Source organism: Anthonomus grandis, chromosome 11 (assembly GCF_022605725.1).
Source record: "Anthonomus grandis grandis chromosome 11, icAntGran1.3, whole genome shotgun sequence".
NCBI lineage: Eukaryota > Metazoa > Arthropoda > Insecta > Coleoptera > Curculionidae > Anthonomus > Anthonomus grandis.
The window spans coordinates 3,305,666-3,366,613 of NC_065556.1; the positions used below are offsets into that span (position 1 = coordinate 3,305,666).

Sequence of the window (60,948 nt, forward strand, 5' to 3'; positions counted from 1 at the left end):
TCTTATATATATGTTTTTGTTTTATGCTGTATTTAGAGCTATATAGTGCTCAAATATTTAGAGAATTTTAAAAAAAAATTATGAAAATTACGAAAAAGTTGACATGTTAAAGTGTTTTATTTAGTTATTTTCTGTCTAATGAAAATTCCGAGGCAGCCAGTGAATTATATTTAAATACCTTTCCTGAACGTCGTCAACCAGATAAAAGAATATTTCCAGTGTTAAAATTAAATCTTGTGAAGCAAGGAAGTTTTAAAAAGCCAAGGCCCAAAACTTATGCTGTTGATGTTGAAGCTAAAATATAGGAAATTAATATAATAAGTGAGGTTTTAGATCATCCTAGCAAGTCTCATCGAGCAGTAGCAGAGGAAATAGGTGTTGAGAAAACCAGAGTTTTAAAAACGCTTAAAAAGCACAAATGTAAACCCTACAGGGTTAGGAAAGTTCATCACCTTTAGGATGGCGACTTTCAGAGAAGAATTGCATTTTGTGATTGGTATATCAATAAGTGCAGATTGGACGAAAACTTCCATAATAACATTATTTGGACAGACGAAAGCCGAATAGACACTTCAGGAATATATAATAGGTATAATTCCTATTACTGGACTACAGAAAACCTACATGTTGTAGTACGCGCGAACAGACAGGGACGGCTGGACTTCAATATTTGGGTTGGAATTTTTCGGAGTAGATTTTTGGGTCCTCATTTTTTTAATAAAATTTTGACTGCCCAAGATTATGTAAATATTTTACAAACATATGATGCACCATTTTTGGAAAATTTACCATTAGCGAGAGTTCGAAACACGTATTATCAGCAAGACCGTTGTCCTTCGCACAACGCACGAATTACGACAGATTTTTTAAATCAGGAATTTCGGGATCATTGGATTGGTACTAGGAGACCTTGTGGCTGTCTTGCAACCTAACGCCGTTAGATTTTTTTTATGGGGGAGATTGAAGGATTTAGTTTTTAAAGGAAGAACTATCGAAACACCTCTTGAGCTTATAAACGCTTGTAAATCAGTTAGAAAAAAGGTGTTTATTATGTATTTGAGAAGGAGGTGTTCAGTTTGAACACCTACTTTGAAAAAAATAGTTCTAGTTTGTAATATTAGTTTATAATTATTATTAAACTCTGTAAATATGCCTAGAAATTATTGTTAATTTGTTAATTTTATAATACGTCAAAAAATGAATGGCTCCGCCGAACAACGTTGTAAGCGACATTAATTGCGATATTGAGATTTTCAGAAAATAACGTTGTAAACGACATTTTCTACCGCATGGCAGTTTTTGGTATCAGTTTTATATGAATGTGGTTTAGATGGCAGCACGTTAAATGACTTCGAAAACAGGTTGACGCGCTCGGAACAATGTTACAACCGACAAAATGTCCGGCGCGGAGAGTGTTGTTTTTTCGCCTGGTGATCAAAAGCGTTTAAATAATGGTAAAAAGAGGAAAATTAAAGTTAGTGAGTGGAAAGATAAGTGTTGTAAGCGTTTAAGGGATTCTGGAAATCCATACATATCCAAAAGAAAGCGGCCAGTGCCTGGAAAATTACCACCTGAAAAGGTAAGTCAAAACATTTTCGATGTGCGTTACAGTTTTACAAGTTAGTTATTTTGCTGTTTTAGGGTAGAATATGCAAGTGTCAATACAAGTGTGGATTGGTTGCCCATGAAGAAATGCTAAAATTATTAAGGGACTTCTACAGTATGGACTATAATCAACAAACAAGGTTTCTTGCTTCTTGCATCAAGGTAGGGGATATAAATCGCCGTCGAGTGAATAAAAAACATCTCTACTAGACATTGTTCAGTTCAATATTATGTCCCAAAGAAAGATGCTACCCTTTGCGTATTATATATATATATACCCAAAAGACACTTTGCCACATAATGAAGGTTACACCTCGACGCCTACAGATTCTCGTTGACAAAATAAAGTTCACCACGCCCTTGACCGATGGCAGAGGCGCGCATGGAAATCATACTAGGATCCCTGATGAAACAAAAGAACAGATCAAACAGCATATTTCTTCTTTTCCTCGTCAAGAAAACCATTACTCCAGAAATATGAGCAAAAAGGAATGTTTGAATCCTGACCTGAGTATCAAGAAAATGTGGCAGCTTTTCTGCATTAAATACACCGACAGTACTGCAAAACTTCACATGTACCGTGATGTTTTTCAAAGTGAGTTCAACCTAAGATTTGGTCTGCCTAGGTCCGATACCTGTACTTATTGTGATCAGCTGCACATTCAGCTCATTGCAGCTGCCACTGAAGAGAGAAAAAAAAATATTGAAAATCAAAGCAAACTTCATCATATGAGGACTGACTCTGCTTACAAGGCGCTTCCTGAAGATAAAGAGAGTGCCATATTAAGCTCTGAAAACGTTGTGCTTTGTGTAGACCTACAACAAGTTTTATTTTGCCCAAACCTCACGCATAGTAACGTATTTTACCAGAGGCAACTATCGTGCTACAATTTGGCTATACATGACCAGGGGAGAAACATGGCTTATATGTGTTTCTGGGATGAGACCACTGCCATCGAGGTGCTGCGGAAATAGCATCATGCATTTTAAAATATGTTGAGCTTAACTTTACAAAGTTGAAGCCAGGCCAAGTGAGATTCTTAAGCTTTGGTCTGACAGATGCGTAGGTCAGAACAACAACTGGCGGATTATAGCTGTTTTGCAGCACCTGCTCTTGAATGAATATTTCACTACCGTTGAGCAAAAGTTTATGACGACGGGTCATAGATTTTCTACCCTGTGACAGGGACTTTGCCCTAATTGAACGAGCAAAAAAGGGTAAAAAAGTGTATGTTCCTCACCAATGGGTGGAAGTCATAGCTAATGCCAACGGACCACCCAATCGTTTTACTGTCTGTGTTATGAATACAGCAGACTTCAAAAACACCGACATTTTGTTAGATTCACTGGAAAAAAATAAATTTAGTGTAACTAGCCATGTATGGTACCAAATTACAAAGGATGATCCTATAACATTGCGTGGAAGGAAATCACACAACGTCCTTCAAACATGGACTTCAAACATGGACGCACTCATTAGCAAAAAAAGTAAAGGGGCCAGGGAAGAGAAGTATGCCCCCAGTAAAAGTTTCTCGGTTCCCACCTTTATACAAGGATAGACTCCCGATCAAAGCGGCAAATAAAATGGACTTGTTGGATATGTGCAAATAAATCCCGCCAGAATATGTATACCTTTTTATGAAAATATTAAGGTTGAACAATAAGAAAACTTAAGTTTTTTGTATTCATTATTATTAAAGATCATATTTGAAAACTACTTACTTACATTATTGAATCAGCCCCATTTAATTCAGTATTATACGTCTTGTTCAACAACGTTGCAAGCGCCGTCGCTTACAACGTTGTACCCGAAAAAATACTTTTAAAATGACAATATCTCAGTAAGATATGATAGTATAATAATATTTTCTCTTATAGGTGATTTCACTCAATAACAAAGCCTCGTTTATAATAAGAAATTGTAAATTAGAAATTAATTTCATTGAACAATCGTTTTTTTTGAATTTCTAAAAAAATAAGTTTTTCTCACTTGCAACGTTGTTCGGCGGAGCCATTCAAATATTAAGTTTATAATCTAAATGAAGTAAATTTTTCCATGGCCTACTTCTATAAAAATTAAAAGACTTGGAAAATGGAAAAATGACAACGTAATATCGGAAATAGCGGAAACAGCTAAAATGAGATATATGGTGTTATACAGGGTGTCCAAGATAAGGATCCTAAGCATGGGGATCTCGGTACCTGTTGGAGCTACAGCTTCGGTTAAATTAGGAAAAAGTTGTGCACTTTGAAGCGTATTTACATGCCGTTGAGAAACTTCAAAAATTTCCATGGCCTGCTGAGATATTTGGAAAAAACGGAAATTTGCCAATATCGATTTTATTTTTTCCTCGCTTTATTTTAAAAGATATCAAAAAACTATTGACACTTTCTTATTGACACTATTGATGTAGTACGTGATGGCGCTTTTAAATTTTATATCCGACGTTTCGTTTTCGAGAAACCATCATCAACTTTATTTTTTTATATGGCGCGAAAAGAAAGTACACCCTGTATCTGATTCCATTTTTTATTACAAATTCAATGATGTATCACGTGTCACATTTTTTTTGTTAGTTGAAAGGAAAAATGCAAATTTTCTATTTTTTTAGCATATTTTTTAAGTAAGCTTTGGAAACAAATGCTTTGACGTATGTAAATACCTGTTACCGAGTCTGTCACATTTTTCTTAATATCTATTTAGAGAGTGATGAAGCTAAATGAAGCATTGATTTGCATTGTACATTGTACTACTTATAAATAAAAAAATGTAACCAGTAATAGACAAATGTTTTATGATTTTTCTAACGATATGCAACAAATAATGAATACATTTTAAAAATAACGAAAAAAGCAAATAAATTAACATTAATAATTTTTTATTTTATAATTTTTAATAATTTATAATTAACATTATAAATTTAATTTAAAACAGGTGTTCAAACAGGTTTCCGTTATTTTCTAGACATAAGTATGATCTTCTTACAGTAGCAGTTAAAACATCACGCAATATCTCTAGGCGGCTATTCTGTAATTTTGGAGGAAGTGACACTTCCTCCTGAGAGAAGGGATCTCACATCACGTTCCTCTCCCTAGGTATAAAAATTAGTATTCTGTAATAGCAGTGACCGTGTGGTGAACGATCATCACGATCATGTAATTCTTACAGCGTTGCCAGATTCTCGACCAATAGAATACGCGCGCTCATACGTTCGACGTGCCGCTGACCTGACTAGGATTTTGACAGTTGACGTACCGGATGCCGGGTATTTATTATTTATTTTTTTGTACAACGGATTTAAAGACATTAATAATTGTCTGTGTTAGTGTTACCACTTTAATAAATTAGAAATTAGATAGAAGTAGTCTGTGGTATTAAAGTGGCAGAGTGTAATCGATCGACCCCCATGACCAATGGACAAAAAAAAAATTAAATGAGTGGATGAAAAAACACTCCCAGCAACAAAGTGGACTCTTTTTAAATAGTTTTACAAAGAAAGACACCCAAAACTTGTGGGAAAACATCACTGTAACGCTAAATGCATTCCCTGGGGCATACTGTAAAACTTGAAAACAATGGCGAAAAGTAGGTGAAACATTAGGGTAAAAAGCTTGCATATATGGAGTTACCACTTCAATTATATCATAGGCAAGTTCTTTGTTTACCCTGAATCTTTTTATAAAAGCTTGGTCAGTTAATGATGCAAAGGGATCAATCCTTTGGAAAACTTGCCTTTCTCCTTCCAAATCTTCTTCAGCATCACGGAGGTTCGCCAATACCTTAAATTTAGTTACAGAAAAGTTGCATAAGAATAGTCAGAATAGTGATTTTCTGCAAATTAATAAACAATAATGTTACCTATTATTAATACCTACCGCATTAGCGATTAACACCTCAGCAAAATCCATATTATGGTTATTATTATACACACGGAGGGATTTTTTTATAATCAGAACCAACAAACCAAACAAAACAACGCTATTTTTTTTGGATTTTCATCGCCCACGCGTCTTTCTGTCACCTGTCTCGGAAGTTAGGTTAGGATACCCTTCTCCTTCACAATAATTTAGCAGTAGAAGTGTGATCACGCATTTTTCGCACGATGTGAGCGCTCCCCTGTTTATAGAATAAACTTTTAGTAATTTTCGAGTGAGCTCCGCCCACTTCTCGTGTGAATGTTGTTTCACGCGTTTACAGAATAGCCGTCCTGGCGTAATACTTTGAAAAGGGGCCGACACACATTCTCGTAACTCCTGCTCAGTTCCAAAAGAATGTTGATAGACTCGGTTTTTAATAAATCCCCAAAGGAAGAAGTCCAAAGGGGTTAAGTTTGGGGATCGCGCTGGCAAGACACTTCACTGGAGGTTCCAATCCACTTTTCAGGAAAACGCTCCGAAAGGCACTGTCGAACTTGCCCAGAATTATGTGCAGGAGCCCCGTCTTGTTGAAACCAACAGCTATTGACTTGTGCCAGAGGTAAATCATCTAAGCAGTCTTCTAAATCATTTTGCAATAAATTAAGATATCGTTCTGCTGTTAATGAATAATGGTAAATAAATGGACCTAGTATTTTGGTTCCTAAAATTCCACACCACATATTAAACCCAAAACGTTGTTGATGTCTAGATATTTTCTTAACACGCGGATTTTGTTGGACCCAGTAATGACTATTGCGACGGTTAAAGATACCATTATTAGTGACCATACTTTCGTCGGACCATATTATTTTTGATGGAAAATTAAAATCCTCTTCACAGGCACGTGTATACCACTCACAAAAATGCCGACGTCGTTCGAAATCCCCAGATTTAAGTCCTTGGCAAATTCTAAATTTGTAGGGGTGATATCTGTTTTTGCGTAAAATAAACTGAGCTGTATTTTTTTTTGGCCACTCTTACATTTTTTTCAATTTGCCTGGTTGATATCTCGGGGTTTTCAATAACTGCTTGTAAAACATCATTTTGAGTTTCTTCAAGAGATTCCTTTTTTCGAGATAAAACAGGCTTTTTAAACGAACCATATTCTTTTAAATTTCCAGCCAACTCTAAGAAAATGGATTTACATGGTTGCTTTCTATCTGGAAATTTATTAAGATACATTGCTGCTGTATTTACAGTATTTTTGTAGCACAAAATGTAGCACGACAGCATGTCAAACTTCTCTTCATGACTATAATGGCCACCAGGCATATTTGAAGATAATAACACAATTTTAGCAATAATAACGACAACAGTAAATAATAATAACAATAATTACTCAACAAACAACACCTCGACAATCACGGTAACAACAACGGCAATTAATCAATAATATGTTTAAAAAAAAAGAAAAATTGTATTTTTCCTTTTAACTAACAAAAAAAAGTGACATGTGATACATCGTTGAATTTGTAATAAAAAATGGAATCAGATACAAGGTGTACTTTCTTTTCGCGCCATATAAAAAAATAAAGTTGATGATGGTTTCTCGAAAACGAAACGTCGATTATACAATTTAAAAGCGCCATCACGTACTACTTCAAAAGTGTGAATGAGAAAGTGTCAATAGTTTTTTGATATCTTTTAAAATAAAGCCAGCAAAAAATAAAATCGATATTGGCAAATTTCCGTTTGTTCCAAATATCTCAGCAGGCCATTGAAATTTTTGAAGTTTCTCAACGGCATGTAAATACGCTTCAAAGTGCACAACTTTTTCCTAATTTAACCGAAGCTGTATCTCCAACAGGTACCGAGATTCCCATGCTTAGGATTCTTATCTTGGACACCCTGTATATTTTTTAAAAGACGATTTCAAGGGCTTTAAGAATTTATAAAAAAATTATATGTGTTCCATAAGAAAAAAAATGTTTTTTGGAATATTAACTTTATGAAACACCCTGTATAAAAAATATTTATCATTAAAAAGTACTTCGAGAAAGTGTTTTCAGAAGTCAATTATCTTTAATAGCAAAAAAGTTATGGCTAAGTACCGAAATCGACCAAATTCAAGAAACGCCCCCTAGCGGCCAAACAGTTTGACATAGTAAAATTTTGATAACTTTAATTTTTTTTTTAAATCTGTTCGAAAAATACAAGTTTTCTGTTAAAACAGTCGAAATCGCACCACCCTGTACAGCAGATTTTCTGGAAACTGACTTTCAAACCATTGAGTTCTACCTTTTGGAGAAAAACAGAAAAATTTGAATATCTCAAAAAATACCAAATACACAAACAAAAATACTTCTTTAAATAAAGTCAGAAAAAAATAAAAACGAAATCGGCAAATTTCTGTTTTTAGGCATATCACACGTTTTAGGATCACTTAATGCGCCGTAGATAAGTACAACGTTCGGTCACCTCGGTCCGTAAATTTCATTAATTTATATCCTATTAATGTAAAAATAATTAGTTACAAGTGTTTAAGGTGTTATTTTAAGTAGTTCCAGCCATGGGGAGAAATACAGTTAATTCGTCAAACGCCCAAGTAAGTCAAAATCCCGAAATCCAAAAGTTGAATGAACGAGTAGAGCAAATGGCGTCCCAGTTTAAAACCGAATTTGACAGCTTTAAGAAGAATCTAAAAGCAAGAACCACATCGACATCCACCTCAAGGGATAACTCTCATTTGGAGGATATTGCTGAGTTATCAGTAAGATTTTCTACCTTTGAAAAAACTGTATTAGAAAACATAAATAATATCCGTCAAAACATTACGCAATTAAACCTTCAAGTGTCAAAACACAGTACGGCAACCAATAGAAACACCGTATTAGTTCACGGCATTGAAGAAAATTCAAATGACGATCTGTACGAAGGTATTATTGATCTCATTTCTACAAAAATAAATATTCCGGTACGCAAATATGATATAAATTTTTGTCACCGGCTGGGCAGTAAAGATCAACAGCTAGCCTTAAAACCTAGGCCAGTTGTAGTTTCATTTTGCCAGAGATGGTTGCGCGATAAAATTTTCTACAGTAAACGGTCGTTGAAGGGGACAAAAGTCATGTTATCCGAGCTGCTTACGGTTTCCCAGCATAGTTTGTTAAAAAAAGTTCAAGTTCAATATAAAAACTCCTGCTGGACCAAAGGGGGGCAAGTGTTTGTTGTGCATAAAGGTGTTAAAGTGCTAATAAATTCTGAAGACAAACTGGGTGAACTTACAAGGAAGAACGACAACAATCAGGACCCGAGTAATTACTAATGTCTAAAAAAAGTGTTTTAAGTGTTTTTATTTTTAAGTTGGGTTCAAAGTGTAAATGTGTTGAATTGATCAAAGAAGGTTAACGACTTGAATATGGTGTTTTTTTTTCCGGTTTATTGTAATTTTCTTTTTTTTGGTTTTTGTTTTATTTTTTTTTTCAGTTCATGTATCTTGCATTTTTTATGTTGTTTATATCAGGAAACTCCATATTATATTATTTACCTTTCAAAATGCTTTTCAAAAAACTTACGCTCTCTGTGTATCATTTATTTTTTGGGTTATTAGTTATTTAGTTTGTAGTATTAAGATTCTCTATCTTCAGTATTTGAGTAATTGGGTCTATACAGATGGGAAGGACAAGGCCTATATTGTATATCTTTTTTACTCTCACTCTTTTGTCTTTCATATCCAGTTTTTCTAATCACAGTTATGTGTATAAGTTTGGTGTGTATATTTATATAACACTGATTAATTATAATTATTTTCATCTTAAATTACAATTATAAATTAGTTTAGTTAAAAAATAACTTCTGGTTCTAAGTTACGACACAAGATCCAATGTGATCACTTCATTTATTAATTTTCTTTTTGATGTATTTAAATCTCAAGGATGTAATCTTATATCTTGTGAATATTATTTAAATAGGCCAAGGTGCACCTATGCAATAATGTTTAGTCAAAGCATAGTGAGTGCTGCTGTTGTGATATGCGTTTTGTTTCAATTAAATTTATGTTTTGAGAATGTATGGTTGATAGTTTGCATTAAATATTTGTTAGTTTTAGTGTCATGGCGAAGGGGGTGGGTGGATGTGCGTGGGTCAGGATATTTTTTATGGGGTGATGGCGGTTAATACAGCAATACGAGCGGTTAATCAGCAAGATAATTTGATTAATCAAGATTATAAGAGGGTAGATATGAATTTTACTGTTGCGCATTCTAATATTCGATCGATGAATACCGGATTTGACGAATTTTCAAATTATGTGTTTGATTACGACTTTGACATTTTGGGACTGTCAGAAACGTGGTTAACTCCTGAGCATGATAGCAGTAGCTTCGAAATTCCTGGATACAAACTTATTAGGAGAGATCGAGTAGGAAGGGGTGGAGGCGTAGGGATATACATTAAAAACAAATATAAAAATGAAAATATATATTTTAATGTAATTTCAGCTGATTTTGAATATGCTAGCATTAAACTTAATATAAATAAAAGATCAATTCTGTTTACAACTGTATATCGTCCGCCTTCATCTAATGCGGATCATTTTATTGATTGGTTAGAGGAAATATGTAGCTTATCCTTGCCATTTTACGATCAGGTTATCTTTGTTGGAGATATTAACATTGACTTTTTAAAACAACATTCACCGAAAAAAAAACTTGAAAGACTCTTAGAAATTTTTAACCTAAAACAGGTTATTACAGAACCTACTCGAATAAATTTTGTTGCAAATAGTTTCAGCCTCATTGATGTTATTATAACAAACCAATCATCAATCATAAAAAAATCAGGTTCAGTAAGTATTTCGCCAGACATTTCAGACCATAATATGGTATATACTGTTTTGGATTTTGCCAAGGGACGTGATACTGTTAAATACATCCAGTATAGAAATTATAATAATATAAATCGCGATCAGTTTAACTTAGACGCAGAACAGCTACCATGGGATAATATATATTATACACAAGATATAGATAAAAAGATTGACATATTTAATAGGAATATATTATTTTTAATAAATAAACATGCTCCGCTATTATCCAAAAAGGTAAAAGAAAAACCGTTTACGCCGTGGATTACAAATAATATTAAATTTCTTATGAAAGAAAGAGATAAGGCTCATCGTAGATATTTGAAACAAAAAACTGAAGCACACCTCCAGTACTATAGGCAATTAAGGAATTTCACTAAGCATGCTGTTGCGAGGGAAAAAATCACCTATTTCAACACAATGTCACAAAAGCATGGAAGAGAATTTTGGAATGCTGCAAGAAAATTAAACCTTGGCTGTAAGAGGAATTCTGGCTTACCAGACAAGTTTTTAAATGCAACTGCTCTTAGGAACTATTTTTCAGGTTTAAATACTACAGCTGATACAGCTTCAAATGAAAAAATTAATTTTTATAAAGCTAATAGGTATTTTGACACAAGGTCTTACCTAAATTTTACACAATTGGATGAGCCAACATTAATTAAAATCATTAAAACAATACACTGTAACGCAATAGGTGAAGACTCCATAGGCTTAAAAGATCTAGAAATGTGCCTACCATATCTTACAAAACCATTATTAAATATTTTAAATAGCTGCTTATTACAAAATTTTTATCCTACAATTTGGAAAAAAGCTATTTTAAAACCTCTAGCAAAGGTGGCTGATCCAAAAGGGTTTAAAGACCTCAGACCCATTAGTATACTGCCTCTGGTTTCTAAAATTTTAGAAAGGTTTGTGCACCAACAAATATGCAGCTTTATCGATTTTTGCAATATCATCCCGGACTGCCAATCGGGTTTTAAAAAGAACTTTAGCACTACCACGAGTCTAGTACACCTTCTTAATAACTGTAGGATAAATGAGGAAAAAAAGGAAATAACATGTCTTGGATTATTGGATTTTAGTAGAGCTTTCGATACTTTAAACCACGAAATGTTATTAGCAAAGCTTTATTATTTTGGTTTTTCGAATAACGCGATTGATTTCTTTAAGTCATATCTTAATAATAGAGTGAATTGCGTAGTAATCAACAAGGCTTCTACAACTGAAAAATCAAGTTATTATCCTGTATCTACCGGTGTTCCCCAGGGTTCTATTTTGGGGCCGTTGCTTTTTTAATTGTATGTTGCAGATATGAAATCCTGCATAAAGTACTCAATGTTACAACAATATGCTGACGATTCCCAGCTGTATACTTCATTTTCACGTGAAACTCTACCCATAATAGAAGAACAATTTAATAAGGATTTAGAAAATATAGATAACTTTTCCTGCGACCATAATTTGAAATTAAATTCGTCTAAATCATGTATAATTTTTCTGGGTGGTGGAAAGAACGCCCTTAATGCAGCAACAACTTTAAATGCAAAAATTCGTAATGAGCAGCTACCAGTAGTACGAGAGGTTAAAAACTTAGGAGTATACATTGATAGCGGTATTTCATTTCAAACACATATAAAGAATAAGCTCAAAATTGCATACATGCGCTTAAGAAAACTTTACGACTTAAAAAATCATTTACCTCCTAAAACTAAATATTTTTTATGTAACACACTTGTTTTATCCTTATATGATTATTGTGATGTGGTATATTCGGATTCATTGACTGAAGACTCCGCTTACTCAATACAAAAACTTCAGAATTGTTGTATGCGTTTTTCCTACAAAATTCCATTTAGAAGTCACATTTCTCCTTATTTAAACAATAACTTAATTCTAAATATGAAAAATCGTAAAAAATATCACATGTATTCCTTCGTGTATAAAGTTATAAAAACTAGGGAGCCATTATATTTAGCTAACAATTTTACAAATTTTCTTCATGAGCATAACACTAGATTTATAAATTTATTTAGAATACCACAACATAGAACAGCAAATTTTCAAAAATCTTTTGTTTTTGTCGCCTCTCAACTTTGGAACAGACTTCCGGCTAATTGCAAAAGTTTTCCGTTTACTGCATATAAAAAATATATTCATAATAAACTGCTTGATTCTCAAAAAAACAATACTTAATCTACAATAAAAATTAAAAGAGCTGAGCCGCTCGGTCTTCTATTGCTGTCTACTTATTATTGTTATAAATATTAAATAATTTACCTTTCCTGCATATCCAGAACCCCCGCCTGCTTCGCCTTACTTAAATACTTGAATATGATACTCCACACATGCATGTCTCGATTAATTAAGAAAATCTTTTTTTTTTACTTTTTTTACTTTTTACTTTTAAGGTTTTTGAAGGGCTATGCCACACAGGTTCTATCTTATGATGAACCTGTGTAAACGGTTCTCTATAATCGAGGCATGGTCCTATTTATCATGTATTTGGTAGGTTGTACAACATATGTATATTATTATGCTACAATATTGTATATGATTATTTATTTACCTTCATGATAAATAAATTTGTTTTGAATTTGAATTTGAATATCTCCGGAACTACTCGGAATGTTAAAGCTTTCTAAACGGCATATTGTTAGAATTAAGTATGCGCGACTTTTCTCGAATTTAACCATCTCCGTGTCTCTTTTGTTTTCCAAGATCCCCATAATAGGCATCCTTATCTTGGACATACTGTATATTTCGGTTTAGAAAACTCCCGTCGAGAATATTCTCTTTTTACATCACTAAGCCGCAGTAGTGCTGGTCCGTTTAACCTAAACTAAGTACTAGTCATAATAAAACAGTTTCAAGTATTGTTTCACTTAATAACTTTGATATAAAACTCTTAAATATTGCCTTTAATCAAAATGTCCATTTTAATTCCCAGGTATGTCTTTGCTCTTAATGAAACTTCAGACATACTAAAGACGATTTAATAAAATTTCTTAGTTTTATTATTCCTACTAAAACAATTGCAAATATTGTTTAAATAACTGAATTTGTTTACGAAATTCTTCCTTAATTTTTTCATTCATTTTCAGTAACAGTGTCACACGGTTCATTACCGATATCCTCCTCAGGCCAAACTAAGTCAATATCTGCGCAATCCAAAGCGACCAAATCGGTCGGAAATCCAACAATTTCACTTATATTGGGCTTGGTCCTTTCAAAATCGCCGTGAACAAACTCTTTTACATAAGTACCCGCTTGCGTTTGGAGTTCCAACTCAAAAAGGTCATCATGATCTACAAATAAAATAAATGTATAACACTTGGCTATAAAAAAACTTTTGTGCTCATTTACCTGGCACCTTTACTGCACTCATCTTATGAATGATTTTCTCCCTAGACAATATCGTACGCCTATGCAACACCCTCATAACTGTTAGCTGTTGAATTGCAAATTCCTCCCCATAATTGTTAATTTTGGTAATTACATCTTCAATGTTTGGTGCCCAGGTTTTACAAAGAGCTTTGTACTTTTTCTTTTTTAGGGCTTCTCCATGCTTTATTCTTTTAAGTTCTGACTCATTAACCAATTGAAGCTTTGTTACAGCTACCATTTCTGTCGCTATGACCTACAAAAAAAACATACATTATCATAATCAACCAACAGTTCAATCAGAGGAAACACATCATCTGACGGACCAGCATACTGACAATAAGGTATGGCACCATTTTATTTTGTACAGGGTAGCCATTTTATTAGGGGATATTCTCAGAATCTACAGGGTGTGCAAAAAATATATTACTGAAGTGTTTTCGCTTTAAGCAAATTTTTAAATTATTTCAGTTTCATTAATGCAGGGTGTTCAAGAAGTGCTGCACCGACTTCAACACCAGAATTCTAAATCGGACACTCCATATATTTTTATATTTTTAGGATCCTTGGGAGGAATAAAGGTAACTTGCATAACAACTACCTATCCGACTTTTGTGTAGTTTAGATAGAAATGAAGGTTTTGTATTCTTTTTTAGCAAATTTATGTCCTCGGCATACAGTGTTTTGTAATACTGGTAATTAGTGGCGACTTGGACTTTTTAATAAAAATTCCTATCACGACTTAAGAAGACTACCTCCTATTGATCGACGGTGACCAGGCATTTTAAATTTATACAGGGTGTCTCAGGTAATAAGATATATTTTTAAATTTTCGATTCTTGAATTATTTTCAATTTTTATTATATAATTTTTTAGACTTACACCATTTTATTTTTTTGGGTGGGCAATAAAATTTAACGTGTGCTCCGACCAACACACGAGAACCAAGGCAGTGGCAAGGTCGAAAATAAAAATCGATACCGAACTTGACAAGTGAAAGATTCCCCTTCCAGGCCCAAAGCAGACAAACGTCAACTCAGCCACACATGGACAATGGAAGCAAGACTCCCATAAATCAAAATTAAAACAAGAAATCCACGTAGCGATACTAACGCCGCCAGTATACAAAACATCTGATCCACTTAGAAAATTAAGATGTGCAATAAAAACGTATTTCAGTTATATATTATTAAAAATTGTTGCTTTATTTAACTGAATTGAAAATAATAATAATAATAATATTAATAAATCATTTTATTGCAGGTACAAACCAAATATATAAATGAAACGAATGGCCTTTATAGTCAGCTTCTCTCCAAATGGAGAGGCTGTTAAAGCCGTAGAAAAATTCTAAGCCGTACTTACATTTAGTTACCTAACCTAAACCTAATAAAACCCAATATATTAATGAAAAGCTAGATGACTCGGTCCATTATGTTAAGCGGTACAGAGATAGTACATGGTAAACTATTAAGCTCTGGTCAGAAAAAAAAAATTGTATGTATATAATATCTTATTTTCTCTGAAATGCATATAAACGCCCATAAAAACTCATTCACTGAGAAGCTGCTGTCTGATCCTTCTTTTGAAACAGGATAAAGATGTGTTAAAATGAGTAACTTAAAATTTATTTACGGCTCACGCTATGTTATAAGATAATCCTCTTTTAAAAAGTTCCTTATTACTGATGTTCATAATATAAAGTTCCTTATATATTATGAACATCAGTTCTGTAAACAATTTTCCTACTGAGATAGATAGGACACTGAAATTTAATGATGTTATAAAACAGACAAGCCGAGTGCAGTACACGCCTATTAAACATTGACAACCAGCTAAGCTTATGTGATACGTGTTGTCCACGTCTTATGCTACATATGAAACGTATGCATGACTTTTGAACCTTTTGCACCATCCGGGCCTGTGTTGTATCCAACTAATCTAAATTATGATTCATTTGAGTAATGAATGGAGCATTTGCCTTGTTATAATAAATATTAAATTAAATGGATAAATAAAACGCTACAAAGATCAACTTGTATTCGAGAAGTTCTATAGCCTTCTTTCCTATTATCACGGATCTGACCGTCCATACCCAAGCCGCGAAATATCTTTAAAGCCGAGCAATATATGGCAAGGATAAGCGAAGTCTTAGTTAAATAGGCCCTGAATTCTAGAAGAAATGCATCTGTCACCTTATTACTCTGCAGTCACCATCATCGGACCCAACGGACAAAAAATAACTTTGCTCCTGCTTGGAAAAGACGCTTAGAGTAGAGTATAAACAAACTCAGCAGATGAGTATATGTTGTATATTAGATGAGTATTTGAAGAATATCCGTTTAAAAAAGGTATATAGTCAGTTAGAGATAGCTATGTGTTTGAAACTGCATTGGTTCGGTTTTCTAAACAAAATGTGTGGATTTCACATGGCAATGTTTACATAAAAAATCGGGGTACAGAATAAGGACAATTTGAATACTATTTAAAAGTACTTTAACATCGTTTCTATTTTTGCGTAATATAGTGGTATAAGAGCCACATAAGTGAAAAAAACTGTTATTTATATTTATATTGTTTTTATTATTGAAACATTTTCTCTCTTTAGTTTTATTTTATTTTCCGTAATTTCTAAACGTATATTGCTCAAAGGAAAGTCATATATCTAATCTTTTTTATTTTTTTTGTTAGTTTTGGAAAATAAGTTGTTGGCCTTCTTTGATTAACCCTCTGTCAGTCGCGCCATGTAAAATTACATAAGCGGTCGCGTCGCGGCACTAAGTGCCGCATGTTGAAAATGACTTATTTTGTATTATTATAGAAAATATTGACACATAAGTAAGTAATAAACTAAATAAACCTTTTAAAAAATAGTTTATTTATAATATTGCGCTCTTATCTATTAAACTCTAAAAACCAAAAACATTATTCTATAGCGAACATAAAAAACAAACAATGAATTTTTTATGTAAAAATGGTTATACAGCAACCAAGAGTCCAAATTTTTAAATAAATCAGTCTTCCTCCATAGGGGTATACAAACAAGTATCACATTGAACGATTTTTTTACAATGACTTTTACATACAAACTGATAACACGAGTCACATCTAACTGTAGTTTTATTATTTTTACTAGCACTACACACGTGACAACGTCCACTACGATTTTGGTTTATTGCCGACACCTCATCAATAGTAGTTTGGTATGGCGAAAGAAATTCTCTAATGTCTTTTGGAAGTGTAATTATTTTCGCTCGTTCCCTCATATGCTGTTTCATTAGACAAACCTAATTCGTTCAACAATTTTCTTCTTCTAGGAGAGACTCTTCTATCGGTTTGGTATTATTAAAAATAATTTCAGAGTTTTCCAGAAAAATAATTTCAGAGTTCCAGTTATATCAAGAATGCGAAAAAATATGGCAAGGGGCCATCGTCTAGTGGTTCGCTGGATTGATTATGAGGCACATTTTTGGTCCACAGTGTCAACGCCACTCTTTGTCCTGTTATAATCTATCCTGTTTATTTGTTTCCTTATCAACTTCCCCTTTGTCGGTAACAGAAGAAAGAATTATCACCGCCTTATACTTTTTGGGTACGTAAGATCAAATTAATTTCATCCTGAAATCCAAATAACGACGAACCAACTATTCGTGCTTTATTCGGGAGAAAATCTGGGGGTATTTCCTTTTTATTCTTCTTTAGTGTACCTATTAATGTAAGGCCATTTTGCAAAAGATACTCTGCTAGTGGATAACTCGTATAATAATTATCTCTTGTCAGATTTCTCTTGGAATTTTTTAAAGGGTCTTCTAACCTTTGAACTATATCGAACGGCTTATTACTTGTCCGAACGAGTTCATCTCATTGTTGCCCACAATAAATTTCAAAATTCCAAGTATAATATGTGCGACTATCACACAAAGCATATATTTTTATGCCGTATTTTGATGGTTTTTGTGCCATATATTGCATCGCCCCCGAAATAGATGAAGCATTTCATCAATATTTGTGTGAAACTTTCGATTTGAAGCAACTTATAACCGAGCATACTCGTATGACCAACAACACTAGTTCAATTATAGATATTATTTTTACAAATCATGTTGGCATTTTGAAATCTGGCATAATAAGCTCTACATTTTCTGACCATTTTGGCGTTTTTTGTGAATTTAATGTGACGGAGTCTATTGTACAACCGCACATTGTATCTTATAGATCCTTAAAAGATATAAATCTAGACAACTTTCAAGAGGATTTGGAGGCTGTTCCATTTCATTTAATATATGAATTCGAATCCATAGATGATAAGATACATTTTTTAAACAATAACTTACTCAAATTGTTCGACAAGCATGCTCCTATTAAAACTATAGTTGTTCGAAAAAAAAAAAGATTCTCCGTGGCTGACAGATAGTATTAAACTATTGCAAAAATTAAGAAATAAGGCATTAAAGAATTTTAAAACAACTAAACTGCCAGCTAAATGGAATTATTATAAACAGCTTAGAAACTATACAACAGCGATTAGAGCGGAAAAAAGGGCTTTTTATAATGATAAATTTGAGAATTGTACATACAAGGACAAGTGGCGTGAACTAAGAAAAATATTGCCATCAAAGCAGAAGCAAATTCCTAAATGTTTTGTAAATACCAACAATTTTAATTAATATTTTATAGATAGTACAAGAGTGACAAATATTGATAATTGTGATGAGTTAATTAATTTTTATGATCAGAATGCATTACCAACCTTAAATAAGTTTTCTTTTCATCCCACTGATTATAATACTATTTCTGCAATTATATTACGTATTAAGTCTAAAGCATTCGGGGTGGATCTTAATATTACGTTAATTCAACTATGCTGTCCTTTTATTATACCCTTTATTTTACATATTGTTACCGAGTGTATTAATAAAAACTACTTTCCCAAATGCTGGAAAGAAGCCTTTGTGTTGCCATTGCCGAAAGTGCATAATCCAACAGATTTTAGTCAATTTAGGTCTATCAGTATTTTACCAACGTTTTCAAAAATTCTCGAACGCATTCTAGACTCTCAAATTCGTAGTTTTCTTAATAATAATAATACTGATATTTTACCACCTAAGCAATCTGGATTTAGAATAAATTATAGTTGTACTTCGGCTATGGCGGACGTTATTGATGACGTAATTCGGGCTACGGATTATGGTAAGATTTCTGCTCTGGTGTTGTTGGATTATACTAAAGCTTTTGATTTCGTTAGCCACTCAATTTTAAAGTCTTTGTTTCATTATAAAGGTTTTTCTGATGCTGCTATTAATTTAATTGCCTCTTATTTAAATAATCGGATTCAACGTGTTAAAATAGATAACGAAATATCTGATCCTTTGGAAGTTGAAAGTGGTGTGCCTCAGGGTAGTATTTTAGGACCCTTGTTTTTTATCATTTACACGTCTAGATTTTATCTTCAATTAAAGCATTGTGCCCATCATTTTTACGCAGACGACACGCAGTTATATTATTCATTTTTACCAGGAGATTTTATAATGGCTGAGTTTAAAATTAATCAAGATTTACAAGCTATTTGTGATGTTTCTTCAAAGCATTTATTAAAATTAAATCCTTCGAAGTCATCTATAATATTCATAGGTAATGTAAGATCTAATGTAAATAATATTTTAAATGGTATAAACATTAAATTGGGGAACGAAAGAATTCCAGTTGTTGACAAATGTAAGAGTTTGGGCCTTATAGTAGATAATAATATTCGTTTTAAACATCACGTGTCTAATATTCTTAAAAAGGCATATCTTGCTTTGAAATTAATTTATTTGCATAGACACTATTTAAGTAAAGATATTAAGAAGCTTTTATGTGATTCATTGGTCCTTTCACAATGTAATTACTGTGATGTAGTGTATGGCTGGTGTCTTGATTATGACGATAGGGGTAGACTGCAAAAGCTCCAAAACTCTTGCATTCGACTACTATTTGGCATTCGCAGGAGAAACCGCATTTCCCATAAACTTCACAAACTTGGATGGCTTAATATGCATAATCGAAGAATTGCTCATTCTTTAACATTTTTTTATAAAATTTTAATATATCGTAGTCCGCCCTATCTCTATCAAAAAATAACTTTTAGAAATGATGTACACCATTTAAATTTAAGAAGAAATACTATTCTCATTCCGAGACATAAAACACAGTTATTTAAACGATCATTTTCTTACAATTTTGCTTATCAAATAAATTCTTTAAATTTGGATCCGGACCAATTATCAATTTCTTGTAATACTTTTCGTAATAGGATGATTGTACATCTAATGAGTCAGCAGGGTATATAATTTAAGTTCTTCTTTTTTAACTTTTTGAATGGTTGTTTTCTTGAGTAATTTATTACAATTTTTGGTATTGGGATCATTTTATTTATTTATTTATTGTCTGCAATAATTTTTCTATTTTTTGTTATTTAACAAAAAATTTCATCTGTTTTTTGGGTATTTGCAATGTGTATTGTTTTGCTTGATGTTAAACTGTCAAGTTTAGAATTTAGAACTCTTATATGTAGGTTTATTAGGTATATGATTAAAGAAAAAGCTGTATTTAATCAATCAGTTATTAGTTTAGCGTTACTGTTAATGAGCGTTACTGAAATTACCATTTTTTTTAATGAAGTGTGGGGCCACAATGTTAAAGACCAGAATCTGCCATGGCAGAATTCTGAATTTGTAGGCCTTTTATTTGCGTAAATTTATTGCTAGATTTTGTAAACTTGTATTTTTTTTTTGTTTCTTCTATGCAAATAAAAAATATTTATTATTATTATTATTATTAATAGTAATTAATTCTCCAGGGTTGTAATTATTCATGCAATTCTTAGTAAAATCGGAGTAAATATCTCGTATTGCAGCTAATTTATCTGTAGTTTCGCGTTGTTTTCTACTGTTAATATTATCAAATCATAAAGCACGTAAAAGAAACAAAAACCTTCTATAACTAAAAGCAGCTCGAAGTCTAATCATTCCAGTTCCATATGTACTCCACAGTTCTCGCACATCTACACGATTTCCTTTCTTTATCGCGATTATACCGGGTGGTGCGTCGCCGAGCGGAACATAGGAAATCCCATGTAAAGAAGGGGGGTCAATTATTGGCTTCCCTGTACATTTCATAGGAAAAATGTAAGATAACTTTTTGAAGAGACCAATCTATATAGATTGGTTGGTATAACAGTTTTAAGAATGTATATTTTTTAATTGGTAACTGAAGTTGTATTCAATAAAGATTTTATAAACAAAAAAAAGTCGAGGCGGCAATTTACCAAATATCATTTTTCACGTTATAAATAACACTCAGTTTAAAATAAATTATAATTATATTTTATTTCACAATTAAAATGTGCATTCTTATTGGAACACCCTTTATTAGTTTTTGTAACTAATATGATAAATAAATGACAGTTTTAAGTCCGCGCTTTCATTTCTAGACCGGCATATGCAAGCGTGCACGATATCCCGTAAGATTACGCATCGGCTGTCTCGTCAAATCTACTTTTAGTTAAGTCATACGGTAACGTTATACTTTTTTTGAAGTATTTTTTTAAAAACTTTTCTCATTGATCCTATTTGTAACTCACTACCTGTTTTTCAATTTCCCTCAACAGCTCCTTGCTAATCTCCTTCACTTTTGGATTTTCGATTTTGATGTAAAAGGGTCGTCCAGTACCCAGCATCCTCACGTCCATATCTTCTCGGCCACTGGCTGTAAAAGTCATATTAGACTTCTCATACCTAAAAGGTTATTTACTATACTGCTCTAATGCTTTCTTATAGGGTTTACTTATTGACATTAAGGGTTGTAATATTTAGACATTATATCGTGGGCTTAGTACTACAACTAGGTAACTGCATTTTTAAGATACGAGTTATCCACTGGCAACTGATCTACTATGTCTGCTCTATTTAATGCAATAACTAGATAATTTCTAAAATAGTCCGTTTCTGCGCAGACGCAATTGTTGAAAATAGATATATTAGATTTTATACTAAAACTAGGCATGTTTAGTTATCCAGTTACGGCATATATACAATATAAATACGGCATTTTCACTTATCCAGTTATTGTTTCGTAGTAAACAGTGGAGCAAAACGTGAAAAGTGCTCGTGAAATTTGTTATTGTTTTGCCAAAAATATAAGTTCCAGAAGCAAAAGAATAGTTGCAGCATCTCTTAAGAATTTAAGAGCTCTTACAGACGGGGATACTGTATGCGACATACCGTATGCGGGATATAGAATTACGACCGGATACGTTTTACTTCTGTATCGCATACTGTCTTGTCTTGTTGTTTTAGTTCGAAAACAGACCCAGTGTAGTGCAGTTATAGTTTTAAATTATGGAAATAGAAGAGTGTATTGCGGTGTGGTATTTATTAAATAATAAGAAGAAGAATGAGATTAAGAGAAAGCAAGGGAATGTATAGTTTATTATATCAAGATTTGTTGCAAGATCCATCGAAGTTTTTTAATTATTTTCGAATGTCTATTCAGTCCTTTAAGGAACTTCATAATATTTTGAAAACCAGACTTGTTAAGAAGGACACAAATATGCGTAGAAGTATTGCGTCAAAAGAACGAATAGCCATGACATTAAGGTAAGGAAAAAATACTTATAGTTTTTTTTCTAAACAAATTTTTATTTAAAGTGTTCCAAAAGAAATTTAATAATTATCTTATTACTTAATCTATCTTTATTACTTATTACTTAGTCTTTGTAGTTTACAAGGAGATCGATGATGGATCCGTCTGTTGAGGTGGCAGTTGATTCAACGGAATGGGGTGAGAGGAGGGGAATTGTTTCTGGTCTTTCATTGGGTAAAGATTGTAACTCGATGAATGAAGTGTTGGTTGAAGATTGGGACGCTAAATGGGAATGAGTGGAAGAAGGATGACCATAAACGTGCAGATGTGAAGATGATGACTTATGTTGTGTAAAGGGGGGATTAGAGGTGGAAGGATAAAACGGCAAATGTTGTACATGGTTGTAATTTAATGAATATTGAGGGGGTAATAAGGCAGATTTTATCGATTGAATCATTGCCAATTTCATATCCATCTTTTTGTCAATTGGCACTCTTTTAAAGTCAGGCAGTAGCGAAAGAAAGAAATGTCGATCTCCGTCATTATCTAAAATAATTTCATTTGTTTGTCGCTGTTCAAGACTTGCCTTCAATAGTTTCACTATCTCGGTGTTATGGTCGGTTTCCGATGCCCCTTTCCTTTTATTCTGTACATAAATCTATTAATTTGGTAGTTCATAATTTGACAAATTAAATTTTTATACTCTCCGTCACCACTTTTTTTCTTTTTTCTTTTTGCCAACTCTCGAGCAAAAGAGTTTCTTAAATTCTTCAATTTTTTTTCAAGATCTTTCCCTGAAAAATTAGAAAGGTTTGTTTTTTATTATTTTCAGGTACCTAGCGACTGGTTGCTCACTTACTGAGCTACATTATAACTACAGAGTTGGAATTTCAACAGCGAGTGAAATAATTCAGCAAACATGCAAGCTAATTTGGATATTTATGAAAGAACAATGTCCACACAAGAAAAATGGTTAGAAATCGCAGACGGTTTTTTGAAAAATGTTTGGGTGCCATAGACGGCAAACATATCCGGGTTATAAAACCACAACATAGTGGTTCACTTTATTTTAACTATAAACATTTTTTTTCAAATTCAACTTCTGGCTATGTGTGACTCGAATTATTGCTTTACATTTGTAGATATTGGAGATTATGGCAAAAACAGTGATTCAAGCATTTTTAAGAATTCACATTTTTATAAGAACTTCACGTCAAAAAAGCTAGATTTTCCCAATCCAGAATTTTTGCCTACAAAATCCCATATGTTATTGTTGGAGACGAAGCGTTTGGTTTATCCTTCAATCATGAGCCAATATGGTGGAAAAAATCTATCATCAAAAAAGAGATTACATAATTACCGATTGACTCGAGCACGAAGATTTATTGAGTGTACTTTTGGAATACTTTCTAACAAGTGGAGAATATTTCACAGACCACTTAACGTGTCAATAGATTTTGCCGTTGACATAGGCAAAGCTTGTACTGTGCTCCATAATTTTCTTCGTGTACGAGATGGATATAAACATGAAGATACCTTATCCGTCCAAGGATTGTATGATGATGATTATGTTGCGGAAACAGGAGCAGGTTCTGCAAGATTAACGACTGTTATTCGTGACTATTTTCCTGACTATTTCATGAATACTGATATATTACCATGGCAAAATAGCTGCATTGCAGTGTGAACTAATGACGTTAAAATTTATTTTTAATCCTAATATAATATTATCAATTGACCTTTTTGATTTATTAAATATTTTTTATTTATTATGATAGAAATTTAGTAATAATAGTTACGAATTTATTATAATAGAATTTATTATTATAAATAAAAATGATATTACAAGTTTTTTTTAACTTTAACAGAAGTGTACTTTACGCTCCGAAAATTTTAACATATCGATACGAGACACCTTGTATGATGGTGAGTTAATCTGAAGATACTAAGTATATTTGGGAAAATAAATTAATTTGATAATATTTATTTGAAATAAAAATATGCTTAATGCTAAATAATACTTATCATATTAATTTTGTTGAACTGCTGTCATATCCTCAAAATTTTCGCACATTTGTTTCGCAATTTCCACCCAGCATTGCTGTTTTTTTATTTCTATCGCAATAATCTGGGTGCGCTGTATCCCATAAACAGGGATTTGTTCCACCAAACTTATACATTTTTCGTTGTCAAAGACTGCACGTTCCATTTCTATATACAGGGTGTCTCACGACGAATAGACGCCATCGATATCTCGGAAACTAATTTTCCAAAAATGTTGAAAATTTGGCAACATGGCACAGTCGATGGGGGCTACACAACTAAAATATTTTGACAGTTGTGACGTTTCCGGTTATACCGGAAGTAGGTGTCAACGTCGTTATTTTAAATGGAACACCCTGTATATTTTTACATTTTTGGCTTTTACGTGAAATTCTAAGTATATTTTGTGTATATACTTAAAATTTCTTACTATACTTAGTGTATATAATAGATGTTTTATACACTTATTTGCAGACGATACCCTCATATCCGTCTCTGGAAAAGATTATTTAGAAATTGTAAATATATTAAATAGTGAGCTTAATGTGTTGTATGATTGGTTATGTAAAAATAGATTAAAACTGAATTCTTTAAAGACTAAATGTATGGTAGTAGGATCAGTAACAAAATGTAAATATTTTTTCCATTTAGGATTGTCTTTGTTCATAAATGGTTCACCTATAGAGTTTGTAACTGAAATTAAATATTTAGGTGTAATCCTTGATCCGCAATTAAATTTTTCAAATCATGTAAATTATTTATGTAAGAAAATAGGAAAAAAGTAGGGTTTTTTAATAGAATATCATATGTTGTTTCTAAATGGTCAAAAATGTTAATTTACAAAACTATAATTTTACCTCACTTCACGTATTGTAGTTCATTATTGATTTCTTGCAACAAAGAAGAGATACAAAAATTACAAATACAGCAAAATAAAATAATGCGTGTATTATTGAATTGTAGCAAATATGTGCCGACTAAAGACATGTTAAATTCTTTAAATTGGTTAAATGTTAAGCAAAACATAAAAAAGGCAAATCGTTCTATTGTATATAAAATTGAAAATAACTTATTGCCAGGGTATCTCAACGTTTATTTGAGAAGAAGAGTACAATTCCATAACTATAACATTAGATCTAAGCAAAACTTTAACATTAGGCAGGTAACGACATCCGCGTTACAAAAAACTTTGTTTTACGAGGGACTGTGCATGTTTAATAAGTTGCCTGAGGAGGTAAAGAATGCACCAAGTGTACATATGTTTAATAGGGGACTATTTGTTTATTTACGCAATCAAAATTGATTTTTTTTATTTTCTGTTAAGTAGATATAAGTAGCCAAGTGCTATATAAAAAGATTATTTATTTATAATGTCCTATACCTAAGTGTAACCGTTATTGACATATTTTTAATTTCATGTGAAAAACTATGTTTATAAGCCCTAACATAATTACTGACTACTTTTTTTTAGTAGCCTTTATTTATTGGTTAGTTTTGGTTTTATTTTAAAGGAAGAACCACTTTAAAAGACTATTTTAATATTTGGCTAAAAAAAAAGATACAGGGGGGTCAAAAACTAGCATTAAAAATTGAAATGAAAAAATCATTAAAAGTCAATTTTTTTAAATGGAAACCCCTTATTTTTATAATTTTTTCATAAAGATAATTAAAAATAAAATTAACTTTGTATAAGGTTATCTAGTCGACAAATTGATAGTTTCCGAAATATTGGCAGTTTAAATTTGGCCTAATATTAAAAGCCGTATAGTAACACGGCTCAAGGATTGTTCATTAGTTAGGCATGACGGTTGTCATAGTAACCGCTAAAAGCGGCAGTAAGATAATGGATTATAACAGAAATGTACACTTTTTAATTAAATTACACTTTTACGAAGAAGACTTAAATAGCAAGTAACTTATAAATTTAATGCATATAATCCATTGTCTTACTGCCGCTTCTAGCGGTTACTATGACAACCGTCATGCCTAACTAATCAACAATCCTTGAGTCGTGTTACTATACGGCTTTTAATATTAGGCCAAATTTAAACTGCCAATACTTCAAAAACTATCAATTTTTGGACTAGATAACCTTATATAAAGTTAACCTTATTTTTAATTATAAAATTATAAAAATAGGGGGTTTCTATTAAAAAAATTGACTTTCAATGATTTTTTAATTTTAATTTTTAATGCTAGTTTTTGACCCCCCTGTATCTTTTTTTTAGCCAAATATTAAAATATTAAAGTCTTTTAAAGTGGTCTTTCCTCTAAAACAAAACCAAAAGTAACCAATAAATAAACGCTACTAAAAGGGAGTAATCGGTAATTATGTTAGGGCTTATAAACATAGTTTTTCACATGAAATTAAAAATATGTCAAAAACGGTTACACTTAGGTATAGGACATTATACACAAAATATACTTAGAATTTTACGTAAAAGCCAAAAATGTAAAAATATACAGGGTGTTCCATTTAAAATAACGAAGTTGACACCTACTTCCGGTATAACCGGAAACGTCACAACTGTCAAAATATTTTAGTTGTGTAGCCCCCATCGACTGTGCCATGTTGCCAAATTTTCAAAATTTTTGAAAAATTAGTTTCCGAGATATCGATCACGTCTATTCCCTGTATATACCCTGTATATATTATATATATATATATATATATGACAGAAGAGGCAGGCAGATAAAAAAACAAACTGCAGAAAATATTTTAAATAGTTTCAGACGTCACATTAAAAGTTTTCCGGTTGTAGAATCACACTACTGTCGTTCAGATTCAAAAAGGAAATATTATATCCCTCTCTTAACATAAATTTAATGTACAGAGTGTCCCATTTTGGGTACTTTTACGGGATATCTCCGTTATTTTTAGAGATAGAGAGTTGCGGTTTTCGCGACACTTTGCTACTTTTTCGTAAAACTAAAGATGCTGTTAACAAAATTTTCATAGCCCTTTTATTTGTTAAGATGCAGGGCATTTTTGAAATTTGTGCATTTTGGGTTGATTTTAAAATTTAAATTTTTTTTTCATGTTTTTGTAAGAGTAAAAACTCATTCTTTTGAGGTAAATGCATATTTTTTTGATTAATAGTTTTTGAGTTATAACCCAACCTTATGTTTTTTTAAACGGAACATCCTATATATTTATAGTTCATAAAATTGGCCTTTTTTACCATTTCAAAAATACGCAAATAACTAACAATTTTCTAAATTAAATGCATAACTTAATAGTAGGCCATGAATAACAATAATAGACAAATAAAAAGTTACGAATTAATAACGACGAATGGGGAATTGTATCATTCTTATTTTTGTTGTAATAAAAGAACATAAAAAAGAAATATATAAATGTAATAAACACTATAAGAAAACAATCTTATAACAAAATAACATTTTTACAAGAGATGTTCAAAATGGCCACCATCTTCTCTGATACAAAATCGGCACATCTTTGTAACGCTTTGAAATGCTAAATGAATTGCGTCTTGAAATTCTATTAAATTCCTGCTTCTCCTTTATCAATTTATGAGGAATTTGCCTCTACATCCATGGATCTTGTGAGATGAACACTCAGTAGTTGAGATATTCTATTGTGCAGTGATTTTAATCTGCCACATGTGGTATGCAGGAACTCTGTGAACGGAATGCGTGTGAGCGAGCTGAGTCTATATCATATGCAAATGTGCTATGTAGTTGTTGTAGCTATCTTAATCTTAAGCAGGTGAATGGCTGGCCAAATTTGTTTGGTACATTTCTTGATCTGTTTTTCTCAAGTTTGTCAAATGTTCAAGTCATATATGCCACTGAAATTTTATCACCGGCATCTAACCACCATCCTGCAGTTTATGAAATAAGTATTCCTATTAATTGTGATTTAAATCTCAAGTTTGATGTTTATTATTATGATTTTGTAAACTGTGATTTTGTTGCCATTACCTTGCTAGCATGAATTGGGATACTGCTTTTAATCAGAAATATATTAATAAATGCATTGATATTTTTTACAATGCTCTCTATTTTGCTATTGAGTTTTGTTCCAATTAAACATTTTAAATCATCTAATTTTCCCACTTAGTTTAGTAGAAAATTACAGAAAATTTATTCTTATTATTCAAAAAAAGATTGCTCACACAAAATTCAAGAATAGTAAGGATCCCATGGATTATGTTCATTTTTCAAATTTGAGGAATAAATGTAAAACTCTTCGTGATGAATGTTTTAAGTCATATATTGAAAGATTAAATACTAAAATTTCTCATGATCCTTCTTCATTTTGAAAACACATCAATAGATTGTGTAGGTCTGATTCATATCCTAATAGCATGCATATGGAGCCGAGGTTGCAGGTAATGGTCAAGATATTGTAAACTTGTTTGCTAGGTATTTTTAAACTACATACAGGCAACCTATCAGCAAAGCTCCTGACTATAAGTTTGATTACAGTCTGGATTTAAATCGCATCTCTTTTTCTTTGTTGCGACATATTTGATGAAATCTTACTTCCAAATTCTTAACAAAAATTCTTTTGGCCCTGATGGTATCCCATCTGTTTTTCTTAAAAACTCTGTGTGTAGTCTGAGTAAGCCTCTGCAATGTAAGCTTTTTAACACCAATTCATAAAAATGGAGATAGAACTGATATTTCTAACTATAGAGGTGTGTGTATTCAGTCTGTAGTTCCTAGGCTGTTTAACAGGTTGTTTCTGTGCGATTTTCTAGGTACTGTAGGCGATTGCTTAGTCATCATCAGCATGGGAACGACGGACTCTCTCGTTTTTGACTTTCTGACGACGCAAGCAATGGCGTCATACTATTTAATTTAATAATTTATACTGTACTTATTACTGTGCTTGGCAAATAAATGTTGTTTGTTAATTAACGTGAAATGCAAATAATCTGAACGCCACACACTACATTTTATGGTCCTTCGTCGCTGGATTTGACTCCTGAACGGAATTTTACTGCATTTTAACATTCGTACGGGACTTTCAACGAGGCTTTTACCGCATTTATTTGTGGCTTGAACTGGAAGAAACGCCGACCGCCGACCCAATCGACACAAGTTTGGATATTTTGCCTTTTTGACGACGGGAACAACAAGACCGTCTTCTCAGGGAAGACCGATTGGTTTTGCTTATTTCACTACAGGTTAGTGCGTTCCTTTCTCACTTTCTTTCCTTTACTTTTACAGGCCTCTGTTTGATTTATTTGTTTATTTTTTTTAATAAACTTAAACTGCTTTGTATTTGTGTTACTTTATGGTGGTTACTTTGATGGTACTTTACATTGATTTACAAACGATTTCGTGATATTTGATGCTACTTTGGTGATAAAATTAATACCTTTAACTGACATTTGTTTACGTTGCAATATATTACACATTTTGCTGGTATACTATACCTATTTACACTCATTTCTTTTGGTATTTCACACTCCCTTTGATGGTGATTTCTACTATTTACATTTTATTAAATTTTGACATTTAATATACCTACTTTATTAGATATGTTACACATTTTTGGTGTTACTTACGTAGGTTTGATAACTTTACATGCATTTTAATTAAGTGTTCTGAGAAACCTATTTAATTGCATTGTTTTATTACTTTGCCTCTATTTTGAACAATTTCTTTGAAACTACTTGTATATTTGTATTATTAACTATTTGAGATGGCTGACGCAAGAAATAAAAGAAAGGCTACTAAAGCTGCTCTTACACGGTTTGAAAACTATTTTCAAGCTATTAAGTCAAACAGAAATCTTTCTCAAACTGATTTGGTGGAACTCAAAATGCGTGCGCAAAAAGCTGATCAATTGTTGGAAGATTTTAACGCTGCCCAGTTAAAGATTGCCGCTACGGAGACTGATACTGATTTTGATGAATATGGCAGTGAGTCTGAACAATTTGAAAATAAATTCTACCGCATAACATCTGAAGCGAGCAAATTTTTAATTGACCAGATGCAGCCGCAGGTTTTAACTCCAAACGTGGAAACTAATTTAGCATCTAATTCTAATGATGATTTAGCCAACATTAGACAGCCTCCAATAAACCTTCCAACGTTTGACGGTTCATATGACCAATGGTTGTTTTTTAGAGACACTTTCAATTCTTTAATACATAGCAATTTCAAACTGACACCAGCCAAAAAATTTCATTACTTGCGCCTCTCTCTAAAGGGTGTGACTATCTCATCACTTGAAATCTCTGACGCCAATTATGATGTAGCCTGGAACATCTTAAATGAGAGATTCGAAAACAAACAGATTTTAGTCAGCAACCATGTAACGGCTATTTTTAATTTGCCATCTTTATCACGTGAATCTGGACGTGGCCTTAGAGTCATACTTGACGGCTTACAGAAGCACATGGGCGCCTTGACAGTTGTAAAGATGCCAACAGAACATTGGGATGCCTTAATCTGTCATATTGTGACAGGTAAATTTGACAATGTGACTAGAAGAGCTTGGGATTCCAAAACCTTTATTGAAGAACTCCCTACTTACAAGGAACTTATAGATTTTTTAAAAGACAGATGCCGAATTTTAGAGTCTTTCGAAAACAGCTCTTTAAGAAACGCTTCAAACAAAATCGAAAGGCCTCGCCAATCACACCCCAACTTTCACAAAAATACTTCTCAATCCTTTGTCGCTACTAACAGTAATAAAAAATGCACGTTTTGTCAAAAAGAACATCTCATCAACACATGTCCTCAGTTTTTACAAATTTCTGCTATTAAAAAATCAAATAATGCTAAACAAATGAAGTTATGTATTAACTGCCTTTCTATAGGCCACGCAACTAATAACTGTAGGTCGTCTGGATGCAGAAAATGTGGAAAATTCCACCATACCCTTCTACATTTCAAGGGAACCGATTCTGGGACTGCACAAACCAATAATAATAACACATCTACCTCTTCTTATTCCAACAGCACTGAGACTGACTTGAAAGACGTAGCCACAACCTCTTTGTCTACACATGTGATGCACATTCCTCTTTATACTCACCTTGTAGTTTAGTGGTAAATGAAAAACGTAATTCAAACACTGTATTATTATCCACTGCTATCATCAAAGTTTTTGACACTACAGATAAGTCACACTTGTGTAGAGTACTCCTAGACAGTGGAAGCCAATCCAATTTCATTTCAGAAAGACTTTGCAACTTGTTACAACTTCCTATTGAAAATATTAAACATTCTATCACTGGTATCAGTCAGAAAATTGAAACCATAAATTCTAGAGTTTTTGCTAAAGTCCAATCCAATTTTTCTAACTTTGAGGCGAACATATCGTGTCTTCTACTTAAATCTATAACTGGAAATATTCCAGCTATATCCTTTGACTCCATGTTAAATATTAGGGTTCAAGCAGAATAAATCAGAACACTTCCAATAAACCAGACAAAAAATGTATTTCAAATAAACTTAAACTACGCGTTACAAAGAATGAAAAACGGAATCGAAAGACTTAAGAGCAATGCTATTGCTTCGCTGAAGTCTCTCTGTCTACTCCTTAACTCACTATCTAAATTACCGAAAAGAGAAAGGCGACCCTTATTTCGCCTAACGAAATGCCAGATGGTCTCGCATATGGAAACACTTAACAAAACAAACAAAAATAAAGGTCTTTTCCGTTCTTAGAATCCAATAAGCTTAAGGACCAGTAAAGTGCCAATAAATTTTAAAAACATTCAAAATACCTAAATGGTCATAAAATTCAACACTCCCACTTAATTTGAATGTTATCAATTACAACAAATTTAATTTACACCGTAAATTACAGAACTGCTGCTTAGCTATAGCTTTTGTAAAAATATCGGCTAACTGTTCTTTGGTCTCTATATATTCTAACTCTATTTGCTTATTATTAATTAGATCACGAACAAAGTGATACCTAACATCAATATGCTTCGATCGTTTATGATATTCGGAATTAGAACCTAACCTAATAGCTGCCTGGTTGTCAACAAACAATTTTACTGTTTTAGTTGTAATTTTAAGCTCATTTAAAAAACAATGCAACCAAACAGCTTCTTTTGCACAATGAGAGAGCGCTATATACTCAGACTCAGCAGTGGAAAGTGAAACAGCATTTTGTCTCTGACTTGACCAAGATATAGGAGCGCCATTAAACATAAAAACAAAGCCACTTCTTGATCTTCGCGTTTCTATGCAGCCTGCATAGTCAGCGTCAGTAAAACCTTGCAGAGTCAAACTCCCACTATTTCCAAAAACTATACCCAAGCTTAATGTACCCTTTAAGTAACGCAAAATTTTCTTAACATATTCCCAGTGCACTTGCTCATAAGAATCTAGAAACATGCTTGCATAATTTACCGCGAATTCTATGTCTGGGCGAGTAACCCTAGCTGCAAATAATAATGACCCTACTGCTTCCCGATAAGGTATATTGTCTTTCGACCTACCACTGCCTTGTCCTTTCTTAAGGTAATTACCTGGTTCTACTGGTATATGCGATACTTTTGCATCTCTCATGTTAAACCTATCTAATAACTTATTAACATAGCTTGATTGACTTATCTTTAATAAACGCTTATTTCGGTCGCGCAATATCTCTAGCCCTACAAAGTCATTTGCCTCATCTACCGTTATTTTAAAATTATCTTTTAAATAGGTCAAAACTGTATCGATCGCATTCATACTTTCGCAAACTAATAATCCATCATCTACGTACAAAGCTAAATATACAGTGTGATTACTTACATAGCCTAGGAAAACGCACTTGTCACTTTCGATGTTTTGAAAATTAAACTTATTCAAAAAACTCACGAACTTCTCGTTCCAGCATCGAGGCGACTGCTTCAAACCATATAAACTGCGATGCAATCTGTACACAGCGTCGGGGTTGGCTTCGTCTATGAGACCAGGGGGCTGCTGTAGGTAGATCTCCTCCTGAAGTTCGCCATATAAAAACGCTGTTTTTACATCGAACTTCATCAGCTCGTAGTCCCTCTCGGCTGCCATTGCTAAAAGTAACCTAATCGACTCGTACCTAACTACCGGAGCATAGGTGTCAGCGTAGTTGATTCCCTCGCGTTGCGAGTAGCCTTTCGCAACAAGTCGTGCTTTGTATCTTTTAGCAGTACCTGCGGGATCTGTTTTTATTGCATAGACCCATTTACAGCCGATTTTCCGTTTCCCTTCGGGTAATGAACACATGCTCCAGGTTTTGCTTTCTTCCAGTGCCTGGATCTCCTCGTTCATAGCTCGTTGCCATAAATTAGCTTGATTACTTGTTATGGCTTCATTGTACGTAATGGGCACATTCTCGGCGTAATAAGCAACTGGTATCAGGCAACTGATATCAGGGGCTTTCAGAGTTGTTCTATCACGGAGTCTCCGCTCTTCGTGATTATCGTGCGCTAGCTGTTGCTGTGGCTGTGGTTGCGGCAGCTCTTGGACATTCACAATGGCTTCCTCTGGCTCCTCCTCCAAGCTAAAATCTAGGTTAGAAACAAAACTGCTAGTTTTACGATCGCCTTGATAATAAAGTGCCTTATTTTCATTAAAATCTACATCGCTGCTTATGTAGACTTTGCTTGTTGCACTGTCCCATAATCGGTAATTAGTAGAGTCACCATCATAACCAATAAAAATTACCTTTTTGCTTTTAGGGTCCATTTTATGGCGCTTTTCTTTCGGGATGTTTATGAATGCCTCAGACCCAAATACTCGAAGATGATTTATTTGGGGTTTACGACCGAACCATTTCTCGAAAGGGGTTTCCTTTTCAGCCGAATTCAAAACTATTCTATTTAAAATATAACACGCGGTGTTAATTGCTTCCGGCCAAAGATTACTAGGGACCTGCTTTCCCAAAAGAATTGACCTGGCACTTTCTACAATTGTCCTAATTTCACGCTCGGCCCGACCGTTTTGTTCATGAATATAGGGTGAAGACAGTTCATGCACAATACCTTTGCTAGTTAGGTAATTCTTAAATTCGTTTGACCTATATTCTGTCCCATTATCACTTCGCAACACTTTTATATTTTTCCCGAGCTGCGTTGACACAAAAGCTTCAAATTCGCGGAATTTGCTGAACACTTCAGATTTGTGTCGCAAAAAATATACTTTACGAAAACTGGTGCACTCGTCTTTAAATATCAAAAAGTACCTAGATCCGCGTGGCGAATCGACATTTACCGGTCCACAAACGTCCGTGTGTACTTTTTCACCAGGCCCGTAATTACTCAGTTTTCTTTTAATACTGGGATGGGACTTACGAGACTGCTTACCGACGACACAGGCCTCACAGAAAATATCGGTTTCATCAGTTTTGATATCACACACGTTGAGCTCCTTGCACGTATTTTTCACCGCACGCATATTTGCGTGTACCATACGCTCATGCCAGAGCTTCGCTTGGTTCAATGAAGTGACAGCACTATATGCTTGAGCGGGATCACACGTAGCCGGCATTTTTACTGTAAAATGCATACGGTACAATGTCTTGTAACGCACACCTAAAGCAGTTACTTTTCCGGCACTATCCCGAACTTCACATTTTTCCTTGAACGCGTGGAAAGAATAGTTCTTGTTGCTTATCACTCCGATTGAAAAGAGGTTGCGTTTTAACCCTGGTACAAGCAAGACATTCTGAAGCTCCCGTGTCTGAACTCTGCCGAATAGCAGCTCTTGAATGACAACTGTACCTTTACCAGTAGCTGCTAATATTTCGTCATCTGCCACTTTGACGAAATGCTCACTAGTAACATCCTCAAGCTTCGTGAAGTAGTCCCTTCGGTACGTCATGTGCATGCTGGCACCGGAGTCAGCAATCCACACATCACTGTCTTCATCTGTGGTGTGTGAATAAAGAGCCACGACGTCGCACATAAAAGCTGATGCTGTGGGCCCGTCCCTGTTGTCGTGTACTCCTTTCTTTTTGGGACACTCCCGCACCCAATGACCTTTTTCTTTACAAAAAGCACATTTGGTTCTTTTCTTTAAATCTTGGATGTTTTGTCTGCTGTTTTTTTTATGCTGACTACGTTGTCCATTTATGGAAGCTTTTTGTACTTGAAGTGCAAGTGCTGAAACATTCACTTCGTTTTCGAAAAACCGCTTATCCTCTTTAATAAGACGAGCAATTAAGTTTGCCTTTTTCTTTTCGGCCTCGGGCGTGCAATCCCAAGCCATTCTGAACAAAGAAAACCTGCTAGGCAAACTGCTTAATATCTTAGATATAATTGCTGTATCAGAAGGTTTTTCGCCTGCATCTTCAAGCTTCTTGCAAATGCTTTCTAGCTTTTCTATCTGAATAGCAACTGACTCACCTTCGTTCATGCGAAATGCGTAAAAATGCTCCCATGCACTTTGTTTTGCATCTATGCTTGTGTCACCATAAAGAATCTGCAATTTTTCCCAAATTTGCTGGGGCTTACTGCAATTAATTAAATTTGGGTGCAAATTCTTATCCACTGAGCTTAGTAGAATCACCGCAGCTTGCGACGACTTTTTCATCCATATTTTCCACTCATCAGCTTTCGTTGCTTGGTTGGGTTCTGTTTCGGTGCCATTCACAAAACCTGTAAGCTCCTTTGCTTGTAAAAGGAACGTTATTCCAAACTTCCACATGGAGTAATTTGAGCCGTCCAGTTTTGTGAGTTCTAAAATTTCCTTGTCAGCCATGATAAGTGAAAAGTTAGTCCAAAACACCCGAAAATAACGAAAACTTCAAACACGCGCGGTCGCGACCGTTTTAATCAAAAAACAACTTTTATTGGTTTGCGCAGTGGAAGCGTGCTGGGCCCATAACCTGTTAAATATTAGGGTTCAAGCAGAATAAATCAGAACACTTCCAATAAACCAGACAAAAAATGTATTTCAAATAAACTTAAACTACGCGTTACAAAGAATGAAAAACGGAATCGAAAGACTTAAGAGCAATGCTATTGCTTCGCTGAAGTCTCTCTGTCTACTCCTTAACTCACTATCTAAATTACCGAAAAGAGAAAGGCGACCCTTATTTCGCCTAACGAAATGCCAGATGGTCTCGCATATGGAAACACTTAACAAAACAAACAAAAATAAAGGTCTTTTCCGTTCTTAGAATCCAATAAGCTTAAGGACCAGTAAAGTGCCAATAAATTTTAAAAACATTCAAAATACCTAAATGGTCATAAAATTCAACACTCCAGTATATTGCATATTCCCAAAAATATTGCATTGGCTGACCCCGATTTCAGCTCTGCAAAACCTATTGACTTACTGCTCGGAGTCAATAGGTATTTTCTGGGAACTGATCCATATTGGTCAAATAAAATTGGGTCGAGGACTTCCAATTTTGCAAAAGACACATTTTGGATGGATTATTTCTGGTCCTTTACAAACTAATCTTAGTTCAATCCTTTGCTCAAAGACACAGTGCTTTTTTACTTCAATTACGACTTCAATTGACAATCAGCTAACTAAATTTTGGGAGGTAGAGGAATTTCCTAAAACTAAATACTTATCACCAGAGGAAACCTTTTGCGAGGAACATTTCTCTCAGCACACTTCTAGAGCCCCTGATGGTAAATTTGTAGTACATCTTCCACTTAAGGACTCCATTGATCGTCTTGGGGACTCGAAGTTGACAGCTACAAGTCGTTTTTTAAATCTTGAAGGGAAACTGAATAAAAGCCCTGATTTAAAACGTACTTATCAAGATTTTATAACAGAATATGAAGAACTCGGTCACATGACCTATCTGAGAATCAAAATGATACTTCTGGGTATTTTTTATCGCACCACTGTGTGCTTAAACTAAGCTCCACTACAACTAAACTACGGGTCGTTTTCTATGCTTCCTTTAAATCTGACTCAGGTTTTTCTTTAAACGATTTACTTATGGTCGGACCTAACGTCCAAAACAGTCTTTTCTCAATTCTCTTACGGTATGGTATATATCCTGTAGTTCTCAGGGGTGACATTGAAAAAATGTATCGACAGGTCTATGTAGCCCCTGAATATCGTAAGCTTCAGAGAATTCTTTGGCGTTCTAATATTAATGAGCCGATTTTAACTTAAAATTTGTCCACCGTTACATACGGTACAGCCTCTGCTGCATTTCTGGCTACTAGATCTTTGCAGGAAGTAGGTAAAATACATGCTAAAGACTGTCCAAAGATTTCTAACATAATACAGCGTGATTTTTACGTTGATGACCTTTTAACCGGCGCACAAACAGTCGATAAACTTAGGCAAATTAAAGAAGACATCCATGATCTTCTTCTAAGTATGGATTTCCACTTAGAAAATGGGCTTCAAATGAGCCAACCTTAACTTCTGATTCCTCAATACATTCGATTTCTTTTGATACAGATATTCCTTCTAAAACCTTGGGCCTTTTATGGAATCACATTTCTGACACGCTAGAATATAAAATAGGTCCTATTAAATCTAGCACTCGCGTAACAAAACGTACAATTTTATCATCAATTTCTCAGATTTTTGACCCTCTTGGTCTACTTTCTCCTGTCACAATCTCGGCAAAAATCATCTTGCAACAGCTGTGGAAGCTTAAAATATCATGGGATGAATCGATTCCAATGGATCTTTTCACAATCTGGTCATCTTACAGGACACAACTTGTGGAATTGAATAATCTTAAAATACCAAGACTAGCCAGGAGAGCCAGGTTATGGTGCCTGCGTGTACCTTTGTTCAAAGGATTCGTTAGGCAATTTTTCGTCTAAACTACTCTGTGCAAAAACTAGAGTCTCTCCACTTAAAGAATTGACTATTCCTAGGCTCGAGCTTTGTGCAGCATTACTCTTAGCAGAACTAGCTAAAACTGTGTTAGCTTCAATACCCTCTACTTTGGACTCTAAGCACTACTGTGACTCTAGTGTGACTCTACAATAGTACTTGCCTGGATTAGATCATCTCCTCATCGTCTAAAGACATTTATTGCTAATCGAATAGCTCAAATTCAATCCATAACTAATATTGATGAATGGAGATATATTATAACCGCAGACAATCCAGCCGATCTACTTACTAGAGGAATTCCACCTTTTAAGCTTATTAAATTCGACTTTATGGTTTCATGGACCTCCTTGGCTGACTGAAGATGAGTGGCCAACCGACATAGTAGATTTATCAAATATTGATACTCCTGAATTACGAAATGTCACTTCTTTTCATGTGTCCATCGAAAAACATATCAATAATGACTTACTTACTTTAATTGACAAATTTTCTAATCTAACTAAACTGCTTCGTACTTTTGCCTTTGTGCTACGCTTTAAAAACATCCTTAAATTAAAATCTAAATCTGACTTTTTTAATAGAGAGCTTTCAACTCTGGAAAATTGAGAATTCTTTGAATACACTTGTCAGCTTGGTACAAGCTTCGACATTTTCTGAAGAATTTAAAGCACTGAAGAATAATAATAAGGTCTCTAATAAATCCAAACTTCTTACCTTGAATCCCTTCTTTGACCACACTCTTAATCTTATTCGAGTTGGGGGTCGTTTGCAACAATCTAATTATGAATATCAAAAGAAACACCCTATAGTTTTAACCCCTAAACATAGACTTTCACTTTTGATCGCACATTCTGAACATATTAAGCTACTTCATGCTGGTCCACAACTTACATTGGCATCACTTCGTGAAAGCTTCTGGCCAATCAATGGCAGGAACTTAATTAAAAAGGTTTACCATGACTGTTTAACTTGTTTTCGCTTTGTTGCAAAATCGACAAAGTACCTTATGGGTAATTTACCCAAGACACGAACTACACCCTCTAGACCCTTTTCTGTGTCCGGTGTTGACTACGCAGTGCCCTTCTCCCTTAGGGATCGCAAAGGACGTAATTTTAGAACTAACAAGGCATACATAGCATTGTTTGTGTGTTTTGCTACCAAGGCTATTCACCTAGAGCTAGTAAGTGATCTTACTAGCGAATGTTTCTTAGCCGCTTTATACAGATTCATGTCACGAAGAGGCAAGTGCATACAAATTTATTCTGATCAAGGGACAACATTCGTGGGTGCATTAAATGAATTAAATGCGTTTCTCAAAGAACACTCCTCTACTATTTCGGATAAATTAGCAAATCAAGGTATACAATGGAATTTTATACCGCCTCGCGCTCCACACTTTGGTGGGCTTTGGGAGTCCAGCGTTAAATCGGTAAAGTTTCATCTTAAGCGTGTAGTTGGTAGTTTATCATTAACTTTTGAAGATTTTTCTACAATAATTACTCAAACAGAAGCCTGTTTAAACTCCAGACCCTTATGTCCTCTTTCTGATAATCCGAATGATCCAAATCCTCTCACTCCTGCGCACTTTCTTATTGGTGAACCATTGACGACGTGCCCACAAGTCAGCGGCGGCTCGTCAGGGTAGGCAAGGTAGGCGCCGCCTACCTTATAAAATTCACTTGTAAATTTGAAAAAAATGACTATTATAATTTATATAATATAATCATTCTTTTTAATGTAATATTAAAATATCTGATAAACCTCCTAGTCTAATGTTAATACGCATGCATCAATCGCCACTTTACGTGAAACCTGAGCTAGTCTAAAGCGACTCGCCTCATAAAATCAAATGAATACGATATTATATATGGGAAGGCGATATTTCCAACCGCCTGTATTTATTGGTCTCTACGGCGGCAATCTCCCATACAAAACTTACAGCGGCCGACGTGAAACAAAATTATTCTATGCGACAAAAAGTGCACTGTTAGGCGGACAATTCGGGCGCCTTCGACCGTCTTCGTCAATTCGCTCGAAGCGCTCGTTCGTCGATCGATAAAGGGGAAAGGGCTGGTGATTTAAGAGTACGATTGTACTAAATCTAGCACAAGTGGAAAAAAATTTAGCACGCAATACAAATTCTGTTTTTTTACTTAAATGTAAAAAATATTAAGAATGTACATTTTTCATGGCAGTCTAGGTTTTTTGTTGTAAATTTTCAAGCAATGACTACGATTTTTATAACGTATTTAATTTTTAGTACAATTGGGTGAGTTTCAGTATGATAATTAAAGCACGGATGAGATGAGAAATTCAATGAAAGTTCAATGGAAAATCAATGGTGGGGACTGGGGCGGGATTTTGTGCTGTGTGGCGTCTTTGTTGCACTTATTTAAAACTACATAGGAGCAATAAAGATGGTGATGGTACTAATACTAATAATATGATAGGAGGAAAATAATTCCAGATTTTTCTTGGCGGGGTTTTGTTTTTATTCATTAACGGTTTGTGGCTGGTTTCTTTCGTTTCTTTCAGCTTTGAACGATTTTTCTGCTGTCGTACGTCGTATGGTTGCTTCTCCATTGAATTTTGAATTTGGTTTATATTAGATAAGTATAAGTATATTAGAATAATAATTGTGCTATTAAAGTTTGTAAAGGTAGTAGAGGTACGTATTAAGGGGTTGTATATTTTTGAGAATATTATAATATAGAGTAGAAAGTAGGTAATTTTTGTAGAAGTAGAGGTGCATACCTAACCTAGTTGTTTTATCCTTTTACTATTTTTTTTTAGAATGGCCAATAATCTCGCCGAAACCCCTGTGCATGATGTAATTTGTTCTTTACAAGAAACCCCATTTTCCCGCCTAAATGAAAATGATCGTAGGGAAATAATTTCAATTGGTCGCCCTACACCCCCCCTTTCAATTTTAAAACCTGACAAAAAGCAAGGCCAAGCATTCTCGCGATCCTTTAAGGCCCAGTGGTTCGAAACCCATCAATGGTTATGTGGTAGTTATTTTAAACAAAGTTTGTTTTGTTGGCCTTGTATACTTTTAGGAGGTAATAGAAATAATGTTTGGGTTTCTCAGGGTTTTTGCGATTTAAAAAATCTGTCAGCTAGCATAAAAAAACATGAATCGTCAAAGGAGCATATGAGTAGCTACCTTAGTCTAAAGCGCTTGCAAAAAAATAGTAGCACTATACAGGATGCATTAAAAATACAGTCTTCTTTGTTTTTAAAATCCTATAACGAGGATGTAAGAAAAAATAGAAATTTATTGAGCTATTTGATTGATGTCACTTGTCATCTTGCAAAACAAGAATTATCTTTTAGAGGCCACAATGAAAAATCCGATTCTTTTAACACTGGCAATTTTCGTGAAACATTTAACTTGTTAATTAAACGTGACATCGAAATGCAAAACCATTTAAAAAAAATAGGCAATAATTTTTCTGGTTTGTCTAAGACTATCCAAAACGATATAATAGGTTGTATCTCTGAACATCTTTTGGAGACAATACATAAAGAAATAAAAGAAGCATTATTTTTTTCTGTACAAGCTGATGACACTACTGACATTTTAGAAAAATCACAATGCGCTATTTCGGCCAGATATGTAAACCAATCTGGTGACATTAAAGAGAGATTTTTGGGATTTTTTGATGTAAGTCAAGATAGAACGGCAGACGCGACGTACGAAATCATTGTTTCTGTTTTAAGTCCTTTCGATTATAAGAAAAATTTAGTCGGTCAATGTTATGATGGCGCTAGCGTAATGGCTAGTTCGTTAAATGGTTTGCAAAAAAAATTAAAGACGATGCTCCATTAGCTTTATTTACACATTGCAGTGCGCACCGATTAAACTTAGTTCTACAGAATGGAGCAAAAACTATTAAAAATTGCCGAATTTTTTTTGCGAGCGTAACTTCAATTCCCGCCTTCTTCCATCAATCTGCAAAGCGAACATTTATTTTAGACTCTATAGTTGGAAAAAGGATACCGACTGCTGTAGATACCAGATGGGCTTCACGTTCAAAAATCGTTCATCTTTTAGATTCAAAATGGAATGACTTAAAAAAAGTTTTTCAAACAATTATTGACGATAAATCTTCATCATCCGAGTCAATTAACGGGGCAAAGGGATATCTTAGATTTATGAAAGGTTTAGAATTTTCTTTTTTAACTGCGGCTTACAAAAATGTATTTGATATTACGGATCCACTATTTAGTATTTTGCAAAAAAAGTCTTTAGATATAGCTTATTGTCAAAAACAGGTATTTTTAACAAAAGAGCGTCTACAGTCCTTGCGGAATGAATTAACCTTCGAATAATTTTTTGAAGAAGCAAAAATTAGAATTTCAGGCGATATGATAGATAGCGTGGATAATCCTACACCATCAAAAAGAATAAAATTATCAAATACTATCAAAGGGGATGAAAAGTCTTCTTTGCGAATTTTATTTTATGAGATTATTGATAATATTTCGACGCAAATAGATGTTCGGTTTGCAGATCTATCGCAGTTAACTTATTTTGCATTGGTTGATTCTTCTAAATTCCAAGAGCATAAGAAAAATTTTCCAACTTCTTTAGTTACAAGTGTCACCAACCTTTATAAAAATGTTTTTGACAAACAGCAACTAATTAATGAGTTAAGTGTAATTTTTCACGATGAAGAACTAACAACATTAAATGTAGAGTCGATTTTAAAACGTTTTATAGATAATGGTCTTAAAGAAATATTTCCCCAAGCTTTTACACTTTTTACGCTTATTGCTACAATACCAATCACAAGTACATCAGTTGAAAGACATTTTTCATGCCTTAAACGCATAAAAACATATTCCCGAAATAAAATAGGTAATAAGCGCTTATCATCACTTGCTTTAATTTCCATCGAAAAGGAACTCTTTTGCTCTTTACAGGGATCTGATAATTTTACAGATTTAATAATAAGTAGGTTTGCACTTTTAAAGGACAGAAGAATAAACCTTATTTATAAAAATTAGTTGGTTTACAACTAAAATAAAAAACTAAAAAAAAAAATTTAAAAATCAAAAATTAAAAACAAAATCTATGTTAAGTAGAAGAACATTATGATATCTTTTAGTTATATAGTATTCAACTTTAATCTTTTTTAGAAATAGTATTAAAAAGAAAGAAAACTACATAAGCTCAAAGGTGCATAATTAAATAACCATGCATTTTTGGTAAGTAAAAAAGATCTATGTTAATAAAAATTAATTTATTTGTATTTGTTTATAATATAAAAGAATATTTACTGCATCTTTGCATCTTATAGTAGGTATCTGTCAATAACAGTAGGTAGTGTATATATCTAAGGATTTAGTGAAATTAAATGAAATATGGATATAACACAAAAATTACGATCATAATTTAAATTCTTACAACTTTATAAAGGTGTGGTTCATTTTGTTTTTTTTGTTTCCGCATTTTTTTTTGTTGATTGAAATCTAAATTTTATTCGAAAACGTTATTTTTTTCTTAATTTTAGTAAATTATTAATGAAAAGTAGCCGTGGCACCACAATTTTTTTTTAAATCCGGAAAAAGCGGGGGGAGGGGAGCTCGGGCTACTCGGTGTGCGCACTGTTATAATAATATGTCGCCTACCTTAGATTACAGGACGCGAGCAGCCACTGCCACAAGTTGATCTACTGGGAGTAGCAGAGAACAGACTATCAAAATACCAACATAGGCAACAAATGGTGCAACATTTTTGGTCTCGTTGGGTCAAGGAATGCATTGCAGAACTCCAGATACGTACGAAATGGAAGCAGAATAACCCGCAGCTCCTGAAACTAGGCGTTCTTGTGCTCATCATTGAGGATGGATTACCACCATTAAAATGGCAAACTGGCCGAGTGGTACAAATATTTCCTGGAGGAGATGGTATTGTCCGAACAGTATTAGTGAGGACTGCTGCTGGCGAGTATAAGCGTCCAGTTACGAAGATTGCTGTCCTGCCTATTTATGATTTTTAAAGTCTGGAGGCTTTCAAGGGGGGCGATATGTCTGGTTGTCTGGTCGACAGTTATTTTTGTAAACGCTTGGCAATACCGCATCACTTCCATATCACGACGTCACCATGCGCGAGGAGAGCGCCGCGCGAGGTGTAGAAGTGGGAACGACGGACTCTCTCGTCTTGATTTTCTGACGACGCAAGCAATGGCGTCATACTATTTAATTTAATAATTTATACTGTACTTATTACTGTGTTTGGCAAATAAATGTTGTTTTTTAATTAACGTGAAATGCAAATAATCTGAACGCCACACACTACACTTGCTTATAGAGCTGAAGTTAATATTCTTCGTAATTATTACATCGACTATAATGCCAACTATCAGTGTCCAATTACGGCAAAGACGGCATTATTCTGATGCTTTAACGTTTTATAAGATCTTAAATGGTTTATATCATTGTCCTACCGTCTTGGAAGAAATTCCTTCTAACACCTGTCAAAGAAGAATCAACTCTCATATGTTTTGTTTACCCTTTCATTCGGCCAACTATGGGTTTTTTTCTCCACTGACTAGGACTTTGCGTTTCTTTAATGAAAATAATTTGGATCAATTTTCCAGCGGCTAACGGTCATTCAAATAAAAAAAAATAATCTTAGACTTTAACCTACGTTCCTTGGATAGTATTAGTTTTTAGCCTTGTTGATTGTTTTTTCAGAGGATTTATCTTGGTATATGTTTTTTTTTGTAATTCTAGTATTATATTTATATTTGTATTGTTATATTATATTTTTTAGTATTTTATATTATCTATGATTGTTTTTGTAAACTCGCTCTGCCATATATTGAAATAAATAAATAATAAATTATATTTATATAATATGCTAAGGCATATATTTTATGTCTAAACAGAATAATAAGTAGCATATTTTGCATAATACTAACCCCAAAAGACTGGAAATTACATCAAAGATAATATCCTGAATATTATTATCCACTAGACTCACTCCATCAACAACCCAAGGTGTTTGTCCCACATTCCTTTTAAATTTTAGGTATCTGCCTCCCAAATATATCGGCTGAGCGGTTACTTCTAGCTTTTCCAAGACCACCTGTTTATCGGGAATATTTGGGGGTACAGGAAAATTACTGCAAAATTCCTTATCTGATAACTTTTCCAAGAAACCCTGGATGTTTGTTTTGCTTATATAGACGTTTTTCTTCTTGTTGGTTTGTGCAAGGTTTTTCAAATTTTCAACTTCCTATAACAACTTAAACAATAAAAAATGTCTTAATAATGCTTTAATCCATGCGTTACCATAGAATCATCTTCATAGCCCAACTGTATAAGCAAACTTAAGTTTGACCTAGGATGGTATGGTTTTCCTAAGATTTTTCCTAAGAGTTGACTTGAAGCAGCTCTAAAAATTTTATGTGGTTGCTCTAATAGTATAACATCTTTATCTAAAAATATATTGAAGTTAGCCAAAGAGCGATATAAATTTACTGTTAATTGTTTAGTGAATGTCAGTTTTTTAATCACTGTGAAAAAAATATATATTTTTGTCAATAAATATTTAAGGCGCACAAACTCTTTAGATCCGTGCTAACCAATTTTACAGGAGAAGAGAAAAACTTCGGATTTCTTGTCAAGAACAAATTTTTGTGGTTTTAAATGAAAATACACATTTATGACAACTGTTTATTTAAGTTATGTTTCAGAACACTGTACCTTTGAGGAAGGATGGAAGGCGTCGGTATCCTCCCTGGTTTACCTCAGAGATCATACAGTTAATTAAAAGTAAAGAATCAGCCCACAAGAATTATAAAAGATATAATACAATCTACCATTATGATAAATTTAAAAACATACGAACTACTCTCAAAACATTAAAAACAAACGCATATAATAACTATTTACGTAATATAGAAACGAATATTTGCAGGGATAGTTCTGAGTTTTGGAGGTACATTCAAATGAGGAAGGGCGATTCTAGAATACCGGGTATTATAAGGGATGGTGCCGATGAGTTTTCGAATCCACAATCGATAGTTGATGCTTTCGCCAATTTTTTTCAGAGTGTTTACATTGAGTCTGACGCTAACAACTTTACTTCATCTACACTAAAACATTGTCAAAGTGATGTAACTTTAAATTATTTAAATGAGTCTGATATTATTTAAGCCTCCAAAAAACTTAAAAACAAGTCAACTTGCGGTACAGACTTTATTCCGAGCTTCATAGTGAAAGACTGTATTGCGGCATTGGCGAAACCATTGACTTACATTTTTAACCTCTGCATACGCACAGGTATATTTCCTTCTTGCTGGAAGATAGCGCGAGTCATACCAATTTTTAAAAAGGGCGATAAGTCGGAGCTTCGAAATTATAGACCTATATCTATTTTATGCAATTTTTCCAAGCTCTTTGAAATTTGTATTCATAAACAACTGTACAATCAAGTTAAATCTTTCATCTCTATCGATCAGCACGGGTTTGTGGAGCAGAGATCATGTGTCACAAACCTGAGCTGTCTTTCTGAATATGTGTGTCAGGCGCTTAATGCTAGAGGTCAGGTAGATGTCCTTTACATGGACTTTCAGAAGGCGTTTAATCAGGTAGATCTCAGAATTTTATTAAAAAAACTGGATTATCTGGGCTGTTCCACAGGTCTGTTAAATTTTCTTTCCTCGTATCTCAATGGGCGTAGGCAGTTTGTCGAGATCGACGGCTTTCGTTCTTCTCAATATATAGTGAAATCTGGAGTTCCCCAGGGAGCAAATTTGGGTCCTTTGTTGTTTATATTGTTTATTAACGATCTCGCATTAATCATCTCTTGTTGTAAATTGCTTTTTGCCGACGATCTGAAAATTTACACTAGAATTAACTGTTTAGCCGACTGCCAACATCTTCAAGAAGTATTAAATAGTATTAATAGCTGGTGTCAGAATAACAGACTTTTTCTTAATGTATCAAAATGTTTTCTTGTTTCCTATTGTAGAAATAAAACTTCTATACAATATGATTACCATATACAGAATCTTCCTTTAACAAGATGCCATGAAATCAAGGATTTGGGTGTAACGTTTGATGAAAATTTTGACTTTAAAAGCCACATTCAGAATATTGTACTATCATCATCCAGGTCTTTGGGGTTTATTATTAGAAATTGTCGTAATTTTAACGATACCAACGTGGTACTATTATTATATCAATCTTTTGTACGCTCAAGACTCGAGTATGCGTCACTTATATGGCATCCAATATATGAAACTGAAATCAAAAACGTTGAATATATACAACGCAGGTTTATAAAGTATTTGCACTATAGGGAAGATGGCGTTTATCCAGCCAGAGGCACTTGCCAAAATGTCATGCTTGGACGGTTCAATATGAAAACCTTACTCGATCGTCGTGTGACAACGGCTATAACTTTCTTATATAAGCTAGTAAACAACAAAATAGACTGCATTTCACTCCTAAATCAGATTTGGTACATTGTCCCAAGGATAAACTCCAGAAATTCTCGCACTTTTTATTGCAACAGAGCATTAAATAATATTTTCAAGAGAGCTCCGATTTTTTACATATGTAATTTGTTTAATACGCTTTGTAACTACAACATAGATCTATTTGTTGATACGCTATCTTCTGTGCTGAGGCTACTCAATCAATAACCTAGTATTACAACCTGTAAGTACCTGTCTAATGCTGTTTGTTATTTAGAAGTGTGGCATAAAGGTATGTTGAGTTCTTTTTTATTTTTCTTTTCTTTTTGTTTATTCTTTAAATTAGTTTTAACTGTTTTACTTTACTACTTTGTTTTTTTGCATTTAATTTTTATTCTGTTATTATTGTTTTGATTTGTATTTTTTTCTGCACTTCCTGTAAGTGGGTGACCGTTGGAAATAAAGACTTATTTATTTATTTATTTATTTATTTATTTATTTATTTATTTATTTATTTATTTATTTAAATATTTGTTACTAAGTAGTAAATTTTTGTTGTTATGGATAAAAATAATAGGGATATAACAAGTTTTGCTACCGCCCCATGGAACTAAAAAGTTTTGTTTCAGTATCTGTAGGACTTAGGGAGTTTTAAATAAGTAAAAGTTTATAATTTAAAAACAAATATTTTAATGAAACTTAAAAATTAAATTCTTAGTCCATCGTCTTCTTCCATGGGTTCCATTCCTTCTTCTTCTTCTTCTTCAACTTCTGTATGATGAAGTGATTCACTGGCGTTGTCAATTACTTTTTTATAAAATGTTAAATAAATGTTAGTTACTATTATTCACAATAAGATTCCACTTTTTTAAGTTCAATATTATTTATTTGGTAGGGTAGCTGGGGATTATTTTTTCCTAAATATAACACCACACATTTGTCCGCGTTAAGAGAAAGTAACCATTCACTGCATCACTTCCAAATAGTGTCTAGACCGGTTTGCAATTGTTGATGAGAAGTTAGGGGAACTGCATATATTTTTGTATCGTCAGCAAACATTGATACCCAACATTTTAGTTCTGAAGGTAAATCACACGTGTAGTACTTGAGGGACTCCGCTGGATACTGGATAGAACTTTGACATGGTGCTCCTCCACCCTCACACTGAACTTTCTGTTTTTTAAAAAGTCTTCAATCCAATTTAACAATAATTCTTCTCCAATGCCAAGATGTTCTAGCTTATGTAACAATCGTTTCGTGGGAACTCTATCAAATGCCTTAGCAAAGTTGAGGTAGATGACATCTATTGGTTGTTTTTTCTCTAAGGCTGGTTAAGGCATTGAAGCAGGTTAGTAATCGTAGAATGACCCCTTACAAATCCTGGTTGGATATTAGGTATTACATAATTTTCAGTAAAGAATGTTTGTACTTCATCTCGAACAATGGACTCCATAATTTTGCAAACAATCGATACTAGGCTTATCGGCCTATAGTTGCCTGCTGATAACTTGTCGCCTTTTTTAAAAATTGGCGTGACCGATGCGACTTTCCACTGTTCGGGTACAGAGTTTTTAATCATTGAGTATTTCATTACTTTTGCAAGAGGCGCAGCTATCACTTCACTGCATTTTTTTAGAATAGTTGCCGTTAATTTGTCCAAACCTGCAGACGAATCGTTTTTTAATTTTTGAATTTTTGTTTTATTATTTTCTCATTTATATTTATTGTTGTTATTGAGTTTAAGATACGAGGATAATGTGGGGTAGGTAATACATCTTGTTCAGGCTCTTTAGTGAATGCCTGTTCGAAAGCTCTCGCCAACTCTTCCGCGACTTGCATTTCATTTTCACACATGCTGTTGTTGCCTTTTTTAGTAACGGTATTGACACCCTTGATTTAATTGAGGAGCGAATGTATTTAAATAGTTTTTTGGGATTTTTGTCGTTTGCTAAATTAATTTCAAAATTTTGGCGGGAATTTTTGATTAAGTTTGTAAGCATTTTCGAAAAACTACGATGATTTGTCAGGTCAGTGTCATTACTTGAACGCTTATATTTTGTCCAGAGATGTATCTTCCGTTTAACCATGAAGATTGTTATTTATCCAAGGTTTATTTGCTTTCTGTCGCATTGGTTTTTCTTGAGAATTCACAGTAAAAGAGTCGCAAAGAATATTATAAAAAACTGACCACATTTAGGATGAGGATTAACAGGATATAAACATTTGGTCCCAGTCTAACTTTCCTAGATCCTTACAGACATGTCACGAAGTATTTATTTTGACTAGTGCTCTGTTTTCTATTGTAGGATTTTGTAGAAAATTGAAGTTCTGCATTGATTATATTATGATTTTCCAATAGGGTCCTCGATTTTAATATTGCAAACAAGAGATTCTTTGTTTGTTAGTAATAAGTCGAGGGTCGATGGTTCCTGGTTTTGTCTGTATCTGGTTGGTTTAGTGATGAGTTGAGACAGATTACTATTTAATATTAAGTCACTAAAATAGGTTTCAGAATTGTATGGTTCAGGAAATGACGTAAGCGGCCATTTTAAACTAGGAAAATTAAAGTCACCTACTATTACTAAATTTTCACATGTCCTTGATCTTGCATCTTTTCAAAAAGCTTTTTGTTGTTTTCCAAACTGGTATCATTTGCGTGGGGGCGATAGATGCACATAAAAGTAAAAGAAATATCTTTGCTTTCTATTATTAATATTAGGGTGTCTATGTTCTCAAAAGAAAATGGTAACTTCTGTGAAGACAAGTCAATTGAAATTTGATTGCTTACATAGGCGCAAACTCTGCCCCCAGGTTTATTTGTTATATCTGTTCTAAATATAGTATACCCGGGTAAGTCAATAAAAAAAGAGGCATTTATTTCCAACAGGTTTGTTACCCAATTACAGGAAAGAATAAAAGGAAATATATATATATATATATATATATATATATATAAAGAAAAAAAATATTTACCAAAATAAGTATAAAAATGAAAAATCAAAATGCTTAACATTCTATGCACTTAAACAGACTATCTATATACATACTAGAAAGAGACTCTGCATCACCTATTTACCTAATACCTTCTATAATGGACATTAAACTGTCAACAAAAATATCGAACTGTTCATGTAAATTATTATTAATATAATTCTGACACATTATATTAATAGAGAATTTAAACAAAATATTAGTCCTAGCGGGATTTACATAAAATAATCTAAAATGCCTAGAGTTTATTCTTGGTACCCGAAAATTTAATCCAGCCAAAAGGGTGGGACAGTTAATCTTGTTATGAATAAGGTTACATAAGATTTTTATGGAAAGAATTTCTCTTCTTTTTGCTAAGGGTCTAATATTAAATTTATTTCAGTATAATTGACTATCCAAACCTCTGGCTGGAAAGACACCTTCCTCTCTAAACCAGAGATACTTCATAAACTTGCGCTGAATGCGCTCAATATCATCTATCAGGTAGCTATAAATTGGGTACCAAATTAGAGATCCATATTCTATTTTTGAGCGTATGTAAGTGAAAAAAAGTAGATTTAAAGTAATAATATTTTCAAAGTGTGCACACTTCATATATAGGAGACTTAAAGCCTTCATATTCAACAAACTGTTTACGACCTCGTAAGTAAGATTTTATCAAAGCAACAAAATCCGTAGAAAAACCAAAAAATGTTAGCTTATGAAGAAGTACAAAGTGGTCAATTTGGTCAAAAGCTTTGCAGAAATCAAGGTATATTACATCAACCTGACCTCTATTATCCAAATCCTGACACAGATACTCATTTAGGCAAGCCAGGTTTACTGTACAGGAGTAATTTTTGATGAAACCAAATTGATTAGGTGCTATGTCTAATTTGACATGGGCATATATTCTATTATAAAGAACTATTTTAAAAAGTTTGGAAAAATTACATAAGATCGATATAGCTCTGTAATTTTGAATGTCGTTCTTCGGTCCCTTTTTGAGTATCGGGGATATTCTTGCAGTCTTCCATTTATTGGGAAATACTGTTGAAGACAAGATAAGATTAAATATGTGGGAAATAGGCCCTGATAAAGCGCGAATACAAATGTGATTTTCCTGATATTGTATTACTAACTGAGCCCTGGTTAAAGCCTAACGAATGTTTCTTAATATCTGATTATATTCCCATATCAATTTTTTGTCGGCAACACTCCATACATGGAGGAACAGCTATTTTAGTTAAACAAACAATTGAAGCTTTTTTCTGTAAAATTAATAAGTATGACAGCTTTCTGTTGGAGAAGGTTTTTGAATTCTCCCTTTGTTTTTGTAAGCGATTTAATTTATATGTTCTTTGTGTTTATAGACCACCCACAGGAGATATTGGTATGTTCCTGGACAAACTTGATTCTCTATTATCCCAATTGTCTCTACACTCCGTAGTTATATTGGCTGGTGACTTTAATATTAACCTCACTGATGTAAGCTTGCCATCATATCATACATCCCTTTTAAGTATATTGGAATCTTATGACTTGAAGATGCATGTTCTTTCACCCACACGTATAACATCCTCATCTGCAACTACTATTGATTATTTGTATACAAATTTAAATGATGTGTCATGTAGAGTACTCTCATCTGGTATTTCTGACCATGAAGCCATTCTCGCTAGGATTCCATGCAACACTTTATTTCCTTCATCTCATTATATAGAAAGAATTTTCAGCAGAGCAAATTTTAATGCTTTTTCTTCTACTGCAGCTTTGGTCTTTGGTTAATTGGAATGCAGTTGAAATGGCTCCTGACCCGTTTACTTTGTTATTTCATGTGCTATGTGACAAGATCAATCAGTGTTTTCCTAAAAAGAGGCTTAAAATGAAAAATAGAAAACCATGGGTCACAGCAGGCCTCAGAACTTCAGCTAAAAACCTCCGTTTTTTGGCTAAGCTGTGCAAGTTTACAACTAATGCAAACATTATTCTTTATCATCAGAAATATCGTAGTCTATATAGAAAGACGATAAAAGCAGCTAAGGTTAAATATTATAGTGACCGCTTGAATATGTCCTCAAATAGGCAGAGAGAATGTTGGTCAATTATAAATGACTTCAGGCATTCTCACAAGAAAGTTTCAGAACCAGAAGTAAGACCAAATAGTTTAAATGATTATTACTGTAATATTCCTCATTTATTGCTCAAGGATGTGAATACTAATATTGATCCTTTGCATTATATTCAACAAGTGTCAGTTCAAAATTCTTTTTTCTTTTATCCTGTTAGCCTTACTGATGTTAGAGATGCAATTAAAAGCTTAAAAAACCATAAATCAGCTGGAGCTGATGGAATATCATCAAAATTACTACTCCTTTTGCCTGACTCAGCATTGAATGCCTTAGCTTCTGCCATAAACAATTCCTTTCATAATGGCATCTTTCCAGCATGTTTGAAGGAGGCAGTGGTTATCCCTCTTTATAAGGGTGGAGATGTGAGTGAGCCTTGTAATTTTCGTCCAATTTCTATATTATCTACCCTCTCCAAGATAGTTGAAAAACTTGCAAAAATCAGAATTTTATCTTTTTTGCAACATAATTGCATTTTATCTGCAAATCAGTTTGGATTTCAAACGGGAAAAGGGACTCATGACGCTGTTTTCGGCTTTTTGGAGAGTGTCTATGTGTCCTTAAATTCTGGAGAGTCCGCGGCGGCAGTGTTTTGCGATTTATCCAAGGCGTTTGATTGTGCAGATCATGGAACACTGCTGTCTAAGCTCAATAATTATGGCTTTAGAGGTGTGGCATTGCAATGGCTGGAATCCTATCTGTCTAATCGTACCCAAAGAGTTACAGTATCTGGATGTTTATCCGATTCCAGATCCCTTAAAACTGGAGTACCTCAGGGTTCAGTGTTAGGACCACTATTATTTTTGCTCTATGTAAATGATTTGGGTTCATTAAAACTGCAGGGCAAAGTGGTTCAGTTTGCTGATGATACCACCATTTTATGGAATCATAGAGATTCTGATAATGTTAGAGCCCAGGTTTTTAAGGATCTTAAGATTTTATCGGAGTGGTGTGCTGCAAACAGGCTTGTATTTAATGTGGGCAAAACCTTTATTATGGGATTTAAGTGTGACGTTCAGGGCCTTATGTTTAGTGAAAACTTCCCCTTGCAAAACAAAGAAAGCTGTAAGTTCCTTGGTATTACCATTGATGGTCGCCTTCGCTTCGAAGATCATATCCTAAATCTTGCATCAAAATTATCCTCTGGATGCTTTGCAGTAAGAATGGCGGGGCATGAGCTGGGAGGGGTAGTTGCACGTTCAGTGTACTTTTCTCTTATTGAGTCCCACCTTCGTTATGGCTTGCCTTTTTGGGGTTTAAGCAACAAGGGATTATTAAACATAATTTTTGTGATTCAAAAAAAGGCAGTTAGATACCTATGTTCCGCTGGGTTAAGAGATTCTTGTAAACCTCTCTTTATATCTCAAAAAATCCTAACTCTTTTTTCTCTTTTTATCTTAGAAACAGCTACTCTTATTCATAAATGTCCTAAACCTCCCTCTAACACTGGTCATATGACTCGCCAGGTTAACGATTTTCCCTTACCAATCCCTACATCCTCCCTCACAAAGAACTCACTTATATACCTCAGCAAAAAAATTTACAACCATGTTCCTCTATGTATCAGACAAATTTTAGAAGTTAAGAGATTCAAAAAGGAATTAAAATCACTTTTATTATCCAGGGCATATTATAGCCTTGACGATTTTTTTAATGATACCTTTTAACCTGTGCTCTGACATCATTTTAGTGTTTTAGTTTCCTGTTAAATAATGTAATTTACTTCTTCTAAATTCTGTTTTATTGACAGCTTTACTTATTTTTTAATGAAATTTATCAAAAAGATGCTTTTTTTTCTCAATCTGTTTTGTTATGATTAATTTTGGTAATGTGTGTAAATTTTATGGTAAAGTGTTTTAGAAGTTATGTTTGTTTGAAATTTAAAGTGAATTTGGAATTTTTTAGTTTTTAGGATGCTTGTACACAAGATTTTGTTGTCTTACGTAATATAGCACATTTTCTTTCTTTCTTTCTTCCTTTCTTTAACGACAAGACTTCGTACTCCATCGGTACCGGAAGTCAACTTACTTTTTAATTTATTAGAGGCGGTGACAATTTCATCTTCCGAAAAATTGTAAGAGCAATTTAGAGAGTTGTTAATAGTCTGGCTCGATTCAATATCAACATTAATACTAGATGGGTCCGACTCAATATATACGCTTTGAAAGAAAGTTCCAAATGCATCAACAATTTGCTGTGGATCTTTTATTGTACGATCCTGAAACAGCATTACTCCGGGAATATGCGAAATTCATTTCTTGTTCTGCACATAGTTCCAAAAATCGGAGGAGGCTACATTAATTCGATTTTCAGCTGTTCGAGGAAATTCTAAAAAAGCAATCCTAATTTGTTCTTTAAAATTGCTTCGAACTATTTTAAACTTACTTTCATAATAATGAGTTCTGTATTTTTTGAGTTTTTTCGAATTAAATTCTTTAGTTTGATATTTTTATGATATCAGAATTAAACCAGACTGGAAATTTATATTTTTTAACGATTTTAAGAGGAACTGTCAACCAAGGAGTCAGATTTGTTAGTTGAATTTTGTAGACATACTCATTGTATTTAGCCGATAAACTGCTTAGGTTTGTATATAAGATTTTCCATTGGAGAAAAGATGTATCTAATCCTTTTTTGTGTCAACAGACACAATTTCTGGTACCCCTTTTATGTACTTGATGGTAAGTTTAGCTTTGCCACTAGCATTTTTTCGTTCAAGTTCCTCTCGTAAATGGGTTAAATACTTAAGTTGATTTTTGGTTTTGTCATCTAATATTTTGATAAAACGGGTAAGGTCATTATCCAAGAGTTTATTTTTGTGACTTTTTAATTTCTATTGAAATATGTAATGTGTCTCATTTAATATAAGGAAATTAGTGTCACTTTTGGTTAAACAGGAAGTGATGAAAAATAACTGAATATGTCAAAAGATGCTCTTATTCCACCAATATACCAAATTTCATTTGTTTGTCTTGAAAAGTAAAAGAGTTATTAAATGTTACCTTTTGCCTGTGTCACCCAGTATATATATAAAAGTGAATGTCTGTTCGTTTAGGGACTTATAACTTTTCACTTACAGCAAGGATTGGCATAAATATTTACAAGGGAATTTGTTTTAACCCCAGGGACACTTTAGGCATAGTTTTAAACACATATGATTAATTTTCGTCAGCTTCTCCTATTCCTTCCAACACTGACATGCCACTGTAATCAAGTACCATGCGGGCTTGGATACCATGGTTTTGGATACCATCAATTTCAATACAGTCGTTTTCTTTTATGCTGATAATACAAATGACAATGAATAAAAAAATGGGGTTTAATGGTTGGGAGCGAAAAAGAGAGTAAGTAAGTATTGTTCTTATAAGGGAAAGTTGGTACATCTCTGTCTCACAGAGGCATATTATAAATTCAAATTATTGAAAATTGATAAAATGTTAGTCATCATGCATTACTTATATTAACTACTTATTCTTACCTTTTATGCTTTTTGTATCATACAATTCTCCAAAACAATAATTGGGAAATTTTTGCTTTAAATGAAGCAACATACTATGAGCTCTTACAGGAAGACACTTAGGAAAACTGACATTGAATGAAAAATTGTGATATTTAAACTGGTCAATACCACAAGAACATAAACTTTTTGTAAAGCTTTCCACCAATTCAGGATCAAAACAGCCAAGGCAAGTTGGGCAGACATTTGACTTTGCCTTTTTTATTGAGGGCTCCTCTGATGCTGGTTCTACTGTAAGCTTTATGAGAATAAAGATAATAATAAGAAAATTAACAGTTTTAACAATGTCTTACCAATTTGTTAAAATAATCTTTGGGGTTTCGGTAAGTTGCTTCATTATTATAGGCTTGCAGACCTAAGAATCTTAGTATGCATCTGTCGCAGCAACTTAACTCCGTCAAGTAATTAATTATTGTAACGGTATTTTCTTCAGAGGTAGGCAAAACCATCTTTTCTTGCATTTAAAGACTGGAACTAGAGGGATTAAATAGTTAATACTTAGTGCATGTCCAAAAAAGAAAACTAAGGTTATATTGCAATGTTATTGTTTATTAGTGTGAAACTATCCAATTGATTAACGGAGACCAAATCAAGAACGCAGCATATATCACTTGTCAATTACCAAGTTATTAGTCCGCGCCCGATGTTACTCGATAATCGTAAAACTCGGGCTCTAAAACTAAGAAGTTAGTAAAACCTTGTCTTAAGGCCGGTGTACCACGACCGGGAAGCATAATATATGGACTGGTTGCATTTGAATAAATTAAAAATTAATTGTAATAAAACAAAATACATATTATTTAAACAAAAAAATACACAAGTTGATGACTTCAATATATGATTTTCACATTCAAAAAGTTGAAAAAATTTGGTATCTGGGCTGTATCTGGAACATATCTGCAGTCTTGTTAAAAGAGTAATGCAAATGATTGCAGTTATCTACAGATGTCGTGATTATTTAACTGCAAAAACTAAAAATAATATTTATAATGCTTTCTTGATGTCTCCCCTTAGGTATTTACTCCCTGTTTGGGGAGTGTGTGCTCAAACTAATTTTACTACTGTTAAAACTCTTCAAAATAAATTTATTAAAGTTCTTTTTAATTACGATAGGCTTACTCATACAGATACACTTTATCAAGAATAACATCTTAATAAGTTAAATAAAATACTAAAAATAGAACAATTTAAACTAGTATATAAAATTATCCACAAAAAGCAAAAATCTTCAATATAAACATTACTTAATTATTACACAATTATCCAACAAGAAATGTAAATATCATTAAACAGAACTATACAAAAACTAAAATAGGATTAGGAAATCCTATTGCAAAAGCTTTTAAGGTATTTAATGAATTGCCAGAAAATATGTGTTCAACCATTTAGTAATTATTCTAAAAAAATTAAAATATTCTTTGATGCTTAGTTTTTTTTTAGGCATAGGCTTATTACTGTATAGAAGTAAAATAGTTACTCTCGTGACCAATGCTTGCATTCATTTATTAGGGAGTTTTAATTGTAATATAAAGATGCAAACATTATTGGAAATAATAAAGATGTTTAAAAAAAAAAATATTATGACATAATTTTTAATCAATCTTTTTGACCAGATGGAATTGTATTTCGTCCATTTGAATATAAACCCAGAAATTCAAATGTAAATTTTCAAAAGACCAAATGTACACATACAAGGCAATTATTATCTCTTAATGAAGTGACAGTTTATTATCAGAATGTAAATCGTTTAAGAACAAAGTTGGTTGAAGTTTGCAAAAATGCTTCAACTTCAGTGTATGGAGTGATGATGTTGAGTGAAACTTCATGGAACAGCAACTTCTCGGACAGCAAACTGGGTTTGCATAACTTTACTATTTATATACGGGACAGATGTTTTGAATGGAGTGGCAAAACCAGAAATGGTGGAGTACTTATTGCTGTTCACTCGTCTCTAAAGTCTGAATTGCTGCCTATGGCTCATGAAGAATCTGAAGCCATCTGGGTTTCCGTTATTTTTGGTAAAGTGAGACGATTTTTTTATTACTTTTACACTCCTCCCAATTCTAAACCCGAAGACTACCAGCGTTTTTGTGAGATAACTGAGAGGGTGCCCGAGGACTATGGTGACAGCTCAATTTTGATTGCCGGTGATTTTAATCTACCAAAATTAACTTGGTGTAATGACTCTCTTGGAATATTTAGTAGTGGTGTTGTGGAGCCTGCAGAATGTTTATTAGAAACAATGCCATACCTTACCATGCATCAGATCAATAACATTCAAAATGCAAATGGAGTATATCTAGATCTGGTTTTTAGTAACAATAGTAATGATACCCTATCATGCTAAAATGATCTTTTAGTTAAATGTGATCGACATCATCCTGCATTGGTCATTTTTAAAAAGTCAAACAATTTTGAATCTCTTGATTATTGTGATGAAATACACGACTTCAAGAATGCAGGTTATGCAGGTCTTAACAGCTACCTTCTTAATATAGATTGGGATAGTTTATTCTCATCTGATGTTAACGCTAATGTGGACTGTTTCTATAATGCATTGGGCAACGCTCTCACCTATTTTGTACCTATCATAAAAATTAACAATAAATTCAAGTTTCCAATATGGTTCAGCGCAGAATTGAAATCAAATGTCTTGCAAAAAAGATTAGCACATGCAAAGTTTACACAGTTCAAAGCCGTTGAAGACTATGAAATATTTAGTAATCTAAGAGCAATCTGTAAAAATCAGGCCGATCAGTGCTACTCAGACTATATTAAGCAAACCCAATCTTCTATTTCCAGTGACTCTAAATATTTCTGGAAATATATAGGAGATAAGACAGAAAATAACAGCATTCGATCTACTGCATTTTTCTTTAGTCTACTCTCCTGATGATTTTGATGTTCAAGAATTTGCGCAGCCTGATATTGCATGTTCTTTTGATATTAATGAAATGCATGTACAAATATCTGTACAAGTCTTTGAAAAGGTAACCAATGTATTGACATTGGTCAGGCTTAGGGCCCTTATTAACATTGGTTAATAAGGGCCCTAAGCCTGACTGTATTCCAGCTGTCTTCATAAAACACTGTGCTTTTGCTTTTGCTCGTCCACTATGGCTGATTTATGATTTGTCTTTCAAGACAGGTAGTTTTCAAACCTCATGGAAGTTAAATTATTTGACTCCTATATTTAAGAATACTGGTCAGAGGGATGCTGTGAAAAACGATCGTCCTGTTTCTCTCGCTTGTCACTTTGCAAAGTTTTGTCACGAAATTTTTACCAGAGAAATTTAAAAACATAATCTCAACTAAGCAGCATGGGTTTGTCAGGGGTAGGTCCATTACCACTAATTTGTTGCTTTACCAAACAGCTTTATCGGGGGCCTTGGAGAATGGTTGATTTCATATATACTGACTTTTCCAAGGCCTTTGACAGGGTTAATAATTCTCTCCTGGTTACGAAATTGTCACTCTATGGCATCGGTGGTTTTGGCCTGGTTGTCATATCTGTCTGGAAGAACACAGATTGTAAAGATAAATAACTTTTATTCTAGTCGTTTTCCAGTAACTTCTGGAGTTTCTTAGGGTGCCCATCTTGCCCCTTTTTTATCTAACCTTTTTATAAATGATGTTGTTCATTATTTTAATTACTGTAATGTGTTACTTTTTGCTGATGATGTTAAGATTTTTAGAATTATAGACAGTAACTTGGCACATCATGAACTTTGTTCTAATCTTCACAAATTTGAAGTATGGTGCAAGAACAATAGAATGGTCCTAAATGCTAAAAAATTCAAATATATTCAATTTACCAGGAGTTTTAGTCCACCATATTCCATCAGTACCATTTAATGGGTTCACTTATTGAGAAGGTATCAGAGATACGTGATCTTAGGGTGCTTTTTGATTGCAGACTAACTTTTGCAAAAAATAATAAAAACCTGTGTAATAAGGCTTACAAAATGTTGGGTTTTATTAAGAGGCACACTCATGATTTCAGCAGTATTGATTCCATCAAACTTCTGTATTTTTCATTGGTTCGCAGTCAACTTGAGTCAAATTCATGTATATGGTCACCTTATTATGCAAAAATATATAATGTGTCTTGAAAAAGTTCAACGTAAATTCATAGGATACATTGCTTACAAGCTTAATATTCCTTGTATTGATATTAATTACAACGAAATGTATAGATTGCTGAACATTCAAAAGTTGAAGACTCGACGTAAAAACTGCGATATTGTCACAACATACAAGATTCTTAACATTGTAATACAGTCTCCTAAGTTGTTGTGTCAGCTTAATTTAAATGTTTCTCCTACTACAGTGCTCAGACAGACTAGATTATTCTACCTTGAACAACATCGCACACTGTATGGTGAAAACTGTGCAATTAACTCAAATAGTGTCAGTATAGATTTGTTTCATTGTTCTCTGAGTTCACTTCAACGAATTTTAAAATCTGCTTAAGCGCAATATAATTTTATATCTTGACTTTGCTTAAAGTGTGTCTTATTTTCTATTGTAGTTAATCTGTTTTAAACCATTGTTGTCCTCATATTTTATTTGATTTTATTGATGTTACCTGTTAACTGTCCTTTATGCTAGATATTTAATTATAGTATCAATACTTCAAGTGCTTTATTGCGATATAAAATCTTATTTTATTGAATATTTTTTAAACTCTATTTATTTTGTAAATTGGTTAATTACCGTAATATACTAAATTGATACAGCTCAACCTTACGCTGGATCAAAAAGTTAACAATGAAGTTTTAATAC

The 60,948-nt window shown here is 33.5% G+C and overlaps 1 protein-coding gene and 1 long non-coding RNA gene across 2 annotated transcripts; one reads left to right on the plus strand and one right to left on the minus strand.

The window, feature by feature from the left end:
* Positions 1 to 13,312: 13,312 nt before the first annotated feature.
* LOC126742080 (putative tRNA pseudouridine synthase Pus10) lies at positions 13,313 to 56,733 on the minus strand. The gene is made up of 7 exons (XM_050448616.1): positions 56,457 to 56,733; positions 56,125 to 56,401; positions 45,416 to 45,561; positions 45,043 to 45,359; positions 21,339 to 21,489; positions 13,697 to 13,970; positions 13,313 to 13,638 (listed from the first exon to the last, which is right to left on the minus strand). The coding sequence occupies exons 1-7, from the start codon at positions 56,622 to 56,624 to the stop codon at positions 13,421 to 13,423; spliced, it is 1,551 nt and encodes a 516-aa protein (XP_050304573.1). The 5' UTR covers positions 56,625 to 56,733; the 3' UTR covers positions 13,313 to 13,420.
* On the plus strand, positions 13,810 to 14,598 carry LOC126742081 (uncharacterized). Its single transcript, XR_007662478.1, has 3 exons — positions 13,810 to 14,058; positions 14,186 to 14,295; positions 14,371 to 14,598. It is a non-coding gene; the product is annotated as an uncharacterized LOC126742081 (long non-coding RNA).
* Positions 56,734 to 60,948: the final 4,215 nt, after the last annotated feature.

Excerpts from the sequence above, each read along its gene's own strand:
- LOC126742080 (XM_050448616.1), bottom strand. The coding sequence starts at position 56,624 with ATGCAAGAAAAGATGGTTTTGCCTACCTCTGAAGAAAATACCGTTACA. Across the intron at positions 45,562-56,124 it reads TGATACAAAAAGCATAAAAG|ATAAAGATGTTATACTATTA; the intron begins GTAAGAATAAGT and ends ATATATTTTTAG. Across the intron at positions 45,360-45,415 it reads GCTATGAAGATGATTCTATG|GAAGTTGAAAATTTGAAAAA; the intron begins GTAACGCATGGA and ends AAGTTGTTATAG.